At 35.3% G+C, this 51,557-nt stretch overlaps 1 protein-coding gene and 1 long non-coding RNA gene across 3 annotated transcripts; both read left to right on the forward strand.

The window, feature by feature from the left end:
• The first annotated feature begins 13,180 nt into the window (after nt 1–13,180).
• Nucleotides 13,181–34,120, forward strand: LOC113226278. The gene is made up of 4 exons (XR_003310082.1): nt 13,181–13,199; nt 30,424–30,488; nt 31,961–32,044; nt 33,697–34,120. It is a non-coding gene; the product is annotated as an uncharacterized LOC113226278 (long non-coding RNA).
• A 3,727-nt stretch (nt 34,121–37,847) lies between these two features.
• On the forward strand, nt 37,848–45,087 carry LOC113226280. Of its 2 annotated transcripts, XM_026458850.1 has the most exons (4): nt 37,848–37,947; nt 39,870–39,928; nt 42,834–42,923; nt 44,727–45,087. In XM_026458850.1, the coding sequence occupies exons 1-4, from the start codon at nt 37,899–37,901 to the stop codon at nt 44,850–44,852; spliced, it is 324 nt and encodes a 107-aa protein (XP_026314635.1). In that variant the 5' UTR covers nt 37,848–37,898; the 3' UTR covers nt 44,853–45,087. The 2 variants fall into 2 exon arrangements, 1 of the variants encoding a protein (XP_026314635.1); XR_003310083.1 differs by lacking the exons at nt 37,848–37,947; nt 39,870–39,928 and adding an exon at nt 40,733–40,784.
• The last annotated feature ends 6,470 nt before the right edge of the window (nt 45,088–51,557 follow it).

A 51,557-nucleotide genomic window follows, 5' to 3' on the forward strand; every position in this document is an offset into this window, starting at 1 on the left:
TTAAATAGGTTGACTTGGGACATTTTTTTCGTGGTTTTTGTATTAGATCCGTCGTCCATTTGTAAGTCAATGGTATACGTAGTTGTTTTCTTGTAAAATTTCGACGTAAGTTTGTTTTTTTCTATCGTGAAAATTTTTGGAAATCGTGTTTTCACACCGTACAGCAATCAGAGTGTATCCTCAATTTTACTATATATTTTTTTAAAATTTATAGATTCAACACTTTCACTGTTAGGCGGAATTAACCAAAGCCATTGAGGTAGTATAGACTCTGAAGGTAAAGGTTTAACATCATACAACGAAGCATTTTTGAATTTTTCTTATGCTAGTATTGGGTAGATAGGCATAAGCAAAGTCTTCTGGGTAATTTTCAGGTAAGTTTTTTGTACTCAATTTTGATGACAATTTTTTATTTATTTAAATATTAATGGAATATCATCATGAAGTATTGTTTAATATTCCAGTGTGGTAACCTGCAGTATTCTTTAATAGAATAGAATAGAATTATTTATTTCGGACCATGATCCATAATAATGTTAGTAATACAGTAAATTTTTCTTACGTGCTATGGTTAGTACAATACAAAATTACTTAATTTTAGTGAAAAGAAGTGAAAGTCTAGACCACTACCCTACGCACGTATAGTTGCACCCAATGTAGTTGGTAGAGGCAGTCCAGCCTATTGGCAACAACGGCTAGGATGCTATTAGCGCTGCCGCGCACACGCATCATAAGTGAGGCAGCCTTCTTGCGCATGATGGCATGAAAGCCAGGCGCACACAGCCTCCGTGAACCGGATGCACTACAGTGTCGCGGCAGCCCCATCAGCATCCTAAAAGCGTTGTTATATTGCACCTTTAATGTATTCAGGGTTCTCTGCGTATACTTCACCCACAGGCTGCTTGTGTAAAAGTTGTGGCAATATGCTTTAAATAATGAAATCTTTACATCTTTGGTATTATTTGGTAATTTGGAATATTTCAGGATGATATATTCGAGTAACTAAATAATAAAATTGTCACCAAAATTGAGTACAAAAAACTTACCTGAAAATTACTGTTTTGTTCATTATATATTGTAAGCATTAGGTTATTATTATTATTATTTATTTATTGAGAGTCATCAGCACAAACGGTCAGCGCAAAAGTGGGTAACGCTCATTTAATTCTTTTTTTCTACAATAGCACTTTGAATGACTATAGTACAATAATGTTTATATATTTAACTGCCTCTGTGGCCGAACGGTTATCATGCCGGACTGCCACGCAGAGGTTCCAGGTTCGATTCCCGGGCCGGGAGAAATATTTGTATGACCTACATTTGTTTCTCTCGTGAGTTTGGGTGTAATTTGTGGTTGTCTATATGTGTGTCTATGGCACCCGCAACACAGGGTTTCCCTAGTGCGGGGCTATGTTGAGTGCGTGTGTTTATTTATTGTTATTATTTGGATGCTATTTTCATGTATGCAAAAAATATTATTATATTTTTTATACATTTATATCAAATAATTTTCAGAACCGTATGCAAGACGGTCACTGAAGAAGCGTGCACCTGATGCGACTGTCTTCCAGGAAGCTTCAAACCTGCTTCCACCTGACCCACCTGAGGTATGTCCAATAATCGTATTCTGCGTACTTCTGCGTGCTTGGGTGATAAGAATCCGTGGTAGTGACCTGTTTAGCTTGCAGGTTGTCTCAATGAAGTTTCAAATAAATATTGTAAATGTTAAATATTTTCAAATGTATGTTGAAAAGAGCAACCCCTAGAGTTTCTTGCTCATTTTTCTCAGGGGACTCTGCCTTACAAATGAGCAGTACCTAGAGTTTAATTAATATTACGATTTCAAGTGTAATTTGCTATGAAACAAAGATGATTTTAATTTGAATAATTAAAAGAAATGCTGTACAGAATTCTTGTGCATAACTAAAATATTTTTCTAAATTAGTACAATTTCTCACTAAGTATTATTCCGGTTTATAACATTAACATATTATATAACTTTGTTACGTCACATAGCAAAAGTCTAATAATGACCTCTGCGAACGACGTTCACTATGGATATCCGATGACGAAATGAACCTTTATTTTCGTCATAAATTGGTTCTAGTCTGAGAGTTCTGGGAATGAATAAAAATACAATTTACAAAGTTGAAATAGTTACTAATTAAGAAATGTTACTATAATATCAATGAATACTTAAAAATGTATCAACATTACAGACAGGAATAACTAGATATATACCGGGTGTAACAGAAAGGTGTGGTCATATTAAAGGACCCAAATGTACACTTGATTTAGACCCTGTGTGCAAAATATCAAATAAAAATAAGTGACTTTTAATGTTGATATAAGTTTAATTATGTTTGTATAAATAGTGATTGTCCGAAACAACCACTGCGTCACAACTCTATTGCTAGCTACGTTACTACGACTTCACAAATTCATTCATGAAACCTGGGCGGGGCGAAAGAACAGCTGACTACAATTGAAATGCCATTGTAAAAACATGATTTCAATATGTTGATAATACGTTAATATTAAGTAACAAAATCTTTAAATACCTAGAAAAATCGAATTATTTCTAATAATATTATTTTATGCCATACCTAGGTACGCGTACGTACTTATTTACATACAATTTAAAAAATATTTATTTACTTATTAAGCCCGTAGTTACGCACGCCTTCATCGTATACACATTCTACATAGTTTAGTATTAATACATTTATTTACGACAATTTTACAATAGTGGATACTTTTTTAATTGGTACTTACCTACTGTTCAATTCATACACGTTTTAATGAATTTCCTACGAATTGTAATTCACTGTTGTACAATGTACGAAATATTGACTTGTTTACGATAATTTTGAATAATAAGTACAATCAATGCACGCACTGCTGGAACATTTCACACATTTACAGGTAAGGTTCAAAATGCCGACCTCCATGCAATATGCATATTTCCGTGCGTCGGTACAGAGACTGCTCTACTCTTTGAAGCATCTGCCGAGTGATTTGACTAAATGCCATTTCGATCCGCTGCCTCATTTCTTCTGCGCTTTCACAGGACTCCGCATAAACAATATTTTTTATATGACCCCATAAAAAAAAATCGAGCGGTGTCAAGTCTGGGGACCGCGCTGGCCAGGGTACAGGACCTCCCCGCCCAATCCACTGCGGGAAACGGTCGTTCAGATGGGAACGTACATTTCGAGCAAAATGTGCGGGTGCTCCATCGTGCTGGAAAGTCATCCTGTGTTCCATCACGAGTCTCACGTATTGTGTCACTGGCAGGGCCATCAGAACGTCATCCAAGTCTTCTGTTAGGAATCTTAAATAATTGGCCCCATTCAGACTTGCCGGCAAAAACACTGGACCGATGACGGCACAACCTATTATACCAGCCCACACGTTAATCCGCCACTGGTGTTGAAAATTTGATTCCCTTGATACGCGGGGATTCAAATGAGTCCAAAAATGTTCATTATGCATATTGATAATGCCCGCACGCGTAAATGACGCCTCGTCTGTCCACAGTACCGACGAAGCGAAGTCGGGAGACCTCCCAATCTGGTCGCGGTACCAGCGGCAAAATTCCAAACGTGGATCATAGTCCGCTTGTAACAGCTCCTGCGTTCTTTGAAAATGGTATGGGTGCTGGCCATCATCCCGTAGCACACGCCACACACTCATATGGTTCACACCACCAAAGGCTGCCGCAGCACGACGAGTACTTGTCTTTGGATTGCCGAGAAAATGTTCCAAAACATCTGCCTCGAATTCTGGGTCTCGTGAACTCGGCCGGCCTTCAGAACTGGAACCACGGAACGATCCACTATTATGAAGTCTCATAACCATCTTCCTGAAGCATTCCAGAGTAGGAAATGGTCGACGTCGATTTTCTGGGACGCCATCAATAAACTTTGCCCAATACATTTGGCGAGCCTGGCGCAAGCTCCCATCGGCTGCGCCTACGCACAACATCATCTCATAGTAATCACTATTGCTTAAGCGTGACATAGTTTAAATAAACACAAAAACGAGACACAAACAAAACGATGACACCTATTTAGTCCTCACAACGCAAACGGCAATTACAGACTGTTACAAAAAATAAAAAAATAGTGCCTCTGCCTTAGCGGCGGCACATCAAAGGACGCCGACTGAAACGCAAATTTTGGAATATAGGGTAACGTTTTCATAATGTACCTACAGGATGAAATTAAAATTATTACCATCCTTTTAAAATAAGACCCTTCTCATGATACAAATTACATCATTACATACACATTAAACGAATACCTATATCCTACGTATCTACGACCTTCAACGTTGCACTGCATACGTCTTTGTTTGTAAACATAACTCTGACCATCACCCGTACCACTTCCACACAACGCAAGAACTGACTGGGTGATTACGGATATACTGCACTAAGGAGGCAGTCACCCATCGGAAACCCACGACATCCGAAACGAAAGCCTAACACACTAACCACTACACCATGGAGGCAGTCAACTATGGGAATCAAATCCACGACCGCCGAAACGAAAGCCTAACACTCTAACCTACACCATAGAGCCAGTCAACTATGACATTCGAATCCACGACCTCCGAAACGAGTCTAACATTAATTCACTACTCCACATCACGATGTATAAAATCAAAATGCTGGCGGCGAAAATCAAAGGTGATATTTTTGCCGCCAAAGTTGCCGCCAAAGGCTTGTGACTTCGCTACGATTACGTATCGCGTACGCAAGGCGACTAATCTTGATACTTTGTTTATTTAGGTAAGATTTTTTATGGTTTTACACTATTGCTAATTTAAACTATTCTAAAATATTTCTTTAGATGAGTAGATATTATTAGGAAGTAAGAACCTTAATAGGTTCAACGGATGTTAATTATTTCAATTTCACCATGTAATAAACCCATACACAGAAAGTTGTCGTGTGTAGATAAGTCAAATTAAGCGTAAACCTGTTGTTAGAAACGTGTGCTCAGCAATAGACGTATGTAAGTTAGTAAAGTACTATTTTTTGCACAAGGTTTAGTCCACTACACTTGCATAGTAAGTAATGGTTGGAGACTTGACATTCTCGCATCTTTGAAGATTTCGGCAATTATCTCCGAAATCCAAGTTTTCTCACGATATTTTCATTTCCAAGCAAGTGATGAAAATTAGAATAATTAATTCGTAGTCAACGATCAAAACTAATTTCTTGACGTTTGCCGACCTTCAGGTTGCACCTTTACGATGAAAGTGTCCCAATACAAAATTTCAACTTTTTGGGAATACGCAAAATAAGATTCAAGTTGTGACATTTTCATATTATTTTATTTATTACTCTTGAAGTACTAAAGGTGATGGCCTTATTAGTCTTTGAAAATAATGAGGAAAAATGGAACTTTACAACTGAAAATTGTTTCTGATCATTTTAATGTTCAACAATTTAAAAACATTATTTACAAAAACTAGTCGCCAATAGGTCTTTTTTTAACGATTTTTTTGTTATCATTCAACGTATTAAGAATTAAGTCTTTTTAATGTTCATCAGCTAAGCAAGATGTCATAACCCTTGATATTGTTTTGTGATCCCTGTTTCACAATTAAAAAAGAAGAAAGTCCACGAAACAAAAAAGTCAGTCCCTTTAAAAAGTAAGTTACTAAAAAAATATTTTTTTTTTAAATATTAAGCGACGGGTCGAACAAGTCGTGTACCCGGTGGAAAGCGTCACGCCTGTCCATAACAGTAGCACTGCCGCTCGAAGGCTACTGCTACGGCGTTCATCTCTCTGAGACATAGTTGACAAGTCCCATGTGCCTGTAATTTCACCAGCACCCTTACCCTTCAAAACTGTAACACGGTAAAGTGGCAGTACTACCCTGGACGAACTCACAAGGAGCTCTACTGCTACTAGATTTTTTTTCGACGATTTTTGAATATGATTTTCGGAACGAAAATGGCTCAAATGCTAATCCGTCAGTGGCAGCGTGTTGTCTTTGCAAATGCAGATTCAACAATAAATGCGGCGTTAATATCTCGACGCGGGAGTAGAATTTTTAAACTGAAAGAACAAAATGAAAGGGACCTTTATGAATCAGTGCTATTCGAGCTTTAATTGCACAATTTCATCTTCACCACAGTGTGACTAATGTAACAAAATATTTTTTTAAGATGGTTTTACGGTATAAACTCATTTTCAAATTTTTTGATTTGGGTCACTTTCATTGTAAGGGTGCGAAGTATTAGTCGGATAATTGCGTCATATTGCGTCATGCGTTAGAAGAAACATACCAACTGATTCGCTAGCCGCCATGCGTTAGAACAGTACCGGCGCGGCGGATAGAAAGAGACAAATTTCATTCATTAAAATACAATAGATGAATGCGTATTATTACATATGATATGGTAAAAAGAAACAGAGATAACTTTAAATATGTGTTTTTTAGAGGACATTAGTTTTATTAATGGATATTAAATGGAAATTTGTGTATTTTGTATGTTTGAAGATATGAAGATAACGAAACCATATTACGTTATTATGTACTAAGTTTTAAATAATAGTTTTATTATGAAGTAGTGTATTTTGGCAATGTAATCGATAATATTTATTTTTCATTAAATGTTCACACGCATATTACATGAATAAAATAATAATAAATTTAGTAAATTATAACATAGTAATAAGAATATGGCATTAAGTACTTTATCATTTACAATAATATGCCTGAATTTCACAATTTTTTCAAGTTACGTAATTTGGTTGTATTATGATACTCAATAGAGATGTGATGTGACTATTTATTTTCGTTAAATGACATCAGCTGATCGAAACTGTTCATGGCGAAATTTCCACAAATAACGTAGTGTGTACTAAAACAACTTTGCTAACTAGTTTCATACCATTAACTGAATCCGACCTTCAAATATGACCACACCTTTCTGTTACACCCTGTATAGTATCACTTATGTTAGTTAGTTAGTATTACTTTGCAATAAAATATTGAGTATTGAGTGTTGAATTTCGGTACTTATAGAACAGGAAATTCCACTAATATATGAAAATCAAAATGAAAATAGGATGATGGATTTTTCACACTACTAGATGGCGCTTTGAAGACCATGAAGAGACAAGTTATATTTTGTCTGAATTCTAAACACTATCCGGTGCTCAGAAGCAAAGTATGGAAGCTAAAGTTCTTTAGGAGGATACCTGACGTATATAAAAGTATGATATTGTTTTTTTTTGCAGAATGACGCTCAAAAAGGCTCAACTGGTAGTCAGGAGAAAAAAGATGGGAAATAAATCTACAAGCAGTATGAAGATCTTAGCTTTTATAATTTAATTATTTATAGCACTATTCTGTTTGTGGTACATTTTGAGTCCTGCACAATATTTTGTATTGCAACGCACAACTGCAACTTTTAAGAATTGCCACATCAGTTTTTCGAAATCTTAGCTTGTATACGGTTACTATACGATACGAGTTTTGTTTCTGAGTTATCAATATCATTTTCAATTGGTTCTAACATAAAACTATGAAAAAATAATATTTTCCTACTAATTCTTTGGTTTAGTAGTCAATGTCGCTACCATGAATTTTCAGTTATAATAATTCTATTCAATATGTTTCTTTTCTCATAGTAATATTTTCTTACCCCTGCCTGTATGGGGTACGTAAACGTACGAACGTTCGGATTTCTCTTCATTTAAAGAAAAAAAGGGAACATAATATATATATTATACATACATATATAACTACCTCCGTGACCGAACGGCTTCAGCATAAGTTAACCACTAATTTCGTGCCTTCTTTAAACCTTTTTCCTCAAAACTTATCGTTATTGCAGTTGTGGCCATAGTTACATCAAGTCCGAAATTCATTAGCAACAAGTAATGAATCTTAAATAACTTTTATTAATGTTTAGTATTAATTTTCCTTTTTGTTTTTTTTTTGGTCAACTCCCTACAACGTGTAGTACATTTATCGTTTTTATTAAAATAATAATAATAATAATTTAATTCATCATCATAGGTAGAAAAGTACATAATAATAATGGCATAGTTTTGATGTTATATAATTTTTAAAAGCTTCTCTATGATCCACCATTTAGTATACAAATATTTCAAATAATTAATTATCGACAATTATTAATGTCCATACTAGTTAATAAGATTGAACCAAATCAATTCATTCAAAAATTTTAAAAATCAACAATCGTAGGACTGACTTAGTCTTTATTACATATGGTAGGCTGTGGCAGAATATCAGCGGTGCTATGAAACATTCAGCCATTTTGCCTAGCTACATTTTTATCTCCAACCACTATCGTGTGATACTAAACTTTGTGTAATGTAGTTAATGTTTAATTATTGTGTAATCATTAAGCGATTTTATTATAATTTATACTTTGTGAGTTTTTTATTGTAATAAAATGAAGATTTCTTTTTAGTACTGCAGTTTTTTTCGTATGGTTTATAATAGACATGCCATTTATGTTTATTTTTTATTTATAATTGACGTAAAATCTGTACTATTGGCATAACCAAAATATTTCTATAAATTCGCATGGTTTTTGACTAAATATTATATTAGGTCAGAAAATAGTTGTATAATTTTAAAATTATGAGTGTCGCAATACGACACATTAAAAGTATTTTAATTGAAAAGTCATATTACAAAATTGTATACTACGTGTTAGATAAAGATGTATGGAAAAACAAAGTGAGTCAAGATTCCACACAAATATGATTCAAAATGTATGTATTCTATAGCATTTAAGTTTATTTGAAAAGAGCAATCCCTAGAGTTTCTTGCTCGTTCTTCTCAGGGAGGTCAGCGCAGTGAACGAGCAGTAGCCTAAATGTGACGTTTGCAACTGTAAATTTATTTTTCCTATGGAATAACTTATTCTTTGACTTCCACTTTGACTCTCCCGCCTGAAGTATTTTCTTTGTGACATGGGGCTCTTCAACAGCAAGTCAACAGGGCTCTCAAAGGCTGGCAACGCATAGACAGATCATCTGAAGTTAGAAATGTCCATGAATTGCGTCTTCTGTTCGTTTACTTCCTACTCTACATAAAATAATAATAATAATAATAAAGTTATGCTTCAAACTTGATTTTATATTGTTTCATTTTATAGCTTACACCCATCAAATAACATTCTAGCAGAGCAGGTACCACATTTCAAACATCTTGGTAGTGTTATCACAGAAGACTCCAAATGTACCTCTGACATAAAGACTACAATCGCAATATCAAAACAAACTTCTCATCATAAAAAGAAACACATTTTCACCTCTAAAATATAGACAATTGAAAAAAAGTCATCAAAACCTATGTCTGGAGTATCGCACCTATATGGAGATATTGACAATAACAAATAAGGACAGAAAGAGATTGGAGTCATTTGAAATATGCTGGAGGCGAATGGAAAAATTAAATGGATTGAAAATAGATCAAATGAGGAAGTTTTGGAAAGGGTTGAGGGCGAGAGAAGTCTTTTGAATGCAATAGAGAATAGAAGGGGAAAATGTTTGGGCATTTGTTGCGTTATGATGAATTTGTGAGAGTGATATTGAGGGGAGGATGGAAGAGAAAAGAAAGAGAGGAAGACCAAAAATGGCGTATAGTGAACAAATAAAAAACAAGATCAATATAAGCAACTATAACCGCTCACGCGATACATGCAGCCGTAGACGCATACCACACCTAGAGGTGCCGGTGATGATTTTATACCGATTTATCGGATATCGAAGTTATAACAGGTAAAAGAACTAATATTAATTGCTATTTCGGTAACTACTCCAGCAAACTATAAAGTTTTTAATGCCTGGGTCTGTCATTTAAAAAAAATAAACAACTTCAAAAATACGTCACCACAATCGTGTGTGTTATTGTTTGGGCTGGTGATTTCGGTGTTTATTTATTGAAAACATACCGTAAGTAGCGTTTTTCAAGTTTACCCTGAATATAAATGTTTATAAACTATACTTTAAGGAGTAATTTCATGGTAAACGTTAGAACCACTCAAACGGAATATTATCATATTTATACAAGTACACCAAAAATTTCATTAGTGCTTTTTAAGTGCAGGATTTGCGGTGTCTTACTGCATTTTATTTGAAATGTTTTTGTTGGTAGTACTGAGGGTATTTATTTAGCAATGCAGAATAATAATTTTTATTTATAAAAACCTGTATTTGAACTGAATGCTTTTCTAATAGCGAAACCAAATAGCCGCCATTTTGCGGTAGGAGGAGCGCATCGCGTGAGCGGTTAAAGGTCAAGGAACGGGTTAAAATAATATGATGATTCTATAACTTAGTAAAACATACATAATTATACAGAGTTTATGACCACTAATGGAGTTTTGATATAGTAATGATTTAATTTCCATTTATTCACCTTACTGCTAATAATACATAATGTAATTAAATTCTCAACATTGTGAAAAGTGAGCCACAAATGTATCGTGAACTTATTTCCATATTCTACCAACACTCCGCGATTCCATAAAAGAAAAACCAATGAAAAGGTGTTATTGATATAGGTGTTACGGTTATTACCCATTTCTCCCTCAATGTTTGTTTCTGCGATAGTCGACCTTGAGTCGCTTGAACCGTGACAGAAGATTAGGCTTCTTATCCACTACTGCCTACTCATACGTCACAAAATAGATAACCCTTCCGTTCTCGAAAGATTGGGTATTTTTGTGCCTCATAGATTTATAAGCTCGGTGGGCCGTAACTTAAGACCTGTTTGAAACCTTTTTGCTGTCCCCGGAGCGCGCACTCTACAATGTGCTAACCACCAGGGTAATTATCATGCTGAATGAGTTCCTAGCGCACAACCAGATTGCTGATGTCTTCGTGGACAATTTGTCTAAACTCATGGCTGCAGTAGTTGTAAACTTAAATTATTTTAAAACTAGGTAATTTTGTATTATTAACTAACTACCGCCGTGTCCGAACGGTTACCATGCCGTACTGCCACGCAGAGGTTCCAGGTTTAATTCCCGGGTCGTGTGAAATATTGGTATTTATTTCTCTCGTGAGTTTCGGGTGAAATTTGTGGCTGTCTAGGTGTGTGTCCATGGCACCCACGAAACAGGGGTTTCCCTAATGCAAGACTATATTGAATGTGTGCGTTATTATTATTATTATTATTATTATTATTATTATTATTGTTGTTGTTGCCGTTGCCGTTGCCGTTGTCGTAGTCGTTGTTCCAATTTGTGTCTCATTTTATTTTGTTACATTTAAGTTGTCATTAACATGTCAAACTTAATTTATTTTGCTGGACCTTTGGGTTGGCTTACTTATAATAAGACTTGTGGACTTGGGTAAGTCCAACCTTGCATGTTGAGAGAAAAATAAATACGTTATTATTATTATTATTATTATTATTATTATTATTATTATTATTAATACGTCAAGCTTGACACTTTGTACTTTGGACCGTTCTTTGTCGGAGTTGGATTTAACGCTTAAGTGTCAAGCTTGACGTGATCTTACCCTTGTACAGGGTCAAGAGCACATCAAGATTGACACTTAAGATTTAAATCTAACTCTATGCCGCTTACGATAAGAACGGCCCAAAGTACAAAGTGTCAGCTTGATGTGCTCTTGACTGTACATTGTAGTTATTTTAACGTTTTAACTACGCAGGTTGATGACTCTTTATCTGGTTGCATTAGGTGTATCTTTGATAAAGATTTTCTAAGCACCTACTGAAAATACAATATAGTACTTTTTCTATTAGAAACACTTTTTTTCCTTCATTTACAAAATTCGTAGAAAGTTCTTATAGAAATTACATCAGGTTTAATTACAAAAATATCTGAATTTGCTACTATCATTTACAATCCACCTTATAAAATTTCCCCGTGCTTATTTTTTTGCTGTTACAACACATAAACATGAGCGCTTATTATTAGAATTCATTAAAGGTGAAACCCCTTACCATCTGTCTCTCACTACAATTGTCCATCTCACTCTATCAGAACAAGAAAGAAGGAGACAAATAATGCTATAAATATACTTAGTGATACTGTTTTCCAAGAAGACTGGACGTGTTTAGTGAATTCGATAATATTAATAAAAAATCATTGCAACTATGGATCAATTCATTGAATGGTTGGAAACGGTACCTCGAGTTGCTATTGACAATCACGATAACGGTGAGTGGTGGGTCTAGTTACTACATACAGTAATATTTTAAAGTCCCTCTACCATGAGATTACAGCGACAATCATCGTTAGCGCCTGAGTAGAATGTTTGTATACAAAAAGGTGTTTCTTCGACTGGGCGCTGTATAACTTGTAGAAATGCCACAACATTTCTGACAATAGTTCTTTTTTTGTTATGTTCAATATAATAATTTTATTTTATGCTATTAAAGTAGTGTTAATTTTTTTATTATTATCATTTTATTTAACCGCTCGCGCGATTCGCTCCTCCAACCGCAAAATGGCGGCTATTTGGTTTCGCAAATTAGAAAAGCATTCAGTTTAAATACAAGTTTTTATAAATAAAAATTATTATTCTGCATTGTTAAATAAATACCCTCCGTACTACTAACAAAAATATCTCAAATAAAATGCAGTAATACACCGCAAATCCTGCACTTAAAAAGGACTAATGAAATTTTTGGTGTACTTGGATAAATATGATATTCCGTTTGAGTGGTTCTAACGTTTACCATGAAATTACTCCTTAAAGTATAGTTTATAAACATTTATATTCAGGGTAAACTTAAAAAACGCTACTTACGGTATGTTTTCAATAAATAAACACCAAAATCACCAAACAATAACACACACGATTGTCGTGATGTATTTTTGAAGTTGTTTATTTTTTTTAAATGACAGACCCAGGCATTAAATACTTTATGGTTTGCTAGAGTAGTTACCGAAATAGCAATTAATATTAGTTCTTTTACCTGTTATGTTTTTGTTAATGGGTTTACAAAATGCTTTAACGTTGTAACGCCTGAATAAAGAATTTAATTATTATTATTATTAAAAACAATGTGCAAGCTTACAAAGGAGATGACTTACGACGATTCCTATTATAATTTATACGACTAAATAATTTTCAGATTCTATGTTAGAAGTTGATTACCTATCTGATGCAAAGGTATACCAGGCGGCTACAAACCTGCTACCACCGGACCCAAATGAGGTATGTAGACAACGTTGCCAGGGGCCCTAAGACGAAAATAACTTTTCCTTGAATTAAAATTTTTCACGTATTAATACTGCTCATTTTGCTCTAGAAATTAAAGCTATTTGAAAAATGATGATATCGTATACATTACGTCTTCTGTTTAGTTCAGCTGATATAAAAAATCATTGGTGTATGTAAAGTACATATTGAATACGGCGGTTTTCTTGTAAAATTTCTAGGTAAGTTTGTGTTCTTTTTCTATCGAGAAATTTTTTAGGCCATATAATAATCAGTGCATATTCCTAATTTTACTATATATTTTTTCCAATTTTATCGATTCAACACTGTTCTTCTTCCACATTAATCAACCAAAGACATTTGAGGCAGTATAGACTCTTAAAAGTTTACATTTTTGCTGCGAACGTTACATTTTCGTTGTTTTAATAAATTCTAAAAAAAACAACGTTTCTACGTACGCGCTCAAGACAATGTCAAGCAAAACTAAGCGTTGTAATACGATAAACATAAGTACCTACTTATACAAAATATATTCAAAAATCAAAGTACGAAATAGGTCACGATCAAACAAAATCCATCTATAACATGTATGTCATAATATATATTTCATATCGTTATTATGTTTTCTATTCAGCGCCATCTGTGAGTTACATTTTTGTCTAATTTGTGTGCGTTCTTAAACAATTTTCAAGACATTTTCAACAACAAGTGTAGTTGTACACGATCTGAAAAAACTTACGAAATTTACATATCGCACTGCTATTACAATAGTGTCGTAACTCAAAATACGTGAAATTCAAGATTAGACCATTGCTAAACGTAAAATTTGATCCTCTACACGTTAATAAAACCGTTACAATATTGTAAGAAATAGTTCTGGATAAAAAATATGAACTTACTTTTAACCTTTTATTTTTAAATATATGGAAGGTATGAAATTGCTTGGATGTTTGTTTTAGATGTTATAATAAACTTAATTTTATACATACATTTTAATAATCTTTCACTGGAGGTGAATAATCATTTTTAAATAAATACACTTTTTGAGTTAATACACTATAGTATCAAGAGTGCGATATTACGCGAGAGGGTTAATAGTTACAAAAAAAAATGTTAGAAATGTAACTATCTAGCAAGGCGGTACGTACAGGTCCAATTCTCGTATCAATATATATCTTCAAATATCCACACACATATCGTAAACTCTCTATAATGTGTTTAAAAATCGTAAATTACGACTAGCATAAAATTTTTTATCTGTGAAAATGTTATTATTGCTTCTTATTAACATCGATTTCGATGCTATTATTACATTCAAATTTCGAACATCTCTCTGAAAAACAAAACAATTTGATTGGACCTCTATTCTAATATCAGTCGAGATGAAGCTTTATTCGAAATGAAATGTCAATGGCAAACAATTTTGACAATTTCACACGTTACTTGATATCGAACGATATGATAGTTGGGGCCGATTCTAGTTTGTCTATGAATTAAAAATAAAAACTACGGTTGTGTGACATGCGTGAGAAAAGTTTTTATTTGCCGCGATTTCGCCAGTCGTAACATGCGGTTCCTGAACACATCACAGAGAGCTTATAACATGTGTGTAGATAAAGCAGTGTATGTAACTGTATATAATTAGGCATTTTAACACTCGTGAGATGTTTTTACGAATATAAACCCACACTCGTATTTTAATGCCCTTCGTTCAGCCACATAAACTACTATTTGCTTAATGTAATATTTTTGACATAGTAGAATCAACACAATTTCAATTGGTATAGTTTTTCGTATGCATAGTAATTTCCAACTTGGTTATTCACTGATGCCGGCGATGATCGCCATTATTTTTATAATATTCTTATAAAACTGACACTGGCACAAGCCTATTATAATGGCCTCCATAAAGAAAATAATAACAATCACAGTTCAGAGTACTGAAAAAACCGACTACAAAAGTTGGTAGAATTACATCTATATTGAAATCGGTTACCGGAAAGTCCACGAAACCGGATAGTTTGCCACCCTTAGAGGTTGAATATTTTCTTCCAATTCCAATGGAATCTATACTGAGGTAAGAATAGCACTAGAGCTCCTTGTGAAAGAGTACGTCCAGGGAAGCACTGCCACCTTACCTATTTCTGCTGCCAAGCTAAGCCAACCTATTTCTGTTAGCATTACTGCGTTCTGGTTTAGAAGGGTAAGGGTGCCGGTGAAATTACAGGCAAATGGGATTTGTACTGCAACTGTTATGGTCAGGCGTGTAGGTTAGTAGTTAGTAGTCCCGTCACTTGATATTATAAAAAACCCCTCTTTCCAACAAAAAAAAATCCTCAAGATCGGTTCACAAATGCGGTTCAGTTTAATTAATTATTTCTTTGTGATACACAGGTTACAAAATGTGTTCCAAATCACTGTGGTCCGCCTTTCAGCACACAAAGTTTTATTTTTTTTTATAAACACACTCATGCAATAATTTGCGTATTGTATTCATGCCGTCCACTAAAATAAATCTTAAATTATAGTCAACCGTGACCATGGGAGCTGTAAAGGGCCCGAAACGTCGGTTTGTTTGAAAAAACAAATTATACGCGATTTAAATCCGGAAAAATAGTTTCATTTCCTATGTGTAACAATCGCGAAAACCTAAGAACTCGATAAATCTTAAAAATTTCTTTAAAGGACGACGACGAAGGAGAATCATCTGAAAAAAAAAACAATCAAACGGAGAAAAAAGACGAAAAGAAAGACGAAAAGAAAGACGACGTTAAATCTACAAGCAGTTCATCGAAGTCTTAACTTAAATACTTAATTAGGTATTAATAACAACGATCGAACACGTAGAAAAATTCATTCGTTCCGGCTGGATTCGAACGAGCTCCCTCAGGCAATCCGTGGCAGATGTTCTGCCAATTAAGCCACGGAACGAACCAGCAGACCTTTCGAATTTTTTTATGTGCATTCAAAATTCAAATTCAAATTCAAAATAATCTTTATTTCATAGGTAAGCATTATTACACTTGAAATTGTCACAATGGTTAAACTCTACCGCTCATTCGTAAGGCAGATTCCCCTGAGAAGAATGAGCAAGAAACTCTAGGGGTTGCTCTTTGTAAATAACATTTACAATATTTTTTTATTTATTTGAAACATCAGAGATCGAGACTACCTCCATGAGCTAAACGGGTTACTACCACGGATTTTTGTTATCCAAGTACGCAGGAGTTGTATAATAAACCTTTAGTATAAAGTTTTTGTTTCACTATAGTTTTAAACCTCGTGAAAGGCAAATTTTGTATATCAACCGGAATCTTGTTATAGAAGCGTATACATTGCCCCTTAAATGATTTTTTGACTTTGTGAAGACGACTATCAAGAAAAGCTAGTTTATTTCTATTCCTCGTATTAATGTTATGTCTGTCAATATTTTTCATAAATAAATTTCTATTCCTTTTAACATAAATTACATTTTCATAAATGTACTGTGAGGCTAGTGTAAGAAAGTTAATTTCCTTAAACTTATCTCTCAAAGATACTTTGGGGCCCAGATTGTAAATTGCCCTAACTGCACGTTCCTGCTGGACAAAGATTCTATTGATATCGGCGGCATTAGCCCAAAGCAAAATGCCGTATGTCATTAGACTGTGAAAGTAGCTGAAGTAAACTAATCTAGCGGTTTCGACGTCTGAAAGTTTCCTTATTTTTTTAATCGCGTACACTGCAGAGCCGAGCCGTTTTGATAACTTACTGATATGGGGACCCCATTGCAATTTAGCATCTCACGTTATACCTAGAAATACAACTGTATCCACAAGATTCAATTTTTCGTTTCTAACTACAATGTTTGTAACCGTCTCTCTAACATTGGGTAATGTAAATTTCACACAATTTGTTTTTTTTCTCATTATGAAGTAGGTTATTAACAGCAAACCAATCAACTACTTTAGATATAGCATTGTTCACATCGTCGTAGGAACATTGGTGTCTTTTAACTTTAAATAATAAGGAAGTATCATCAGCAAACCATACTATCTCATGTTTTATACCCTCCATAAGGCTAGGTAAGTCATTAATATAAACTAAAATACTACTACTAAAATAATACTAGCATCTTGCAGATATTTTTGGTTTTTAACGACTTTTTCCGTAGCGTCATCTGTGAGAAATATATTTCTTCACTCAGTCAGAGAGTCACCTTTACAGCTACTATCGCTGACTAAAGATGTCGCTATAATTGTAATTTTTAAGTTTATCGCGCCATTCGATAAACTTAAAAAATTTAAATAATTAAATAAAGAATTATGTGTATTCGATCTTTGTATTTATAATTATAACAAAACTAGTGGAATTATTTTACAAAAAACCTTAATAAATACATTATATAATTTAAGTTTTATTTAATTATGTATAACACGACTCAATCAATATGTGACCCCGCGCACTGATAGTCGTAAGCTGACTGCCCACATTAGTAATAATACGAATTTAAGAATTTTGCTTTTTGAAACAATTAAGAATTAATAATTAGTTCTTGAATTTTCGCATTTATATAGAAAGAAAGAAAGAACATAAATTTATTCTGCACACACACATGTTACAAGTACAATATCGATACCGTACTTTCTCAAACTAGTATCTTATAAAGAGTGGTTACTCAGAAGATGGCAAATCTTTCTATTTATTTTAATTCGGATGCATTTCTTTAAGAATTGGTAAAAGAAGGAAACATGATGTAAAATCAGCCTGCAAAATTTATGCTTTAAAATACCATTTTGAGAAAGTTAAGGCGATATTGCGATTTTAGGCTTAAAGACAAAGGTAATGGTTTTTTAAAGAGAGGAAGATATGACGATTTGCACGATATTGATTGAAGGAGAGAAAGTGGATCAAATGAAAGAGTTTGTGTATTTGGGTTCTATGTTTACGTGTGATGGAAAATGTGAAAGAGACATTGAAAGAAGAGTGAACGCAGGGAATCAGGTGAATGGTGCCTTGCATACCTTCATGGGCAGCCAGAAAGTGTCTAAAAAGGCACGATTGGCTGTGCATGGGGGGGTGCTGGTTCCTATACTTATGTATGGTAGTGAATGTTGGGTTTGGCAGAAGAAGCATGAAAGCAGAATTAATGCAGTAGAAATGAGAGCTTTGAGGAGTATGGCTGGAGTGACTCGTATGGATAAATTACGGAACAGTGTGATAAGAGAGCGTTACGGCGTGGAAGAAGATATAGTGACAAAGATAGAGAAAGGGATGCTTAGATGGTTCGGACATGTAGAGAGAATTAATGAAAGAAGAGTGACGAAACAGATTTATAAGGCGAGTGTGAACGGGCAAGTTGGTATGGGCCGACCAAATTGAGGCCATCCTAAATAAGGGCCAGGTCAAGAGTACCCTTACCCGACGAGCGTGTATGAAAGCATTGATGCTTGTTGATAAAGCGAAAGATGTGTGTCAGGACCGTAGCAAGTGGAAGACTGTTGTCTCTGCCTATCCCGATGGGAAAAAGGCGTGGAGTATATGTATGTGTGTGTATGCTTAAAATGTATTGCACTGAAAAAGGCCCAACTTATCAAATACTACGGCGGAGTCACAGCGCTGGCTTTCAGTGGACCCTTTTCGAAGTGGCCGATTTATAAATAAAATAACAAATAAAATTCAATAGGAAAAAAAATGTGGACACGAATTAAAATAAGTACAACATAATAGCAGTTTAGTTACATAATGAAAATCATTAAAATACGAGTGTGGGTTTCATAAAAACATCACACGAGTGTTTTAACGCCTAATTATGTACAGTTACATCCACTGCTTTATCTATACACATATTTGATGAATTTGATTCGACCTCAATTCTAGTATCAGTCGAGATGAAGTTTTATTCGAAATGAAATGTCAATGGCAAGCAATTTTGACAATTTCACACGTTGCTCTATATCGAACGATATGATTGTCGGTGCCGGCTCTAGTTTGTCTGTGAATTAAAAAAAAAACTGGTTGCATTAAATACGTGAGACAAAAAAAATATAATTCCGATTAAGTGTAAAGGCATCTACGGCAAATGCATCTAGTTCCTGAAACCGAGAGACAAAAATAGCAGATTTGACAATGGTGCGGGATGCAAAAGATCAATCTCGGGTTGTCCGAAACGTTTGACAATGGTCTGGAAGGCACGAGAGGTCAACTCCCGCTCGGTGTCGGGATTAGTCTTCCTAGATTCTATATGCGCGCGATTATCTTTTGTATTTACATAATATGCACATATGCATACAAAATTATGTTGCGCTTTTCGCACAATTGCCAAATTGGTTTACTTAAATCGTGCGGGTATTGGATCCCAGCCATTGATTTACAAATAAATGGACGACGGGTCTAATACAAAAACAACGAAAAAAATGTCCCAAGTCAACCTATTTAAACGTAGTGACATGTAAAGGAATATGAAAAAGCTACAACGTTGAATTTAAATTGTAATGTCATCGCAGTACTGTCTAATTTTGCTTGCTTCGCTGTCAGTCGAACAAACGAAGACTAAAGCGTGAATGACGCTCTGTATACGATTTTAACGCCCTATAAGTTCTATTACCGGACAGTTTTATCATATCTATGGTTTTAACTTCAAGCCCCCAGGTCCAGACATATTTAAAACATCGTGCACCGATCGCATATTTTTTCGCATCGCGCACCGATTTCTGAGCATTCAGGGATGTTCGTGAGGCCACACACGATAGCTGGAGTACTGTGTCCAGTCTTCATCGTGGTCCTCTTAGCATACTACGCAAGTAGCCGGACTTATTCCCCGAACGCCGAACGCCATAACTTGGACCTTATCAAGGCGAGAGTGAATAGGCAATATTTAGGTTTGTATGCTACATCATCGACCTCGTCGTCACTTCCATCGTCCATCAGGTGAGATGGAGGTCAAATGTGCACTTATTTTTGCACAAAACGTAGTTTCTGTGTTAGACATTTGAGTGACGAGACGGTTCCATTTTGTTTGCTTTGTATACACTCTTTCCTTTGGCCTTTCACGCCTTTGGTCTGCTTCCCTTTCTCTCTTGTTGCTGGTCAATTTCTTTTTATTCTTAACAGTTTTTTCATTCTCTTTTTCTTCAACAGCAGTTTCATAGTGTTGATCCCATTTTTCTTTCTTTTTCATATCTTCCATTACGGGTTCCCTCTATTCTTCTATCCTCTAAAACAACGTACAATAATTATTATAAAAAATACAAATAAATACTCACGAAGAAAATCACACGTGTTTCTTCGTGTCCGGTACTAGGGGATAGAAAATTCGTATAATTTCGTATTTTATAGCAAAAGCACGTTAAAAATTTACAATGATTTTTACAAACTTGGAATACTTATAGAACATTACGTATAATAACAATTACCAAGAACACGTAAATTCGAAAACATGGCAGTAACACTCACTTTGATCTTACGTGACGCATTGTATGCCAGCCAAAAGCAAAAATCCTGCTCCCAACTTGGACTCGCGCGTCTTGCGATCCTGTACTGTTCTCCCGCGCCTCTTAAACCCGTTTTTTGATCAAACGCATTGCGTGATATCGATATAGTACGAGTGTCCGAAGCTAGGTGCCGTCCGGCGTTAGGTGACTTCCCCCTATACATAAATTTTTCATCAAAGACTTACTATTTCTTCTTAATATAAATAATTTTCATAAATGTACTGTGATTGTGCAGTGACGGTTGTATGAGAATGTTTTTCACTGTAAGCAATTCGTGTCAATTCCTTTATCAGCAATATCTAAATACAGTTATCTCGCTCTATCATCGTTATCGTAACAAGAAAGTGAGAGACAAAATTTTCTAGATAGACTCAGTGATTTTAAACGTAGGGTGTGACAAGAAGTCTGGACGTGTTTAAGTGAGTTATAAAAAATTGCAAGAAGAATTCTGACAAATTATCTAAAAACGTTATCGAAGACAGTAAATAGATACTTCATTATCCTTTTCATATAAAAATGTAACGACATTTCTTGCCGTAGTGCTTATATTGATTCAATACAAGATGTTCTATGTACATCAAAAAAAGTTTGCGATCAATAGCATAAGCTCCTATAATTCTTTAAATTTAACTTTATCAAGAAAAAATCTATGTTGTATGCTTTCTTTAAATAGGAATACCCTGTTTGAAATTAAAATATAAAACTGTTTTTTATTATTTATTTTAAAAAATTGAGCCATTAATCATAATGTAATAGTGATAGAAATTTCATAGAAAGAAAAAGACTGTTTAATTAAACTTAAACAACAATTTATTATTAAAAGGTGTGAATTCAATATAAAATAACTCCTCCCCTGGCTCGAATACATGCGAAGATCCTCCTGGGCATGCTGAGGATCAAGTTATCCAGCATTTCCTGGGGTAACCTATCCCATTCTTCAATAGCGGCTTCCCTGAGCTCTGGAACTGTCTGGGGACGTGGCTCACGGTTCCATACTGCTCGTTTAAGAGCATCCCACGCGTGCTCTATTGGGTTTAAGTCGGGCGAGCCGGCAGGCCAGTCTAATCGTGTGATATCGTATTCTTGAAGAGCAGCATTGACTCGTTGAGCTCGATGTGCGGGCGCATTATCATCGACCAGTACAAATTGGTGCCCATGGTTTACTCGGAATGGTCTGACGATATCATCAATAGCAACTGCTTTGTACATGTCTGCTGTCATGAAGCCCCGATACGGGATCAAAGGCGTTCTAGCTCCAATCATAATGCCACCCCAAAAGGACACCGATTTTCCGCCTTGCTGAACTGTTCCAGTGGCAGTTCTTTGTCTTTCACGGTCGCCTGGTCTTCTCCAGACACGGACACGTCGGTTATCTGGATGAGTGCTGATTCGGGATTCGTCAACGAAGAGACAGTTTTGCCAAATGTTTTCGTCCTCACCTTCTTCATTTTGCCGAAGTCTAGCCCACTGCAATCTTCGTTGTTGACGTTGCCGGGAATTGAGCGGAGCTCGCCAAGACCTCCGTGCTCGTAATCCAGCCTGGTGCAAGCAATTGCGAACGGTCTGCGTGCTAACTTCAAGCCCAGAGGCGGCCCTGACTTCTGCTTTTATTTTAGTGGCGTTGATTGTTGGATCACGGGCTGCCAGCAATCTAATATAGCGCTTTTGGGCAGCTGTCAAAACAGTTAGGCGACCGCTGCGGGGTCGGTCAGCTAAATTCCCCATTCCGTGATACCTCTGCAACGTAGCCACGACACAGGATTGGGATATAGCAAGTCTGCGTGCTATTACTCTCGTGGTGTATCCTTCTTCCCTCAAAGTTACTATTCTAGCTCGTAAAACCTCTGATAATCCTCTTGGCATTTTTTCAATCACAACTTTCCGCGAAAAATATCTTGAATCGCTTATAATTGACTAAATCAGATTTCTGAATGAGCGTAAGCTAGGACTGAAAGCCTTTTTATATGAAAAAACAATTGAACGGGGTCATTGTTTTATGTTCTAATTTATTTTTAAATAAAGAATCTAAAAAGAAGAAAAAATCATAATATAATCTACAGTAACAAAAAAGATTTCAGTTTTTCGAAGTGATCGCAAACTTTTTTTGATGTGTGTATGTAAATCACTGAATTTTGTCCGTACGTAGTTGATACAACTTTATGGAGAAATAGGAGGCGGCAACTACAAAGAAAGTACTTGGGAATCGCACAGTAATTGGTTTTTTGGGATCCATATAGTAAAACGGGGTACCCCATACTATTATTTTAATTTTACGGTTAAGAGTTGATACTAGCTCAGCTCAAATTAAAAGTTTTCCTTGTTCATTTAGCTTGAGTAGAGCTGCAGAAGCACTGGCTTTATTCTAGAATTTCTTATTTCTACAAAATTCTACAAAATTAAAGCCATTTGATAAATGTATATCGTAAACACTGCGCAAGAGCATCACGTCACTTGACATACTTGTCTATAGGGAAAAACATCACCTCATTCCAACAGAAAGGAGAACACTGGATCTTTCTTAGGACCAAACTGCGGGTTCAAAAACATTAAGAAATATTGATTGATTTATTTATTTTTCTTACTAGATCACATTAAAATTATATATAACAGAACAAAACAAAGTACTTGTCCTCTAATTACATGCGAGAGCGAAATATACTTGTGAATGGCTGTAAACTGTGTAAAACACTAGATGATATTATAGTAATAATACATATTGGATATACATACGTACTTAGAATAATAACGCATAGAAACCTAGCCCGCACACGCTAAGTGAGGCAAATTGAAGCTCTCCCAATGGGCCTACACGAGCGGGCGGGCCGTCAGTGCTCAAGGTCAACTTGCACCGCGAACAGCTCCAGAATTTTAGCTAAAAATGACGAAATGTGCGGTAAATGAGTGTAAAAATACGTCAGACAAACATACAATAGATACTAACATCACATTCCACAAGGAAGTAACGCGTTTCAACTTGTATTTTTATTTAAATATTCACCAAAATAGAAAATTAACCTACTACTAAAACTAGCCTACATGAATTTGATTTTTGCCTCACTAGTGACAGTTCGTTTGATATGAAACTATCATTCTATGCGTTATTATTCTAAGCATACGTACATGTGTAATTAATATATACATATATAAATATAGTGCACACATACGTATTAAGTATAACATAAAGATTCTCCTGATAATAATATAGTGATTATGATAAAATTTAACAATTAGCCTAAATATTGCGTTTAATAATATGGAGTTTGAGTTTGGATTGAAATGAGTGTTTTTTTATCTATAAAGGTATCTACATCCTTAAAATTATTATTATAGCCCCTGATTAATCTAGTGAGCACAGCATTCTTGCCATAATTTGTAGAATGAAACGGTACATGAAACAAAGAAAAGTGTCTAGTACGTTATTTGACGTACCAAATCCGCGCAGTCCAATCGACCATCGATAATTAACATTTTTTTCTTTAAGATGGGACATAATAGCCTTGAACCACAAAGTTCATCTGTTAAAGGGCATACAGAAGCCAATGTCTACGAGTGGCCTACAAATCTATTACCGCAGGCGGTAATAGATTTGTAGGATCAGGATCCAGAAGTGGTGAGTTTTTTAAAAAAAAAACATGTGCTCATTTGACCTCCATCTTACCCGCTCACGCGATGCGCTTCTCCTACCGCAAAATGGCGGCTATTTGGTTTCGCAAATTAGAAAAGGATTCAGTTTAAATACAAGTTTTTATAAATAAAAATTATTATTCTGCATTGCTGAATAAATACCCTCCGTACTACCAACAAAAACATCTCAAATAAAATGCAGTAATACACTGCAAATCCTGCACTTGAAAAGCACTAATGAAATTTTTGGTGTACTTGGATAAATACGATAATATTCCGTTTGAGTGGTTCTAACGTTTACCATGATATTACTCCGTAAAGTATAGTTTATAAACATTTATATTCATGGTAAACTTAAAAAACGCTACTTACGGTATGTTTTCAATAAATAAACACCGAAATCACCAGCCTAAACAATAACACACACGATTGTCGTGACGTATTTTTGAAGTTGTTTATTTTTTTTAATGACAGAATACCTGGCATTAAAAATTTTATGGTTTGCTAGAGTAGTTAACGAAATAGCAATTAATATTAGTTCTTTTACCTGTTGTAACTTCGATATCCGATAAATCGGGTATAAAATCATCACCGGCACGTCTAGGTGTGGTATGCGTCTACGGCTGCATGTATCGCGTGAGCGGATATGTGATAGAAAGCGATGACGAGGTCGATGATGGAGCATGCACACCCAAATGTTGCCTAAAAGTGGATCTTTTTATGAATAAGACTAAATCTGAAAGCAGGGGACTCTTCCGACTCCTTGCAATATCCACAACACAGGGAACCTTCTTCTTCTTATCTTATCGATGACACACTATTATGGTCCAGGGCTCGACCATGCCGACAGCGTCACTAGTAGCCGCCATTAATTAATCCTCAAGCGTGCAGATCATGTTAGAGCTCGCATGACACGATATGAGGTCATCGTTTGAGTCGCACTGCACAAGTAGTCCAGGTTAAAACCATCCGAAAATCCCCACTTGAACAAATATTTGATGTGATAATTTGATTCAATTTATTTCATCGTCATTTGCGTCGTATAACAAATATCCAATAGCGAATACATATATATATACTTCGTTTCAATCCATTTTAAACAAAAAGTAAACAAACAAGTCACTGACCCGACCATAGGCGGTTTAGTGATGACCAATTTTACTGCCAACTACAAATCAATTAATTAATTGAGTGAACGATTTGTTTATTTGAGTCATACTACTAGCGGTTTTCATTACATAATTTATAAAAGCATCTTTGACTTACAAATAAATGGACGACGGGTCTAATACAAAAACAACGAAAAAAATGTCCCAAGTCAACCTATTTAAACGTAGTGACATGTCAAGGAATATGAAAACGCTAAAACGTTGAATTTAAATTGTAATGTCATCGCAGTACTGTCTAATTTTGCTTGCTTCGCTGTCAGTCGAACAAACGAAGACTAAAGCGTGAATGACGCTCTGTATACGATTTTAACGCCCTATAAGTTCGGACACTTTTTAGCGCGGACCCGACGTCCGTATAATTGTAAGTCAATGAAAAGCGTGTTAAAAATTTTCAAAACCTTAACTTTCAATCCTTCTTAAAATCTTAGATACTCGTTCGATTGCGTTGAAATTTTCGATTTACAAATCGATTACAAAAACTTTAATTGAACGAACTGAATGTTTTTTCCGTACATCACTATGCAACCGTATACTATTCATACGTCTATAATTAAAATATAACCTCACTTTTTGACTACCATTTCTCAAATACGATTCTACGACGTTATGGAAATGAATATTGGAAAAAGTGATCAAATATCAAGTGGAAATCTTCGAAATATACGCGAAAGTGTTACTTATTTGATTTATTGAGTGATTGTTTTAGAACCGTTCAACCAAACCGTTTTGTTTACATTTAAAATGGTTTGTAACAGACTACAGCTACGTGTAGTGCTTGCCTCGTGTGCGTCGAGAAACTGACCAGCAAGCGCACGGTAAGGGCGCGTTCTCATTGTGTCGTAACGTTTTATTTACCGTTGGACGACTGTCGTTCTAGCTCCTCCCATTGTCTCGACAGACTCACGTTGTAACGACGAAACAGTCGTGAACCACAGTTAATCGTAATAATAAGTAATGATAATAAGAATTTAATTACCGTAACTTACAATTAACAATTACATATCTGAGCTATAATAATAATAATTTATTTACTTCAGACAACATTTAAGGTCCATTTTAATGTTAGTAGAGCTTATCCTAGATTAATACTTAATAACTAACAATGAAATTGGCCTCTGTGCGAGTATATACGTCATCGGGCAATCAGGTCTATCAGCTATCGCTTTCAGGATGCCGTTGCAGCTCCCGCACATTCTGTTCAACCGCGAGGCAGTTTTCTTTCGCCAGACTGCATCAAAGCCGTCCGCGCATCTGCGAACATGCCCGAAACGCTGCAAAAGCTATGATCCCCACTCTAGGCTACGCCGGTCTCGTGGGAAGCAAAGCAGGGGTCGATTCAGAACCTTACGATAACTCAGTTGTCGACCGATTCGACTAAATATCGTAAAATTTATTTTCATTTTTATTCACAGCACCCGAATCCAATGTCAAACTGTCGTATTCGAAACTGAACCCAAAATGACGTCACGCCCGTGCGGTTACTCGACTTTCTCGACCGGCGAAGGCTATATAACACAGTTATCGAATGAAAGTAACCGAACGTCCTATTGTTTACAAAGCAAGAATGTAATATGGAAGTCCGTTATTTTGGTCAATTTTATTAATTCATTTCAATGCAAGATTAATGCGTTCCTAAATGCCTTTAAAGTCTTAAAATGTATATAATCTATTTCATCTACTAACTCTGTAATATTTAACTCTGAATGTTCTGAATAACTCGAAAAGCGCCCTTTGATTCGAGAACGATATCCAATCTAACTATTCGGTTAAAATATCGAAGAGCTCTGAATCGGGGTCCACGTACGATTAACCGAATAATAATGCGGCTTAGTAGCAATAAGAACTTAGTTACAAGGGAGTAAAATACAAATAAAACTAACAAAAAGAAATGCTTACTCGAAAAACAATAAACAATCACCTAAGACATTATAACTAATTTTAAGTTGCTTACATAATCGACCAATTGTGTTGTACTATATGTGTACAGCTTCATTCAAATATTCATTAGACGACACTTTAAACTGCACGACTATCTGTCGCCACGACATAAAGGGAACGCGCTTGTGTGTAAAGGTAGACGATTAGCGATTGCGTCGCTACTGCATCGCATTTGCATCGCGTTTGCATCGCTGCTAAAAGCCGCTGTGTCTAACCACTCTACGCGTGTTTGATGTTCGCTGTATTTGTCGAATAGACCAACAGGGCAAACACTTTGTCACACATGCTATCTACACATGGTGATTGTTTGCCAAATATATTAAATACGCAATTACAAATAGCCATATTGCCAAAATAACTAAACAATAGTATTAAATCCATTAATGTTTATCAAAATAGAATACCTTCTAAAGTGTATTTATTATCAGCTATTATTAGTTACAATAATATTATCAACCTCGATCCGTAATCGTTATCACAATATTAACATTTTTAAGGTTTTAACGTTTGTTTAATCCATGTATTGGACGTGTTTAAGGAAATTAAATATTTGATTAAATAATAATTATAGAAATGGATAAATCTGGTAAAGTAATAAAGCAAATGGTGATCATAGATGGTAAGTAATTTTTTAAGTATAACCTGTTTGTGTGGAATTGTTTTTTTCTTGTCAAATAGAACCAGCAAAATTGTATACAACAAATGTTTCTGATTTCTGAAGCTTGTAAAAGTACCTTCGCGCATGAAAGTATTTCCGCAATGTCACCACAAGGAGGTGTTTAGTTCACCGAGGTAAACTTACGTCAAAGATTTCTAAAATTGTAGAAAGGATTCATTAATTGACATAAAGAAACTGCTCAAAAATGTAATTCTACAAAAAGAATAAACGACACTGCGTTCGACGAAATATGCATACGTAGTTATACTAAACATAATAGGATGATCGCTGTGACCATCGAGTATATAACCAGAAATAGAATAGAAGAAATAAGGGTCATCCATCCATGGCAACTCATCAGGCGTATGGGCCTTATATAACTTTTAAATGTCAACTCTCGTTTGCGCTGAAATCACAAATTAGAAAGCTGAAATAGTACAGCGCCAACCACTGACCTGTGTACGTCTCCGTATATTCCAAAAATAATCTGTATTTATTGTTAAAGATAATATCTCTAACAATGGGAGGTGTTACATTTGGTGGTGTGGGAAAAACAACACATTTCATAGGTAATTAAATATTAAATATGTATTTTTTTCAATTTTTGTCCACTATAGCCATTGACATTGACTTACAATTATATAGACGTCGGGTCCGCGCTAAAAAGTGTCCGCACTTGTAAGGCGCTAAAATCGTATACAGAGCGCGACACTCCGCTTTAGTCTTCATTTGTTCTACGGACAGCGCGATACTGCGATGACATAACAATTTAAATTTCGAATAGGTTGACTTGGGACATTTTTTTCGTGGTTTTTGTATTAGACCCGTCGTCCATTTATTTGTAAGTCAATGACTATAGCAAAGCAAATTAGTTTTGAAGTGAAACAATTGACGATACCCGTCAATAGTTTCGAATTTTGGCTGGGTAATGATTTGGCAGAATATTTTCAAACAAATTAAATGACATTTCGTCTCTATTTCTAGTTATATACTCGACGCCTGTCACACTTCATTTGACGTTTGTCATAGGGATGAGGTAAAGTCGATATATTTTAGTGAATTGATTTCTGAAGCAAAGGCTTATAATATTTAATGCATAGATGTGTGAAATGTTTTATATTATATTAAAAGCATAAAATATACATTGAAAATACAAATGCCATTTCCATTTATAAAAAATGTAGTAAATTAAAAAAAATATTTGTCATATCGAGTTCTTAGGGTTTCGCGATTGTTACACATAGGAAATGAAACTATTTTTCCGGATTTAAATCGCGTATATTTGTTTGTTTTATTGTATAATAGTCAACTGTGACAATGGGGCCTGTAAAGGGCTTGAAACGTTAGTTTGTTTGAAAAAACAAATATACTCGATTAAAAGCCGCAATAATAGTTTCTTTTGCAACATTTATCATATCATTAATTTATAGATTTCAAAAAAGTTACAACACTGACATGCAAATTCATTGCTCTATGATTAAAATTCATACTAACAATGAATGACATTTTTTATCGATATACCTCATCTCTGGCAAATGCAATGTAATGAAGTAACATTTGCACATTATCGTAGTAAATTATTGAATTAAAAAAAAGAAAATATTTTTCCGAGCATTTTTCACAAATAAACATGGATGGTGTTATTAACCGACTTCAAAAAAGGAGGAGGTTCTCAATTCGACTGTATGTTCTTTTTTTTTGTATGTATGTTTCGCGATAACTCCGGTATTTGTGAACCGATTTTCATGATTCTTTTTTTGTTGGAAAGGGGGTACTTCCATAGTGGTCCCATTTCATTTTGAAGAAAATCATCCACTTCAAAGGGTGGCTGTTCACGCATGAAGATTCGTTTTTATAAATAGCGTCTAACTTTAATTTAGGAGCAATTACTTTTAGCAATCATTTAGTTGATTTTGCTATTTCTCCAATTCAAGGCGTTTTTCTCTCAATATACTTTGAGTAGTGTCGTAGTGAGAACCTATTTTTATTATCTCCAGTATCAAGTCCTGTATAGTGGCGAACTAGGGGATATTTCAATGAAACTTAGCAAATAGACGTAATTCCACGTACCTTTGAGGTCGGTTTTTTTAGTACAGTCAAGAGCACATCAAGCTTGACATTTTGTACTTTGGACCGTTCGTATCGTAAGCGGCATAGAGTTGGATTTAAGTCTTGAGTGTCAAGCTTGACGTGCTCTTGACCGTACTCTGTACTGAGATTATTTTTACTTTCCCGTTCACGCGTTAACACCTCGTGTAACTGGGCGCTTACACTTTAATACCAGGCCCACGACTTGTGCGTCCTGTAACTTGGTATTTATCATAAAATCTTATATTCGAATACTTTCTTTTTCATTACAGAACTAGATAAACCGGCAGCCCCTACTACGGCTACACGTCAGTCTCCACAGAACTCTCCACCAGTGGTAACTTCAACATTCGGATTTACATTATGCTAAAGTTTCCGTTATAAATCCACGTCATTTCCTGCTAGAGGGGTCATCATTCCCCCTTATCATATAATAAAACCTTATGTAATCATTGGTCGATAGTGCTTTTATTACATGAAAGTATTAAAAATAATATGAAATACTTGTAATATTTTATAACTCCTATTTAAGTTTAACCGCTCACGCGATGCGCTCATCCTACCCCAAAATGGCGGCTATTTGGTTTCGCAAATTAGTGAAGGATTCAGTTTAAATACAAGTTTTTATAAATAAAAATTATTATTCTGCATTGCTAAATAAATACCCTCCGTACTACAATAAAAACATCTCAAATAAAATGCAGCAATGCACCGCAAATCCTGCACTTAAAAAGCACTAATGAAATTTTTGGTGTACTTGGGTAAATATAATAATATTCCGTTTGAGTGGTTCTAACGTTTATCATGGAATTACCTTTTAAAGTATAGTTTATAAACATTGATATTCAGGGTAAACTTAAAAAACGCTACTTACGGTATATTTTCAATAAATAAACACCGAAATCACCAGCCCAAACAATAACACACACGAATATCGTGACGTATTTTTTAAGTTGTTTATTTTTTTAAAATGACATACCCAGGCATTAAAAACTTTATGGTTTGCTAGAGTAGTTACCGAAATAGCAATTAGTATTAGTTCTTTTACCTGTTATAACTTCGATATCCGATAAATCGGTATAAAATGATCACCGGCACCTCTAGGTGTGGTATGCGTCTACGGCTGCATGTATCGCGTGAGCGGATAAAAGTAGATAAAATTAATTTCGTTCATGATATATTCAAACCTCTGTCCTGTAATTTTGCAAATGTGCACTTATTGGACCACGGGTGCGTTATAGTTATGCGAACAACTTGCGTAAGGACTTTTTCTCATAAAAAATTATGAGTCGATTGCACCTCAGGTTACCACGGTGCATTTTGCTCAGGTCGATCGTCAGGGGCATTGGCTTTATTACAGAATTAATTAGTAATTTGAGAAATGTATATCGTATAGTACGCGTGTTGTATTTACTTCAGTTGATATAATAAGTCATTGGTATATATAAATCACCTATTGAATAGAGGGGTATTCTTGTAAAATTTCGATGTGAGTTTGTTTTTTTCTCCATCTAAAATTTTGAGGAATCGTGTTGTCACACCGTATACTTATAATAATATAATTTTACCATGTATTTTTTCCAAATTGATCGATTCAACATTTTCACTATTATGCAGAATCAACCAAAGCTATTTGAGGCAGTATAGGCTCTTAATATAAGAAACCAAAATATTGACTGCGTCATTCATGCATACATTAGTTTTGGCCGCAGCATTTTGCTAGCAATACTCCAACATCGGATCATTCTCATGATAACCACTTCAAAGTACGTTAAGAGATAAATACATATATTTTTTTCTAAATTCTAGACTATGTCCAAGAATGAAGATGTTACTATGAGAGCTAAAGTATACAAGCTGCCTGCATATGAGACATCGTCAGACACTTCCCAGGTGAGATACCAACACGAGCACTAAAAAACCGACCTCAATAGATCGTGGAATTACATCTATATTGCCAAGTTGTATTGAAATCGGTTACTAGAAAATACGCGAAACCGAATTCATCCCCTAGTTTACTACCCTTAGAGGATATTTTCTTAATTTTACAAAACAAAAAGAATCATCAAAATTGGTTCACAAATGGACCGGAGCCATCGCGCAACATACATACAAAAAAGACAATACGGTAGAATTGAGAACCTCTTCCTTTTTTTAAGTCGGTCAACAATTAAATTTAATTATTATAATGTGATTTTTGTTTCTAAATTATTCTTATCTTAAAAAAAGAAGGTGATTCTCAAGTCGACGGTATTTATCGAGATCTTAGGTTTTCGCGATTGTTACACATAGGAAATGAAACTATTTTTCCGGATTTAAATCGCGTATATTTGTTTTTTCAAACAAACTGACGTTTCGGGTCCTTTACAGGTCCCATGGTCACGGTTGACTGCTGTCGGTTTGTTTGAAAAAATAAACAAATATACGCGATTATAATCCGAAAAAATAGTTTCATTTCAACGGTATTTGTTTTGTGGACCGATTTTGATGATTCTTTTTTTGTTGGGAAGAGGGTACCTCAGTATTAGTCCCATTGAAATTGGAAGAAAATATTCCACCAATAACGGTGGCAAACTAGGGGATGAATTAGGTTTCGCGCGCTTTCCATTAATCGAATTCCATGAAAATTGGACATAAATGTAATTCTATTAAAGAAGCCAATATGCAAACTTTTGAGGTAGTTTAATAAAAAATAAATAATCTTCAATAGGTATCCTTAGAATAATAACGCATAGAATGATAGTTTCGTATCAAACAAACTGTCACAAGTGAGGCAAAAATCAAATTCATGTAGGCTAGTTGTAGGTTAATTTTCGGTTTTAGTGAATATTTATATAAAAATACAAGTTGAAACGCGTTACTTCCTTGTGGAATGTGATGTTAGTATCTATTTTATGTTTGTCTGACGTATTTTTACACTCATTTACAGCACATTTCGTCATTTTTAGCAAAAATTCTTGATCTGTTCGCAGTGCAAGTTGACCTTGAGCACTGAAGGCCCGCCCGCTCGTGTAGGCCCATTGGGCGCGCTTCAATTTGCCTCGCTTAGCGTGTGCGGACTAGGTTTCTATGCGTTATTATTCTAAGTAGGTATCATGTTCTATACGGCTCTAAAATGCCTTTATGGTCAGGACGCGAGAACTAGATGGCAAGAAATCTCTGACATTCTCGCTTCTCGGATGTTCTCGAAGTTTCTCGCTGAGAGTCCGAATGGTTACACAGTGTTACTTACAAATTATTTCAAATATTCTGAGATATTCAATATCTTTATAAATGAAGTATGAAATTACAATACAAACAAGTTGATATTACGCAGTCCTCAATTTACTAATAAAAACAAAATATCATAAAAAATAAATAAAAATAATCCGTTTAGTTAGAATAACATAAGCATAATAATTGAAGATGTAACAAGAGACAGTGCCAGTACAAACATGTTTTGTATATATTAAATGTTATAGAATGACAATTAGGTTATATTATGTTCTACTCGTGTTTATTTTCTGATTGATGAGTTTACAATGAGATTATATTTTCTTTTGCAGGACAACTCGCAAAAGGAAAGTGATGTGGATAAATCTAAGACCAAGTCATCAAAATCTTAGTTTTTAAGTTTAAATTGTATGGGGTACATACCTGTATTTTAGGCATCTTACAGCTTAAAAATAGATTTTCTATATTTAACAATAAAATAATTAGTTGTTATAAATTAATTGTTACATATAAAAATACATATGAAACAACTTCCACCAAGACCTCTGTTTCATTGTAAGTTTTACTCTTAAGCCAGAATTTGACGTTCTTTTTACTTTCTATTTTATTCATGGCGAAATAATGCGTAGTTTAATTCAATTTAAAGTAAAGGATTGCACCTAGAAAGCAAAAGAATCTATGCGACTTTTCTGGGTTTTGATATTTTAGCACTGCGACTGATAGAGCAGTTATACACGGCGATGCACGTATTAATGACTCAACATAATCCTATAAATCACAAGTATCTTCAAATAAATACTATGTCCCTCTCCTAAGTCCCATCTATATCTGTACCTACCAAAATTCATAAAATTTGGCTACTTTCGCTGGTATAACATTTCTTTGGATTATTTTTTCTTATTTGCACATGACTTAAGCCGGATTTACGTTTGCCTGACGTGTCGTGTCGTGATGCGTCAGAACAGTATCGGTCTCATACATTTAGTTTGTACTTCCTAACATCTTATATTCTGCTGAAACATGGACCGCATATCGTCGCTTTATCCGCACTTTACACTGATTTCACCTGAAATGCCTTCGTAAAATGTTAAACATCAGCCGGTCCGACCGCGTGCGGAACACTGAAGTTTTGCGAAGAGCTAAAGTAGGTGGAATCGAGGTACTTATATCCTATGCGGCGACAACTTCGTTGGGGCGGCCGTATATTAAGGATGGCAGAGGGGCAAATGGCAAAAGCGCATCTTTTATACGGAACTCAAGGGAGGCAAGCGAAATTATAGTTATAAAGATGTACTTAAGAGCCATATGAAAAATTGCGACATTGACCTAACAGAATGGGAGAAACAGACAGCCGATCGCCTGCGATGGAGATGTTTTGTGGCAAACAAAATGTCACAATTTGAGACCCGTCGACGAATTGAGTTGGACGTCAGACGTGACGAGCTGAAAGCCGACCACCTGCGGCGATCAGCTACCACTACATTGACAGTGTGCTCACGTGCCCCCTGTGTGCACAGATCTTTACTAATAAGATTGGGTACACACGTGAGCCACGTGAGAGCGCACGAGTGCCGCCAACAACGGAGCTGAAGCAGTTGCTGTGGCCGAAAAGGGTCAGGAGAATTCATCATCATCATCATGGTTAGATGTATATTAGTGTATCGATATCTGACGTGAGGGCTTGTGTTGTGTGTATAAAACCGATACCGTTCTGACACGTCACCACACGACACGTCAGGCAAATGTAAATCCGGCTATAAGGGCCATTTTGGACACCGCAAGGAAAAAAGGGCGCTGGCAGTTAGATGTAACATGTTAGTCCAGCGATATGCACGTAAGTAGTAAGCAAGTAAAAGGTTTTAAGATATTGTTTAAAGCATGTTGCCAAGTCTTCTACACGTGTATCCTAGCCTTGTGCAGAAAGCTATCGTTTTCCGAGTCCAGTACAATAATGGCGTCAGGATGGTGACGGGGCTGCGAATATCGTAGTTATAATTAGAACTCGTATTTTACATAAATTGGTAAACAAAATATTGACACAATAGTACATTATTGTAGAGGCCGGGAAGCAAGGGATTTCTGGACGAGTACACATTGTACCAATACGAATCAAGCAATCCCCGTTCCCGCCGAGACTTATATAGTGATTTTCTCAAACATTGTGAGGAAGTAATAGAATACTAAAGAAAATGTATAATGTAAAAGAAATGTTAATTAAAATTAAAAGTAATATTTGACATAGTGTTTGCAGGCATTTTTGTTATCTCTTGTCACTAGAACTTATTTTCGCGACGAATACAGAAAAAAAGTTATAAAAACAGGAAAGAATACCAAAGCACTTTAGTTTATCTTACCTCTTTTTTTTTAATGTGATTAACTTACAAAGCAATTACGAACACTTGGCAGTTGGTTATATGAGTTTTTCTTTTGCCTGTTTACATATGAAAGAAGTGGACAGTAATGGATTTTCATACGTACTTTGCAGGCCTTGGCCGGGAGGAAGTCGCAAGGTCCACAAATAACAAACTTTCCGTGTTCGTTTTTTGATAGTAATGCAAAAATTTATAAGCATGTTTGAGAAAATATTTTACAAAAATAACCATAGGTCACGTTAACCGGGTACAACCCGAGAAGTGGGCGAACGTTATCACTTCTAGGATGCTCGAGGACGGGAGATGACGGGCCGAGGAGGCGTAGGGAAATCACCAAAGACACACGGGCCTGCAGCACCTCTGATGATGATTTCTATGCTTAAAAAGACTGCCTCGATGGTCTATAGACTGCGGGCCAGTGCCAACTCCATCTTGATAAAAGTAGTGCCAAGGTATGACTCCCATATCACTTTCCCCAGATGCCGATCAGAAAAAAGCAACTTCTCCTGTTCTTCAGGGACTAATTTATTTAAATGTATACTAACCTAGACATACGACTTATCTTGTGACTAACGAATTTGGACCACTGTAGTCTACTCTCTGAATATATAAGTAATTAACATGACATTTCTTGGCTTCATCAATGTCGACGTTTTGACCTTCAAACCTTTAGACCCTGAAACCGAGATTAGGGTCCAGAAAACGTTTAATTTTCGAGATACCAAGTAACGGGAGGGACAAGTCGTGCGCCTGGTGGTAAGCGACACGCCTGCCCATAACAGTTGCAGAGCCACTCAGAGCTTTAAATCACAAAGATCTGAAGGGCACTGTCACTGCACCTAACACACCGTGAAACATACATACATAATATTAACCTTAGAACTAAGTCCAAACTAATGGTACCACGTGTTCGTTTAACTATGTACTGTATACGTTTTTACAATAAGATTCCGGAGCATATATTAGAATTATTACCATTTCCTAAGTTTAAAACTTACATTAAAAGTATTTTAATTGAAAACTCATATTACAAAATTGTAGACTACGTGTTAGATAAATATGTATGGAAAGACAACGTGAATCTAGATTCCACACAAATATGATTCAAAATGTATTCTATAGCATTTAAGTTTATTAGAAAAGAGCAATCCCTAGAGTTTCTTGCTCGTTCTTCTCTGGGAGGTCAGCGTAGTGAACGAGCAGTAGCTTAAAAATGATATTTCAAGAGTAAAAATTTTGCCTATGGAATAAATGCTTATTTCACTTTGACTTTGACATAAGATGACAAATCCCATGTGCCTGTAGTTTCACCAGTACTTTTACCCTTCGACACCGGAACGCAGTAATGTATTACTGCTCGGCGGCAGAAATAGGTAAAATGGCCGTATTTTCCTGGACGAAATCTTTCACAAGGAGCTCTACTGCTACTAAAAATTCCCAGCACTGAGTGCCAGGGCAACGGAACTCACTCCAGAGCACTTCTTAGAACACACAGACTAGAACCAGTATAGAAATGTTCAGTTCTATTCAGTGTCCTCAGCTAACGGTAAGGGTTTTTTTTTGTAATGTCAAGTGACGGGACGAACAAGTCCTGTGCCTGGTAGTAAGTTACACGTCTGTCCATAACAGTTGCAGTGCCACTCAAAATTATGCCCGTCACCCTGAGACGTAAGTTGACAAGTCATAATTTCACCAGCACCATTTAAAAGCGAAAAACAGTAATGCTGGCATTACTGTTTTAATATACGCAGAAATAGGCAAGGTGGCAGTACTTCCCTGGACGAACTCTTTTACAAGGAGGTCTACTGCTACTAACGCTCAAAACGGTTCAAAACGTTCTCCCACTGGCCAAATTAATGGTTCGAATTAGTGAATATCGTTTTTATTTTAATAATTCACAGGGCCGATTTTGCCATGTTTCTGTTTGCAATACCTTTTTTATTTTTTACTGTGTGTGTTGTATATTTATTATTAGTATTCCTCCTGGAGTTATTGATACCTTTATCAGCAATAACTGACTACTTTTATGTATCTCGCTCTACCATCGTTATCATAACAAGAAAGAAAGAGAGATACAATTTTGCAAATAAGCCTCAAGCGACTTCAAGCCTGGAGTTGTGACAAGAAGACCGGACGTATTTTTAAGTGAATTGAATAAAATCATGACAAAGGATAAATATGGTGTATTGGTGAAAAATGCTGATAAAGGCAGTAAGTAGTTTATTTAGTGTAATTTATAATTAATGTAAGCCTTGTCGTATTCTTTGAGACCGAAAACTATAGTAGCTAACGCTAAAGAATAAACCATCTACAAGTCAAAAGTTGCCAGCACTTTGAACGTTATTACTTCAGTATTTTCAGTATTTATTTATTAGCAGTCATATAAAGTACGTATTAAAATTTACAATACATGTTTACAAAGTAATAAATAAAAAAAATGTAAATTAATAATTACACAACATTTTTTTTAAATAATAAAAATTTGAATAAAAAGCTCTCAATAAAACAATGAGCTTATGTACTAATTATTATTACTAACGACGAATGAATTTAGGGATATTATATCTCAATATCGCTTAAAAATTATTCTATTAATAGCACTTTTGTATGTGGGACCTCAATTTATTAGAGAAGACATTTTAATTTTTCTCAAGTGCAATCATGGTTATTTATAAAATGCTAACAACCTCGCAAGACTATTTTGACTACTTCCGTGGTGTGGTCGAGTGGTTCATGGTGTCACCATATATGAGGTTCCAGGTTAACTTTTCTATCGAACGAGCGGTAGAGTTTAACCATTGCGACGAATTCAAGTGTAATAATGCTTACCTATGAAATAAAGATTATTTTGAATTTGAATTTTAATTTGACTGTATTATCTTGGGTCTAGGTGTTTGTGGTACCGTCGTTGTTCCCGATTTCCATAACACAAGTGCTTTTTTAAAAAGTTTTTATTGAATATTGGACGACCATGATATTCAGCTATTTTTGTTAAATTACTCAACTTTTTTGTTAGAATTATTAATACAAAGATCAATCAGAAAATTGTGTAAGCCAAAACTAGAGGTGTCGCTTTAATAATGGTAATATTTGAAATTTAAATATTACAATTCGGTGCACCAGCCGAATATAGCGGTAAAGTGATGTATTTTTTTACATTTTTGGATTTATTGAATCCCTCTGCATCGCTCAGCATTTTTCTATAAAATCGGAGTTATATTCGCAAAATTATTAAAGAAAACAAGTTTTTTTACGTAAATTATATGTGAAAGAATTGAGCAGAAGATGGCTGTTATACTCGGCTGCGTTAGCGAATATCCATATTTTACATATAGAGTCGTATTCTAGAACTCTACTCAATGCTCAATTCATGATTTGAGTATGGTTTAAAGCACTCGAAATCATACTCAAGTCCCTGCCATTAGGGTCGTATTTTCAGTGCTTATGTTGCCAGTGTAATCCTGACTTGAGCATTGAATAGTGTTCCAGAATACGACCCATAGAGTTTTACAGGTATATTCACCGAAAATAACTAGTTACCATTAAAAGTAAGCGTTGATACATTTTGACTGTATTTATCAATATTACGCATTACTTTGTTACTACAACAGGAGTAAATAAAATAAATAGTAATATTATTGTACAACTTTTTTTTAATGCATACACTCAACATAGCCTCGCTCTAGAAACCCTGTGTCACGGGTGCCGTAGACACACTCAGACAACCACAACTTACACAAACTCACGGGAGAAATGAATGTAGGCCATACAAATATTTCTTCCCATCTCTACGTGGCAGTCCGGCATCGTGGTAACCGTTCGGCCACAGAAGCAGTTGATATTGCGTAGCTAAGCTGTTAATGTGAGGGCTGGTAATATATTTTGGGGTTGATTAAAAATATAAACGTTTCCTTGCAAAGCGAAGAACTTCTCCCTAAAAACTCTGTTAATCATACTACATACGCTAGGAGAGTAGAGTAGGAACTTTTATCGTCACTTTGTTTTATTCACAATATTTTAAATTATGTAAGATTATCAATGAAACTTAAAAAATTTGCTGGAAAACGTTGGTTCGCATCCAGCCGGATCGAAGAATTTTTCTTACACCCTGTATATCAGTAAATATTTTTTAGATAGCGGAATTTCACGCTTGGCTACTACAAGTCCGCCATTGAAGCCACCACCACCAAAGGTAATTTTTATAAATAACGTAATTGTGTTATATAAAAATGATAATTAATTAATTAATTAAATAAATTTTATAACAATTTCACAATGGACGGATTATTTATAATGATTCACAATATTTTTATGCGAATTTGAAACAATACACAATAGTGTCATATGGTAAAATAATCACCCGAATTAGATCTGAGGATATGAGGGGCTCTGCCGTTGCGCCCGTCATCCTGAGACATAAGTTGATAAGTCCCATGTGCCTGTAATTTCACCAGCACCCTTACCCTTCAAGATTTGAACGCAGTAATGCTCATATTACTGCTTGGCGGCAGAAATAGGTAAGGTGGCAGTACTTGCACGGCGATAAGACCGCGCAGCGCTGTTTTTCAGCCTGTCCCTAATCCCTATGGTCTTGAGCGGGATACATGTCAACGAGGGCATATAGCATAATATATTAAAAGACATACATAACACAAAGAAACAATAACAATATTGATATGACATTGATGGACATTATGTGGAGGAAAAAAAAACAATAAAATAATAATAATTATAATGATGAAACTAAAAAAAAATGGTAAAGAAATATTAACATAAACAGTTCATGGAAATCCTGGGTGTATGTGTGTGTGTGTGTGCATGAGTGATCGTTATTGTGGTGAATAGGATTAGCAGTCATGTCAAAAAAAATCTACTTTTTTTTATAATCAAGCTTGTACATACAGTTCTTTATTACCATGAGTACGATGACTGGAGTTGAAATAGGACCAAAGTTTCAAGGGCGTCAAGATGAAATACATGATTTTTCTTTCTTTAAGGAACCCACCTATAAACCAAAAGGGCCATCACATATTCCTGTTCCTGCAGAAGTGAGTCTATATCTTGTGGCACAATTCTATTTTCATAACCAAATCTATAGTCATAAATGAATTCGTGTAATTGAAAATGAAACTATTTTTTATATCTCTTTTTCTTAATCTCTACCTCACTGCTGAGGATCGTGACTGCATCCTAGCAACCATTTTGCCTCCATCGGCTGCGCTCTAGTGTGCGATGTAGTGCGGCGCTGACAGGTATCTCCAGTTGCTCAGAGACCTGATCCGACCACCTTTTGGGACTCCTGCCCCTAGGTCTCTTTCCCTCCTTGTCCTGACCCTTCCTGTCACCATCAAACGTTCCAAGTTATCAGCATCTCTACGTGTCACGTGACCAAAATAGCGTATCACACGTTGCATGCAAATTTAAGACAGACGCTTTCTTTTTGTTTTTTTTTGGATCTAAGCCGCGTATATTTTTGTTTTTTTCAAACAAGCATCATTACAGGTTCCATTGTTATACTGACTGGTTTAAGTAATGTAAGATTTAAGTAAGTTGATTTACTTGCGAAAAAATAGTTTTGTTTTCAATGTGTAACAATCGCAAACACCTAAGAACTCGAGTAAGCAAAATGAAATAAGTCAGAAACATAAGTTTATATATTTACTAATAAAACATAACACAATTGTATATTATTACGGTTATTCTCGGACTTCTATTCACTACGTAATTTTCGTGGCAAACATTTATTATTTAAGCACCTATTCGATTTTTTTATCGTGCAATATTATTATATATTCGAGTACAGTATCGTGAAATATAATATAATAATTATAATAATAAAATTTGCCACGGAAATCAGATAGTTAACACTGGTCCGAGGAAGACCGATTAAACTCTTAATTTTAATTACACTTTTGTTTTCGAATATCGCTTCCAGTGCAACGGAACAAGATCCGTATATGGGTAGATTGATGTGCTGCCTTTTTACTTGCACAGTGTTGCCTGCTTATGTCCTTTGTTCTCACTGCCGTGGAAGAGATACTTTTAGAGATAAGTCCACCTTTGCTCACATTTTCTATAATAAATATTTCTGATGTAAATACTCCTGCCCTTCTTTTACACCCTCCACAAAAGGTTTTCATTCGCCTGAAAGGAGAACCTTGGATCTTGAAAATTAATGGCTAACAGCTGCATCAAAGAATTGCATTAGATTAAAACATGGGTATCTAGCACACAGTACCTATAGCTACTAGCTCTTTAGTAGCTGTAGACCTCCTCGTGAAAAAGTTCGCCCAGGGAAGTACTGACACATTACCATTTGTGCCGCCAAGCTGTAATGTGAGCATTGCTGTGTTCGGGTCTTGAAGGGTGCTAGTGAAATTACAAGCACATGAGACTGGTCAACTTACGTCTCAGGGTGACGGGCGTCCCGGGCGGCGTCGTGGTGAATGTTCACTGATCCCACGGCGCCGACTCAACCGGCGAGAGGGAAACCCGGGGGGGTTTTAGTGGGGTAGGCCCTCCAGTCTGGAGGGAGAGTCCCCACATAACCCCTAAGTCTCCCTGGGCTCAGGGGTATCCATAAAGATTTCCCCCCCGTCAAAAAAAAAACTGTGACAGGCATAGAGAATGGCGCTGTAACTGCTTTTTAAAGCTATGAGTAGAACTTTTAAAAGAAATGACAATATCTGGACTGTTAATATAGTTTAAACTCTACCCTTTACTAAATTTATCGTTGTAAGTTCTATACCATCAATACTTATTATTGTAAATTATGACGTTTTGATTTTACATTGAAATTTCAATCAATGTGCTGCCATCCCGCGGTTAATAGCTGAACGACGACGAATTCAAGATGTGTAATTAGGTTTTCTTTTTATAACTACAGGTACATGGGACTTGTCAATTTATGTCTCAGGATGGCGGGTGCAGTAACTGTGACCCTGAGAACTTTAAAGCTCTAAGTTGCACTGCAAGTGTTATGGACCAGGCGCACAATTTGTTCGTCCCATCGATCTTGTTCCGTTTCTCTTGCGGCGATATTCAAACAAACGTGTATAGCTTAATATGCCGTTGACTGTACATGATTTTTTTTAAAGGAACCCATCATTCAGCCAAAACACGTTAATCATTCGGCTGCTGTTGTTTATAAATGGCCTTCATATATTTCAGAGTCTGATCTTACAGAGGTGAGTCTATTTAAATTATTTTACTCGAGCGGCCTGTGTTAAGTACGCAAAGCGAGCTCATAACACGTTCCGTGTACGAATACAACAAGGCTTGATTTACATTATTGCGTAAAGGAACGGAAGCACGTTTTAATCATCAATGCATCCCGCAGGTACCTAAATGTATTGAATAGTAATAATAATTTATTTATTTACACGAATACAAAATGCATGAACACAACTTACACGCACGAAAAGACTATGGGGTGAGGGAAGAGGTCACTTTAGTATAGGACGCGCGTGAGTATAGACGTTTCTTGCGAAAATGTTCGATACGGAGATTAAAATATGAATAATTGAACAACTTACTTGATTGTTATTATTAGTCTTTCCTCCGGACTGATGTCTCGTCTCATATTTGTATCTGACTTAGTAATAAGAGAGAATTTTGAAAAACATTTATTGGTAGTACTTAACAAATTGAACTGGATGTTCACATAAACTTGTATATAATATATGAAACTGCCCATAAATTAATCGTTTCATATTGAGTGGATGTACCCAGCTTCTTTTTCTAACATCGTCTTCTATAAATGCATACTATTTTTAATGAATCCATTACACTATTACGACGCAAATACCCCGTATAAATACTTAAAAACAACTGAATAAAATACGTTCGTCTGGCGCTCCAATCGAATTTCGGTCGAGCGCAAACTGCGCAACTCAAAAAACGCAACTCACAAAATTACGCTCGTCTGGCCTCAACCTAATTGTGAATCAGGGCAGGCAACGTACGACACTGTCTCTCAAATTAGGCGAACCTGTATCTCAAGAGACTTAAGAAGATTCGATTCATTTATTGAGATTTTTTGTAAAATAACTCCACTAGTTTTCTTATGATTAAAAACACAAAGATCAAACACGCAAAAAATTTTTTTCGTCGACCCTGTGGGACTCGAACCCCATGTCCATGCTGCACCGTAGCATTTACCAACCTCACCAAATGAGCCACGGGTTCAGTTAACGAGTCGTCGAAATTCTCCTATGTGTTTTTGTTAGAGATCTTTGTACTGACTTTTCGGCATTCGTCGCCTCTAGTGACATTTAGAGAGAGATTTTTGAATAACCTCACAGCAGCCTATACCTTTACAAGTATTACAACTAACGCAGATGTCGCTTTTTGATCAAATGTTATAGTCAGGCGTCTTTCAAACCCGAAACGCAGTAATGCTTACGTTCCTTCTTAACGGTGCAGGAATAGGAGTATTTCCCTGGACGAACTCTTTCTCAAGGACGTAATATCTAATCTATATTGGAGATAGTGGGGATTTCTTAAACGATAACCCATACTTTTTGCATGTTTGAACATTTATTTCAGCTGCTTTTTTTCCGCTAACCTAATCTAAACACAACTCGTGGACAAGAATCTTGTGGAATGTAACTTACGATAATATAATATGTTATAAACAAGCAAGCAAGAGTACATAGTGGGCAAAACACACACTTGCAATATTTGTGCGAGATTGTTGATTTTATTTTCCGTAGAATAAACATTGGTGTATCGAATAATTACAAAATTAATTGGAAAATAAATCTGAAAAAGTTTTGAAGTGTATTTTGAGCGGGATGCTAAAAAAAATGGTAAAAGCTTTGACACCTTTATTAGTGGGGACGTCGATAAATGAATTTTCATATTCTTAGAAAAAACATGATGTTAAGCACTTTATTTATAATTATATACACAAATATAATTGTAGTTTGTAGACTTACTTATATGTACTGTGTTGTCTTGGTGAATAAATATTTCGACTTTGTTTGCAGATCGACTTGCAAGAATCTGAAATAACAAGAGGTCAGAAAGAGAAGGAAAACAATGAAAATACCAGTGTTAATCTAAAAACTAAGGTTAAAACGTGGCTGTGTTGTTCTGTTAATGATACTAAATGATCTATATTGGTCTAGTACATAGCTGAGTAAATGTACTTTTTTAATGAAAAAATCAGGGTTCAAAATTATCATTGATAACAAACACTGTAATAAATTTTCTAAAAGATTTGTTTCTGGTTTGACGGTATTAAGTTTCTATATTCTACAACAAGTATAAAGAAAGAAAAATGAACTGCCTTCAGATTCTGCTTACTGTAATAATAACTCTTTATTGCACAAAGAAAAGATACATGAAACACAAGTTATAAAGGACATATACAAAGGTGAGCTTATCTCTAGAAGAGATCTCTTCCAGCCAACCCTAGCCTAGGTGAAAAATGAAGTCTGCGGGACTAATTATTACAACATACAACACATGTACATACAAACTGAAACTTAAAAGTTAACGATCGGTTACCGGAAAGTTACCGAAACTGGATTCATCCCCTGGTTTGTTACCCTTATAGATGGAATAATTTCTTCAAATTTAAATAGGATCAATACTGAGGTAACTCTCTTTCCAATAAAAAAATTATCATCAAAATCGGTCCACAAATACGTAACATACACACAACAAAATACCGTTGAATTCGTGTGTAACCACTCTTAAGTCGGTTAAAAATGGCGCGAAAGCGAGAAATACATAATATAAAGCCAGCTCACCAGACTACACAATGTTTTGTTCTTTTTTTAATTTTTTAGTCATTAATATTATCTAGTTCTTTTTTTATTTTTTTTTAATCATTAAACATTTCGTAACTACCATAAACTTGTGTTTTATTTTTAAAACAATAATGAATTTACATTTATTTATCTTTATATGAACTCGCAAATTTACACATTTGTAGATTCTTTGTCTTTAATTTACAGAATCTTGTTTGAAATGTACTATTGATTGGAAAAATGTTCCCCTTTTGTCTTTAAATAGAGAGAAACCCGAAAAATTATGTTTCTTTTATAGTATGTGAATTTCAACTTTTGGGTAAAGCGGCAGACAAACAAACCAAATTTGTGTTGCAAAAACGAGCGATTCATTCTGTATACTGTTTAGGTTATCGGATTTCTCTCGCAGAAAAGTTTAAGGAGACGGGTATCATGACTGTGGCGTCACAGTACATTTACTCAAATATTTTATATGCCCGTAAAAATATACATAATTTCAATAAGAAAGAATATATCCATAACATTAACTTAGAGGTAAGTCCAAACTCATGGTACCACGATTTCGTTTAACCAAGGTAAACAACTCTTTTATAGGGAACTGTATACGTTTTTACAATAAGATTCCGGAGTATAGGTATATTAAGATTATCATTTCCTCAGTTTAAAAACTACATTAAAAATATTTTAATTGAAGAGTCATGTACAAAATTGAAGACTACCTGTTAGCTATAGATGTATGAAAAGACGACAAGGCTCTAGATTCCATACAAATTTGATTTAAAGTGTATTACGTGAGGCGCACTATAAGTTTCCGGAATTAATAAGGAAAAAATACTATAAATGGTCAGAATTATTTTTTTTTCATTTATTTTCCAACACAAAATTGGACTTTCATCGTTCCTAAGTCTAACTCACCTACTGCAATCCCAAATGAATTTGTTTGTTGTGAATTCTCAAAATATTCTCCGTTAGCGTTAATACACTTTTTCATTCGAATTAACCAATTTTGAAAACATTTATTCCACTCCTCCGTGACAATCTCTGAAATATATTTTTCATACTCTTAGACTTGTCTTCTGGTGATGAAAATCGTTAACCACGTAACTGGTTCTTAATTTTTGGAAATAAATAAAAGCAACAAGGTGCCAAAGGGTCGGGACTGTACGCGGGATGGCTCATAAGGTCAACGTTGTTCACCTTCAAAAATTCATTTGTCTGGCCGTGTGAGAACTGGCATCATCGTGGTGCAAGATGATACGGCGTTTACGATTATTTTTACGGAGTTTGTCAATAACTTCCGGCAACCAAATGGTCCTGTGCCGATCACTATTCGCGGTATAACTATTCTCCAAAGCAACAGTAGCCACGTGTCCAGTTTTATTAAAATAAGAAGCAATCGGCCGCTTTGAGGCACTTTGCACGCGCGCCACTTTGGTTGGTTTCAGCTCATGTCGAAAGACCCATACGCTCGATTGCTGCTTCGTTTTGGGATCGTAACTATAAATCCATGTTTCGTCACCTGTTACTATATCCCACACCAAATTTGACGCCCCTTCTTTGAATTTGGTAAGCATGGCATTGCACCAAGTGACGCGATCCGTTTTTTGAGCCTCAGTCAAATTGTGTGGGATCCACCGACAGCACAGCTTTTTCACACCCAACTGTTTGTGTAGTATTGATTGTATTTGACTCATGCCTATGCCTAAAGATGCCCGAATCTCATGGTATGTCACATGCCTGTCTGTTTTGATCGTACGGCGCACAGCATCGATGTTTTTGTTGTTCACAGCAGTGGACGGTCGACCATCACGAAATTCGTCACTGAGATTCACACGACCGCGTTTGAATTCCACGAACCAGCTGTACATAGTTGTCTTGCATGGTGCTTCATCGCCAAAAGGAGTTTGAAGTCGAGCGAAGCTCCGCTGAGCTGTTACATTGCAATTAAAGTCATAGAAAATCATACTGCGACAGCTTTCACGAGTTAAATACATGGTGATGTAGACAACCAATTTGTAAAATGACGCCACAATATAAAAACAAGTGACAGTCAGATGATACAAATTGTATTCTACAGCCAAAGAGTTCCATTACTTTTTAAATATTGTTTATGTAAGTGGCCAGTTCCGGAAATTTATAGTGCGCCCTATGTATTCCATAGCATTTAAGTTTATTTGAAAAGAGCAATCCCTAGAGTTTCTTACTCGTTCTTCTCGGGGAAGTCGGCATAGTGAACGAGCAGTAGCATAAAAGTGACGTTTTCAATTGTAGATAAATATATTTTACGCATGGAATAAATGATTCTTTAATTTTGACTTTGACTAGCCAGCAATGTGGTGCCATCCATGTGTCGTGCATTCGGATTCATACGCATTCCAAGTATCCTCTTACTGAAAAGTTGTCGTTTGCAGATGTGGTTTTGTTACACCAAAGATGCGAAGTATATCTCGTGCCCAAAGCCACAAGATGCGTATTTTTATTGCCTTTGTCAAATAATCTTCACTCAGTGCTTAGTTCCAAAATAACTCGGAAACCAAACTCAATTACTTAAAGAAACGTATAATAGGCCAATTTTTTCACCCTTTCACAGTTTCTAATACAAATTGAGTGTTAAATTGCGTGGCTACGTGACATTTTAATATTAGGGGGTGAAGCCACCCCTTTGACAAATTTGAGAGGAAGAAGAAAAATAAATTCGCAAAGTAATGTAGGTATGATATTGCTAAATTTATTTTGTCAGGCGCTATCGTTCAAGGAATGTAATTTTATTTTTTAACACGGAATACGTGATATCTACTTTGATACATTCAACCAAATATTAATTTATACAAATTACAAATTTCAACTCTATGGACATTGTCACATAAAGTGCCATTTTCAACAAAGAAATTAGAAAATTTCTTTAACTATGCTTTTTATGTTTCATCAAATAATTATAATCTTTATTTCATAGGTAAACAAGTCACAATTGATATCAAAATTTGACATTGATAAAAAAAACATGTTTGTAAAAAAATTCGGATTCATCTCCTAGTCAAGGGTGGCACCCATGGAATATGTTCTTCAAATTTAAATGATACCAATGCTTGAGGTACCCTCTTTTCAACAAAAAAATAATCATCGAAATCGGGTTCCAAATGAGTATGAATGAATAAAATACACACAAATAAAATACATTCGAATTGAGAATCTCTTCCTTTTTTGAATTTGGTTAAAACATTTGTACACACTTACTACAAACTTCTATCTATAAATATAAACTTCAAACATCTCGCAAAACCGTTTCACCCCACTATATTATTGTATACTTTTACACACTTCCCGGAACGGACACTTTCACAAGGAGCTCTATTGCTACTAAGCTATGGTAAGTATGATAAAACAGATAACGGAATAATTGGAATAATAATAAATTCGAAATAAAAGAAAAGAAATTGTTAATTTTCAAGTAAAAAAATGTTGAGGATAAAATATTCAATACTGTCTTTAAAATAATAAAGCGTATTATGAAAGTTAAGCTTTCCAATTCTACTCGTTGTAACATTTTTTTAAACTAAGCTCGAGAGATTAAATTTTCGCGCCCCTATCCGAAAAAACTGTTAAATAATTCATTGTGAATAATTGAAACCAATCCTGACTTTCGATTTCACTTTTAAAATATTTAAATGGCGGATATAGACTGCGGACAGATTAGACTTTGAAAAGCCCTTTTCCACTATTGCCCTTGTTTTTGTTATCGTCATTAAAGATGCTTTTTTGTTCGAGTTTTGAGGTTCTCGCGATTGTTATACATAGGAAATGAAACAATTTTTCGAATCTATATCGGGTATATTTGTTTTCTGACTGAGATAGTAAAGTCATTAACCAGTTATGAATAATATTAAGTGTCATAACAGTGAAAGTGGAAAAAATATATAGTGAAATTGACACTATATGGTGTGAAAACACCATTCCCAAAAATTTTTACGATAGAAAAAAACACAAAGTTATATCGAAATTTTACGTAAAAACCGCTGTATTCAATATGTACTTTGTTACACCAATTTTTTTTTATATCAACTGAACTAAATAGAGCATGTATAGTATACGATATACGTTTTTGAAATGACTTCAATTTTGTTTTTAAAAAAAAAACAAATTCTGATATAAAGCCAGTGTCCCTGTCGATGGACACAAGCAAAATAAACCGTATTAGTAGGGGAAAAAATTGATTTCGAGCTGCGGTAGTACTAACTCTTAATGCAAACCACTTTTTTTTGTACAAAAGTTATTAAAAAAATCCCTGGTTTTTTCAAAGATACATTCCAATTTACGTTACATACTAATTGTTTTGCAAATTAATTTTATTTTAATTAATAATTTTATAATTATTAATACAAAGATCGAACACTCAGAAAAAACACTCAGAAAAAATTCCTTCGATCCGATCGGATTCGAACCGACGTTTTCTTGCATACCGTGCCAGACGCTATACCAACTAAGCCACGGAACGAACCAACGGACCTCACGAATTTTTCTATGTGCTTGCGTCGTGTCTTTGTACTTGGTCTTTCAACGACTTTTTAGTAGTAGTGCCATCTATGAGAAATCGATTGCAGATTTATCGCCCAGTTAGTACCTTTACAGCTACCAGTCCTGGCGAGAGATGTCCCTATTCACTGTATTAATTAAATTTTTATTGAATTTATATTCAATTATTTTTTGTGAAATTACTCCGTGTCACGGTATGCAAGAAGACGTCGTCGGTTCGAATCCGACCGGATCGAAGGAATTTTTTCTGAGTGTTTTTTCTGAGTGTTCGATCTTTGTATTAATAATTATAACTAACTAGTGGAGTAATTTCACAAAAAATAATTGAATATCAATTCAATAAAAATTTAATTAATAATTTTATTTTAATAAAAATTTATATTCTTTAAAAAAAAATCCGAAAAGGGTTTCATTTACTTCGTGTCACTTCTGTTCTTTGCGCCCTAGTGCTTATATTCATTCAACGTAATAATAACGCTTTATGTAAAAGAACGGCCATAACAATCATTATTGCCTTTGTGTAATATTGAATTAGTACTAAAAACATAAGCGTTTTGGGGAATTATTATAACTTTAAGTGTTTTTATTGAGTACCAGAATATTCAATTATTTTTTTGTCAAATTACTCCACTAGTTTCGTATAATTATCAATACAAAGATCGACCATTTAAAGAAAACTTCGATCCGGCCGTATTCGAACTGACGACGTCTTCTAGCAAACTATGCCAACTAAGCCACGGAACGAACCAGCGGACCTCACGAATTCCTCTATATGCTTGTTGTCGAATCTTTGTATCTAGTTTTTTACCGACTTTTTAACCGTAGCGCTATCTATGAAAGAATATCGTCACCCAGTTTAAAAAAACTAACTTTAAAAAAAATTGACCTTAAAAGTTCGTGGAATTCATCTATTTGCCAAGTTTTATTGAAACTGGTTACCGGACAGTCCGTGAAACCGGAAAATTCATCCCCTAGTTTGCTACCCTTAGAGATGGAATATGTTTTTGAAATTTAAATGGTACCAATACCGAGGTACTCTTTTTCCAATAAAAAAAATCATCAAATCGGACGGTGTAAATGAATCATGTCAGTTCTTTTTTTACGAGACCAAATGACGGGACGAACAAATCGCCCACCTGGTGGTTAGTGCCACGCCTGTCCATAACAGCTGCAGTACCACTCAGTACTTTAAATCACAAAGATCTGAGGGGTACTGTCACTGCGCCCGTCACTCTGAGACATAAGTTGACAAAAACTTTCATAACCGGAACGCAGTACGCTCACATGGCTTGGCGGCAAAATAGGTAAGGTACTAGGTATTTAAATACTGCTCATAAAGTTAACTTAAGACTCCAGGTCGTTATTAAGTCCTTTCTGAGTAAAAATTAAGGTTGTGGTCACCCTGGATGGTAGCATACAAGATGTCAATTAATACAGGGGAGCTTGAAATACATCTCAAGAGCTGAGTGACATTTCAGCTGGTACACACTTAATACAGGACCTAGGAGACCGTAACCACGTCATCATAACTGC

Source organism: Hyposmocoma kahamanoa, unplaced genomic scaffold, assembly GCF_003589595.1.
Source record: "Hyposmocoma kahamanoa isolate Upper Pololo Valley unplaced genomic scaffold, ASM358959v1 185, whole genome shotgun sequence".
Taxonomy (NCBI): Eukaryota; Metazoa; Arthropoda; class Insecta; order Lepidoptera; family Cosmopterigidae; genus Hyposmocoma; species Hyposmocoma kahamanoa.

Excerpts from the sequence above, each read along its gene's own strand:
- LOC113226280 (XM_026458850.1), top strand. The coding sequence starts at position 37,899 with ATGACAAAGGATAAATATGGTGTATTGGTGAAAAATGCTGATAAAGGC. Across the intron at positions 39,929-42,833 it reads TGAAGCCACCACCACCAAAG|GAACCCATCATTCAGCCAAA; the intron begins GTAATTTTTATA and ends TTTTTTTTAAAG. Across the intron at positions 42,924-44,726 it reads CAGAGTCTGATCTTACAGAG|ATCGACTTGCAAGAATCTGA; the intron begins GTGAGTCTATTT and ends CTTTGTTTGCAG.